Here is a 72,089-nt window from a genome sequence, read left to right as displayed (position 1 = left end):
GTTATTTTATTTGATTATAAAAGCCTTCAAAATATAATGTTAAGGAGATGTAAAGAATTAATGTTAAGGCGTTCAATCGAGGGAATACAGCTGACAAAGCTGCTCGCGATATTAGCGCAGTGTACGGGTAAAGATGTTATGAATTATTGACTAATTCGCTGTAAAATAATGAAGGAGATTACATTATTGACTAATGTGGTGTAATTTTTTATTTATGCTCTTTATTTGGAAAAAAAACGGGGAAATTTACAGGGTATGTAGTTTGAAGTTTGAGCAGGTATTACAACGTGGATTAAGTGTGTTAAATAAGTAGGGAGTACCGCTTTACCCACCGTTAAACTACTAGAAATCTCAAGTAATTCTGACCTTTCTCTTAATGCTCAAATGAGTAGAACGATAAGTTTCTGCTTCTATCAGCTGAGACAAATTAAATGCATACACAAAAAAATGCCAGTTGATGCCGCCCGTCAATTAATAAACGTGTTTGTAGTGTCTAGAGTCGATTATTGTAATGGTATCTATGCAAGTCTACCAACGAACAAAATGACGGAATGGAATTGAGAATATCTAAGGGAACTATGCATTCCAGATGAACTGGTTGACAGGCGTCTTACCTCATCAGCTACGTCTACAGCGAGAGAAAAAGTTATTATATCTCTACGCAAACAGCGCACAAAATTCGGTGAACGCGCATTTGCAGTCGCAGGCCTTATGGCATGGAATGCTCTCCCATCAGAGGTCCGAGACTGTGAGAGTGAAGTGATGTTTCGGAAAAAAAATAAAACCCACTTGCTCTCTAAATAATTTTAAAAAGTACGTTGCATGTTTTAACAAAATATTTTTAAAAAAATGAATTACAAATTTAAAAGCTTAAATTAAATTTGTTTATATATAGAATCACTTTGTAAAGCGCCCTTGAGGTATATCATTACGAAAATTGCGCTATTTAGGTTATCTATAATAATAATAATGATTTATATACATAGTTCGTGTTACATATTTAATTTGCTATTTTACGTTTGTACATCACTGTGAAAGAAACGGTTACCCTTAAAATATTTTTATGTAATTTATCCAATAAATTACTTATTTCTATGTACAATAATAATAGTAAGAAACACGAAATGACCTACATCAGTTGCTAACACCTTGAACCGTATATATGGTCAAGGATAGACGTACACAATACAATTTAATATGCGTAATTAATCTTCTATAAAAAAATACGCAACTGGTGACGCGACGATTAGAAAGACAATTTGAATTGATTTTTAACTGACACTCGTTAACAAACATTCTTAATATTTATTTGTATAAAAATACGAAAAAAACTGATTATAATTCAAAGTTTTCAAATCTTCATTTTTTTCTATTCCTATTTATAATATCACGAATGCGCAAATGTCAGCATTAATCGAAAAATGACAGCATTAATCGAATAAAACAATATTTTTAAAATAAATTAATGATGATGAATTGTTACAAATTTTTTTTTTCTTAATTACTCTTTGATTCACAGTTTTGCTTAAAATTATTATTGATATTTTAAAATGTTTAATTTATATTTTATTCACAGTTTTGTTTTTTTCGACTTATTGTACATTTTTTAAATTAATTTTTTTTGGAAAAAAAACAGTCAATTTATAAACGATTCGTTCTATAATATAGTGTACGAGTATAATTAAAGTTTTTCAAGACTATATAATACTTTTTGTAGACATACTAATGGACAGATGAAAAAAAAAATATGTACCTACGAGTAAATAATAATATTTTAAGAATTTCATACGAGAGAGTTAAATTAAATAATGATTTCGTTCCCAAAGCGTTAGGAGGGATGCAAAGGATAAGAAAAGATTAGGATAAAATAGAAAAAAAGGAGGGATTCTGTTGAGGAGATTACCCTTAAAATGCCCATAAAGAATAGATACAGAAGAATAACGTGATAGTATTATTAATACATATTAATTAAAGTAGTTGTTAAGTAAACAACAGCATTTATCGATACTATTCCTGGCCGATTACCCTTCTTTTCCATCCTTCCATTGACCCATCCTTATGGTACCTACCTTACATCAAGATAAAATATATTCAAAATTAGAAGATTCGGATTTAGAACAAAAACCAAAACACATTTTTGACTTCACATAAAATCAGATAAAAAGTGGTTGGAATCTTCGCGCGTCGTGGAAAACATTGTTACATTTTATAGTTCATTTTGTCATCCAGTTCCCGAAATTGAAGAACATTCACACCATATTAAAGGTAGTTATCCATCCCACGTTCCTATCCTTTATTCAAATATTTCCCACTCACAAAACTGAATGAAATTCGTTTTTTCATTTACAGTCCGCCTTTTCGTTAACAGTAGTTCTTGCAAATATTTTTTAATGAGAAAGTTTTGAATCAAATATATCAAGGGAACAAATTTTGTAATATTCTGTGCAGCTACGGTCAATGAAGGAATTTTGAGCCAAGTTATTGGACGGTACAGGATTGTAAAAAAAGTCTGAGTTTTCTGGTAAATCTGGTGGGGCAGTTTAGATTGATGTTTTCCAAGAGATAAGTACTTTCAACTATAATATATTATTTAAGATCTTGAATAAGAAGCACAAGTCAAAAACAGTTCTTCGATAATGATAAGTTTCAGTTCAGTTTAAAATTAATGCTATTAATTCACATAAAAAACCTATTTTCTATGTATTTGTTCTTAGGATATTTTTAAATTTGAGATACTCGCAGTTACCTACATTAATATTTTTATTACTAATATTAATATTTGGTCGTTTCGAATGTGTGATGAACAAGTCTAATATAGTATTGAATTATTCTTTATTTTATAAAACATTTCAGCTCAACACTCAATCCAATGAAAACGTATTTTTTACATTGAAATAAATAAATAAGATCACAATGAATTCTTCGTGTCAAAATTCAGGGGCTAATTTTGAAAATGCGAATCTATGAAAAATCGCGTGTCTTTAAGATTAAGTGTTATTTTTTGTACAAAAGAAAAGAAATATACATATTCGGTATTAGAAAAAAATATATTAGACGTAATAATGTACTCGTACATACTTATACGCTTTCTGTACCTTATTTTTTAAAGGCTTACTGTAGGAACATGTGCTTTGATACGTATATACGAATTATGTAAATACACACGTTTCTATTATTGTAATTTTAAATCCAAATAATGCACGTAAAATTGTTACGATTTAAAAGTGTTTGCTAAATGATGAAAAAAACATTTGAATTAATTGTAATTTATTGCATCGGTTTAACAAAAAAGCAATCATCATAGAGTTATTGAAAATAATAAACTTGACATTGAAAAACCTGTTCAATTACTTTGTGGAGGTCTTTTATGGCAAGAGGCAAACACGCATATTGTTTAAGAAAATAAATTAAGCAAATTATTATTCAATTTCAATTGATCGATTGTACAAATAAAAATGGTTAGCTATTCGTAATTGTCATTAATTACGTAAATGATCCTTGGAAAAATAACGGTTAAAAATAAGGTTTTTACCTTAAGACCGTCGTGCGGTGGTATAAAAAAATATATCGGTATAAAAGTATACCTACTCGTATATGCACAAAATAAAGCTCTGCCCTTCACTTTCCTCATTTGTGTATATTTATTGATCATATATACGGCCTAAGCCAATAACAACAGTTACCTACGTAAAGAAACATATAAATACACAAGAAACTGAACAAAAAGATTATAAAACTATGTAGCAAAGACAAACAAGGGCAATAAAATAATGGCATACAATAGGGGAGACCGAGGAGGGTTAACAGAGGAGAGTTGAAAAAATGGCCATTTCAAAAAATATTTTTTTCAATAAAGTTTACTTTATTCAACAATAGTATGGTTTTTATTAATTTTCTTTATTTATAATCCCCAAATACCAAACTGTTACAACTCACCTTGACCTCTGTTTCAACTTACATCGGTACTGGGAGAGTTGTAACGCGGGGAGTTGTTTCAGTTTTAGTCGATTTTCTCATTGACCCTGCATACGTTTATCATTTTTTTATAAAGATTACATAGTACATAAAATTGTCTATGTTGAAGTATAAATTTTATAGAGGTAGAGCTAATTTTGGCTGAGATATACTTGGTAATGTAAAAACTGTTTCAACCCTCCTCGGTCTGCCCTACATTTATAAACACGATAAACATATAAGACTTCGAGGTAAACCATGCCAATCCATCTTTATCCCAAACCATTTTAGTGGCGAAGAGAACATACATATTTATATATTATATAGCATTTTTTGGTAGGCAATATATTTTAATCTTGTTTACGACGACGGACACTTTAACCTAAAAATTGTATGCAGAACGAAGGTACTACCTATACTACAAGACTTTAAAAAAATATATTTTATCTAAAAAGTCCTAGTCCTTGGACTGGCACCTAAAGCGCAAGACTGATCATCTTACCTTCATGTAACGAAAAAAATAACGCGATACGCTGCGATTGGCGTACCGGTGTAGTGCCACCTACATACAGGTAGTTTATAAAAAATGTTTGAAAAGAGTGTTATGTTCTTAAAACAAGTTTATTAAATTTTTTGTATTGCCCAATATCAAATTACATAGTTATGTCATAGCTACAGACTAGACATAATAAACTAAAATATTTTAATACCGAACCAACGAAATCATTAAAAACATATTTTTAAGGGACACGATACTATTTTTAAAGTTTTACGATCATCATTAGGTATAAAAATATCATCTTTCCTAGCACCGCATGTTAACATCATGCATCATGCACGTGTCGCTAGTTGCTAGTTGTTAGCACATGTTTGAATTTTACATAAAAATACACAAAAAACCATGAGACATTTTTTCCACAATGCGAATGCTATCCAATTACCAAAATAATGAGATAGCTACCGTTCCTAACACCCCCTAAAGAGCTTAAATTGCCCTTAATGCACGGCCGTGGCTTTGAAGAATTTCATTCAATTTTATAACTGCCTTTCAGTTGGAACTTAGAACATAATAGTATTGTACAATGCCCCTCCAAACACAATACAGTTTTCCTTGAAACTGATCTTAAGTATATTTCAACCATGTCGTCCCTATACAACGTTGGTTTTAAAATTCATATATTTATTGCCAAATGTTTGTAGACAAAAGACTAGATATCACCCCCTAGGGAGTCACTAAAATTAACAAATTACAACAGAGATGGAGAACATTTTAGAAAAGGAAATATGGAAGTCTAGGCATTTACAGGGCTTTCGACTTGTCATTGACTGGTTTAAGTGGCCACTTTACATACCGTGTAAAATTCACCACTTTGCCTATGTTTGAACATCCATATTTCTTCAATTCTTCCATCTCTCCAGACTCCTCACCGCGTTTAGGATAAAGGAACTAATCAAATCAAGGTATCTTATTTACCTACTTTTTACTTTAAGGAAATATGCATCAACGTCGAAAGGAAAAGATTATATCTCTACGCAAAAAGCGCACTAAATTTGGCGAACGCGCATTTGCGGTCGCAGGCCCTACGGCATGGAATGCTCTCCCAGCAGAGGTCCGAAACTGTGAGAGTGAAGTGATGTTTCGGAAGAAACTTAAAACCCGCTTGTTCTCTAAATCATTTGAATAAATTCTTAGCATGTGGTGACAAAGTTCATTATTTTTCTTAAATTAAAAAGGTAAAATTAAATGTATATCTTTATATAATCACTTTGTAAAGCGCCCTTGAGGTATTATATTACGAAAATGGCGCTATATAAGTTATCCATAATTATTATTATTATTATTATGAGAAAGGTTAGCCTTGAATTAATACATGTATTTTCAATGGTTAAATTGAAAATGTGGAGGCGTCGAAATAAGTGCGAATACAATTTTCTCATATTACTCTACAATCTGCATTATTTTATTTCACTTTGGGAATTTTTAAACACTTTTAAAACAACTGAACATGAATACAATCGACTGAAAAGAGTAAATACATATGTTAAATTACGTGTTTGAACAAAAATGTATGCTGTGCTTTACAAAACAAAAGTAGAAGTAAAAATCATTACCCGATTGAAAAAATGTACACAATATAGAAGTTTGTTTTGTCAATAAAATCGCCTGTGTATACAACAAGTGCGAAGAATCTATTAAGTATTTGTTTGCAGATGTAATTGGTAACATTTGCAAAAACATTGTATCGTGATGTCTTCATTGATAATATCTACATTGTTATTTCTGTTGAGGATATAACATTTATATTATAAACGGTGCTAATTTACTGTGACTATAGACGAGTAGGAAGTTTCATACATATTCTGTATTTGAAACGAGCAATTAAACATCCTTGATTGAAACATTTTGACATTAAGAATTATTCCTTGTACCTACATCACAAGCAAATATATTACTGGCGATGTTCGCTGATCTCAGCATTGCTAAACTGCACTAATTTGTTTAGAAAATTGTTCTAACGACTTTTTTGAGAAGATGGCTTTGACCGTTTTCGAGGTTAGGTAGATAATACCTCACTTACAGGACTTACAATAATTTCGTGCGTAAAGGAAAGTAGAACGAAAGGGAGAAGTATTAATTGTTAGGGTTCCTTTATTTATTGTAGCTGTTGACTATTTTCTAATAAACGGCGTGGATTTGCTTCTATGTAGAGATTTATTATTGGAAGTTAGAAGTTAAAAGCCGGAAGGCTCCGACTAATAAACCGATCAAAACAAGATTTTCAGTCGAAACCGACTTTAGGCTTCTGTTCTAATTTCGCCCGAAACTGAAACCAAAACGTATTTAGGCGTTTTTATTGCTAAATCATACGAGTTCATCAAAATAAGTGTTAAATAAAATACGCAATAAAATAAAAGGCATAAATAAAATTATTACATTTGTTTATTTTTAGCGCTTTTTGATTCGTTGTTATGTTATACCTACATATAACTTATATGTAACAGTTCTTCAATGTACGCTATAGGAATTTTAACATGTTGACCATATACTGCCGTCATAAGAAAGAAGGAGGCATCTAACATTTTTTCGAAAATGAGTTAAATACATATGCGGAATCAGGAAAAAAATACGCATCTACTAAAAATACATCTATCTTCGTAAAATAACCACAACCCTATTATTTTTACTAATAAATGAGACTAAACTGCAAAATGTTTTGAATATTACTAAGGCTGTTCTGACTTTTATAATTATTAAAGACTGATTAAAATACTTATTTTTCTTCTATTCCGTTTTTAAAAAATGAATGTACCTACTCGTTTTCAATAAAATTTAAGATCAGGTGGTAATTTCGAAGTTAATTGATTAATTGGTTAATGGCCAGTAACGTCTATTTTATTTAGTTGAGTAGAATCAATTGGCATATTAATACTAAAAAAAGAAAGACGTTTACTTAATTACTAAATAAAAACGGCGTTTCTAGCTAAAAACGTATTTTCATTGAAGTATAACCTATTTTCTTGTATTTTTTTTTAATAAGAAGAAGACGAAAATGTTAATTTTTTAATATACAACTTAAAATGTATTAAAATAAATATATACATTCCGTTAGGGCAAACCATAATACATACTGTCGCATAATAATATACTTAATTTTGGTAGTATTTTTCACACAGCGAATTTTATAATCTCCAAGTTACAAAATACTTATTTTCTCCGTTATTTGTTTTATGTAAAAACATCACAATGGAGTCCTGGTCCCGACTTTGATGTATGGGAGCGAAGTATAGACTTGGAAGAACATGGACGAAAGTAGGCTGAATGCTGTTGACATGCAATCTCTCAGGCGAATGTGTGGTTAAACTATGTACGATAGATGCACAAATGTTAAGATCCGTTCATTATGTAAGGCTGAGATAAGCATTATCGACAAAATCAAGAAAGGAGCTTCGCGTTGGTTTGGACAAGTAGAGCGAATTCGGCTGAGCCGATGTTTCGGCCAATTTTTTATCGAAACCGAAACCGCCGCAGAAACTCGTTTTATTGCCCGAAACCGAAACTTCAGTCGGTCGCTAGCTCTGCCACTGCAGGGTTCCGCAAGATGGGGACCGCTGAACGAGACTATTATTTTCGGGAGCTAGGCAAGCAAAAAGAGAGCGATATACCCATTTCACTGAATTATAATGTATACTCTGTAGGTGGCTCCACAAATAAACAATATATGCATCTGATGCACTGGAAACCCACAGAGGAACACCAATATATGCAAACAAGTATCTTACAAAAAAATTTGAAAATCTAACATACTTTGAAATATTAAGTAGTTTACATAGGTAGCGTTATTCTCACAGTATTATGTAAAATACACTTTATAGTACATTGTCAAAATCCCATCAACGCGCATCGCTATCAATATTTTTACTCATAAAAAAATTATCAATGTGAAATATTAACCGTCATTATGCCATATCTGCGTTAAATAGCATAAATTGCCGTAGTTTACCATTATTTTAGTCGATGGTGTTATACATTTTTCAGCGATAAAGTTGCTTTACAATTGATAAGAACTTTTATTTCATCTCAAAGAAATACAAGTGGTTATATACAATTAAGTAAATGTAAAATTATAATGGTTATATATAATTAATTCAAAACAGCGGTAAATGGTTTTATACTAACAATTAAGTGAAAGAAATATATTATACCTATGCACATAAAAAAAACATCGATGTTTCATTCCAAATAATTATAAAACTAATGCTTTAAGTGATGTCTCATCTCTGTTGTAATCAATTTCTTTTCATGTTCCCAACCATGTCACCAGAAGTCAAAATCTGCTATTTATAAAATCTTCTAAGAGCCTTTGGTTTTTATGCCCCAATGTCCAGAATGTGTAGATTAATCAATTCATCACACGACTTGGAATTCTTTGGAATAGATCTTCCGGCTTTTCGTAGATCTCTTCGCGACTAAACAGTGTGGGATGAAGTTGGATTGGCATGGTTTAGCTCGAAGTCTTAGGTCTTTCGTTTTAATGAATATATTGTATACAATTATTGTTTTGCCCTTGTTTGTCTTTGCTAAATAGTTTTATGTTCTTTTTGTTCAGTTTCTTGCATTTATGTTTCTTCATGTAACTGTTGTAATGGGCTTAGGCCGTATATAATAAATAAAATAAAATAAAACAGGGAAATAAATCATTAAAAAAATAATTGGTGTACTATGATTAATCATAACGATAAAAAATATTGGAACTATTTTTTGTACATTGTAGGTAACGTGGTCGTCAGGTAAGAATGCCTACGCTTAAATAGTGACCGCAGTATAAAAGTGTTGGCAGCGTAGCCACTCTTATCCGGCGACAACTATACCCTACATAAAATGAAAATTTAACTAATCTAATCTGCTAAGACGCGATTATTTCTGAACGTCGCGTCGTTTTTTACGTGTAAATTATCGTAGCTACTTAAAACAAAGCAAAGTATTCCAAATAATTGTTCGAAAAAAAAAACAACAAAATTAAAAAAATAAAAATAATTATTTGATGAGCTATTTCATAATTATGAATTTCGCTTTGATAAAATACTTTAAAAAAAAACACAATAATATATACAGGACTGTTCTTAATTCTATGGATACAGGTATTAAAAGTCTTACGTGTACAGACGATGAGAGGCCACGAGGCCTTTGAATGCCCAAGCTCGTCCCAAAAAATTCTACAGCCCTGTTGATATATCTGACAACTTGAAAAAATGATTCCTATTTGTCCCTTAGATTTGGTTATTTATATTAATACGCTATTTTCTTTATTTCAGTGCTCGAAGCTCGTGCCAATGATCCTGCAAATATGGAAGCGGCTGAGCGGGAGTCGTTACCGAGTTACACCATAGTCTCCGGACTTCCGAGCTACGACGAAGCTCTGCAGCAACTGAAGATCGTCAAGGAGAAACAGCAGAAACAGATGGAAGCTTCGTCAGGCGACTGGACCCCACACACGCCACCCACTCCGATGGCCAAACTGTCCGTGACGGACCTGTTCCAACTCTACATGGCAGCCGGGGCAGTGGCCAACTCACAGGCAGCACAAACACCCACGATTACCGAACCAATTGCCGATAACAAATCCTAACGAATACTTCTTGACATTTGTCACGATGTCACCCGATTCAGGGTTTTGTTAATCAAATCGCAAATCTACAACACGCTTTTGTCCGGCCGATTCCAAATATCAACCCGAATTATTGTATACTATGGGTTAGGTTAAGGTATGATCTAATTAGGTTAGGTTAGGTTACGCTGAATTTATCTCTAGATAAACGACTGAAGTGATAAAGACAATAATTATATTGTGTGTGATATTAGACAGTTAAAATATATTAAAAATTATGTATACTTAAATAAAATACTAGTGTTTTAGTCATAGAATTAAGAATAGTCTAGAAACCGCATCCGCACATTAAACAGAAGGTGACTAAACTACTCATGAATGAGTGTGCGGTCCTGAGGTTAGTATCTTGGACTCACGGACCTAAGGTCCGTGGTTCGAATCCCACTCTACCCCAACTCGATTCCATTTTCTAATAGTGAGTTATTTACAACTCATTGAAAGTGGCCCTCAAAATGAAATATTTGGGTAAATCATAAGAACGCAAATATTTCTTTAAAAAAAAAAAAACGAAATGGAAATTTCGTCAGTGTTGCCAGGGTAGTAAATTTTTTACCCTACTTTGCTCATCTAATGAGAGAACTTATGAAAATTTGACCTCGGATTAAACAACTCTGTGGTAGATATTTGACCGACATTATCTTTAAAACATCAAATATTATTTAACATGATATAAAAATATCAGTTTTATGTAAAATAAATTTTGTTTTACATTTTAAGTTTAAAGTTCATTCATTTAATTACTCTTATGACCCTTTACTTATCTACTTTGTTGTGTCAATCAATATTTTCGCGTGCACAATAAAATTTTAGAGAAATTGACCGATTGATTTTTTTAACCTTACATTTGTGTTATGATTTTTTTTTCCCATCAAGCAACATTACGCGGCGACATCACGAATGCGCGCGGTAAAAGTGCGGCATTGTGGGGGCATTTTTGGACACAGTCCGATGTACTCAAATATGATTCTACGCTCCTTCTGGACTATTCTTAATTCTATGGTTTTAGTAGCAGGTTTCCCCAAGGCAAAATGCCATTATTTAAGAATAATTTACATGAATCGATTCGTGTCGCACCGATAAACAATATTATTCATATAAGTTGATTAGTGTTGCATAAATAAATTCCAATAAAAAAGTGTACTTACGAATAACAGTATTATAATATGGGTAGGTACTTAATACTAAAGAGGAAGTTAACATTTATACAGGGTGTTCTTTAAACCCTGTCACATCCGAAACCACAATGACAGTATGAGCAAGAAGACATATTGGCACATTAAAATATTTTTTTAGAAACAATCAAATTTAAAAAATTAAAATATGAAAAAAAGCAAATGGTTGCTTACTTCTGCAGGGGAGAAACGAGAAGGAGGGAGGGGGGAGTCTGATACTGCGCCGCGCTCCCCTCACTTCTCCCCTGCAGAGATAAGCAACTATTTGTTTTTTCAAATATTTTATTCAAAAAAAATTTCTTTGTTCTAAATATTTTTTCAAATATGCTAATATGTCTTCTTACCCATGCTGATCATCGTGGTTTCGGATGTGACAGGATTTAAAGAACACCCTGTCTATGTAATTATATGTACTTGTGTGGTTGGTGAACTTGAAATTAATAATCTTGTATTTCACAACTTTATTGGTTATACTTAAATGAAACGAATGTGATAATTAATAATGTAGACAAGTAGTTGTTACTTATATTATAAAAATGACAATAATTTTCAAATTGTGCAATGTTAAATGCAATGAGGAAGTTCAGTTGTACGGGAAATTGGATATAAAAAATGCTTTGTGCACGCGATAAAAATTATAGCATTTAAATATAAAAATATGTGAAAAAATAGATTAAAATTAACTACTTCCAATATTAATATGAATAGCGAATTAATTATCTGCTGTGATAGATTTCCGGTTTCGGGTAGCAATGTTTAATGTGTTTTTAAGGGTACGGGGTTCTCTTTTTTGACGTCGCAGGCGGTGTTATTTCAATATTACAAAACTTAAAAAAAAACACAGGGACGATACATAAAAATAATAGTAAAAAAAGTTTTGGCTTCGTTTGATAATTTATAAACAAATTTTATATTTATTTAAATGCTGAACTTCCTCATTAGATAAAGAAATACTTCCTTCTTATTCTTGTTATGTATTGTATTTTACTATTTAAAAAAGTGATGAGAAAATTAATAAAAAAACAAATAAAACTGTAAGAGCTTTTTAGGTATATTTTTGTAAATAACTTAGTAGATATAGATAATTAAATACATTAATTATTATATCCGACGACCCGAACTCCTATTATATTTCAATTGAGTAATGTTATTTTATTTATTTTTTCATCTGTTAATTTTTTTTATAGATTCCACAACAAAGAATGGGGTAAAATAATTAACCTACTAAGTATTGTGTTTTTTTACAAAACGAAATTGCTAATCATGTCTATATTTATTCTGAATTTAAAAAAAAAGAAAACCATCTTATTGCATTTTTCATCGTAGAAAATAACAACCTACGCTCAAAATTATGTTTTAATAAAAAAATATATACTATTAAATGAACTGAGTCTTTTATTTAATTAATGTTTACAGCATACCTATAAAAAATTAACTTTAAATATGCAGATAAAATAATAAATAGTGGATTCCACAATCCACATATAAATGTATTTATTTTAGATATTTTAACGAAGATGTAGAAGTCCCTTGAGGGCACGAGCCTTTATTTATTTAAATGTTTTTTTTTAAACTTTTTATCATGAACACTAGTTGCTAGAATTATGTATACTCGTTTGACTTTTCTTTATACAAACTTATTCCTGTATTTTCTCCCAGGATTATAGCAATAGAGTATGATTTTATTTTGATTTATCGATAAATTGTTCCTTATGAGATCCAGGACCACTGAATAAACCACACTAGAAATGTCAAAATCCATTTTTACTATGAGAACCAATATGGCCAGTTAACAAAAGACCTTTTGGATTTGGAACGTAAATAACCAATAAGAATAGTCAGTCTTCTATCTCGTTTATACTTGCGGTTATTATATTGCTAACCTTTTCTAATAGTGCTGTCCCGAATTCATCGATATTTCTTATATATTAAGAATTAGAGATACAATATGATTTTATATAAGACAAGAAAGTTTGTTTTAAAACGCGCATTTTAAATGTTTATTTGTTAGCATCAAACGGATCAATAAAGAGAAAGTTCAAATTATATTCACGAGCTAAACGTATAAGTGGAGAGTTCTGGGCATAGTTCGTACGAACTGCTGGCACCTAAATTAGAGAGCTCGACGTGTGACGGGTGCGGTTGCCAGGGACATTTAATGATTACTCCGACATAAGAGCCGGCCTATCAAGGCGTCCACTAAGTATGTCATGTAGGACCCGCATGTCTAACAGAAGACGGCGATGCCTATTATTATGATTTCATACTTAAATTTCGTAAATATGGTATAGAATCCCAACCATCCATGCGCTCTGTAGCTGCAGGACGTGTTGTAATCTAGTTTTTATCTATAAACTGACAAAAAATACGCTAAAAATTCAATTTTTAAATTATGTAGATAGGGTCTGGATTTCATACCGTTAATGCGCTCTGTAGCTGCAAGATGTATTGGGATTAGGGATACTTATTGTACAGTTCCTTTAAGGTTATTTTTGAAAAAAATGCGCTTTTTAAATTATCCGAAATAATAATAATAATTAAGTCGTATACACAGCTTACGACCTTCTCAAAGGGGTTCTCCATCTCTGTTAAATTATTTTCCAATCTTGATAAAATCGATGACGCAGTCCTCCTAGCTGACAGCGAAGAGGAACTGCAATCCTTGGTTACAAAGGTTTACGAAGTGTGCAAGGAGAGTGATTTGCTAATGAATGTGCAAAAGTCGAACGTCATGGTCTTTGAAAGAAATGTAACTATGACTGAATGTAAGATTGTAGTAAATGGAGATAGTTTGAAACAGGTCGAAGAATTTGTATATCTGGGTAGTATGTTTACTAGAGATGGAAATATGGACAAGGATATTGAAAGGAGGGTTAGTGCCGGTAACAGAGTTAATGGTGCCTTAAAGTCTGTCGTAGCAAATAAGTGTCTATCGCAAGAGGCTAAATTAGCAGTTCATAATGGAGTTCTGGTACCAACCCTAATGTATGGAAGCGAAGCATGGAGTTGGAAAAAAAGGGACGAAAGTAGACTGAATGCTGTTGAAATGCGATCCCTCAGGCGAATGTGCGGAAAAACAATGTATGATAGGTGCCCTAATGTCGAAATTAGAGCAGAATGCAAGGCTGAGTTAAGCATTATCGACAAAATTAAGAAAGGTCTTTTGCGATGGTTCGGTCATGTGGAGCGAATGAATGATGAAAGAACGGCTAAAAAGATATATGATGCGAATGTGTCTGGTTGTAGAAGTCGAGGAAGGCCGAGAAAGACATGGCATGATCAAGTACAACAAATTCTTGAAAGTGGTCATGTGAAAAGTCGGAATAATCGACGTGCGTGCATGAGAAGATGTATGAATGTGAAGGAAGCAAAGGAAGTGTGCCAGGACAGAGTTGTGTGGCGTTCTATCCTCTCTGCCTACCCCTCCGGGGAAATGGCGTGATGGTTAGTTAGTTAGTTAGTTAGTTATAAAACTATGTACGATAGATGCACAAATTTAGAGATCCGTGCATTTTGTAAGGTTGAGATGAGCATTATTTCGCTGGTTTGGACATGTAGAGCGAATGTACAGTGAAAGAACGGCTAAGAATTTTTACAATGCTGATGGAAGCAGAAATAGAGGAAGACCGAGAAAGACATGGCATGACCAAATCCAACAAATACTCAATACTCATAAGATGGACATGTCAAAAGTAGGAATAATCGCCGCGCGTGCATGAGAAGATGTATGAATGTAGAGGAAGCGAGATCATGCAAAGATAGAGTGATGTGGCGTTCTATCCTCTCTGCCTACCTTTACGGGGAAACGGCGTGATGGTTTTTTTTGTTTTTTGATTAGGTTAAGTACATGTCAATAAGTCCGTAAATAAATAAATATTCTGACATATGTGGGTACCTGCACATGTTCAGTCCATTCAAATATTACAAAAATTTTGTCTTACGAGTATGTATGCGAAATAATAAGTTGCTAAATAAATCATTCAAATGTTCATGCTTACGCAAGCAAAAATAGTTTGTCTACTCGGTTTGCCGACAGGCACTAACACCATTAAATCGCGCTGTTGTAGGTACCTAATCAAAATATTGCTGTATTTCTTAAAATTAAATAGCTAAAAGAGCATATTTTTTGTCTACTTACAGTCTATATTTATTTATAAATGGCGCAGCGTAAGCTGGTTCACGATAGCAGGTATATTAAATTTTGTAAATGTCACAGCGCAAATGGATAACAAGGAAATGGAGTGAATGGACTGACCTCTTTTGTAGTTTTTCTTATTCTTCTGCTTAAACGGCAAAACTTCACACAAATATTTTCGTTTTCTTTGTAACAGTAAATTTATTTTTGTTTATTATTAATTATATTTTATAGTTTGCGCTGCGTGTACTTCTATCGAGTTCAAATCAGACACTAAATTCAGGTGACAATAATAATAACTATTAATTTGTTTTTCGAAATCTTCATATAGGTGCGAAAGGGATAGGATTGAATTTAGCGAGAGAAAATGAAACATGTATAGGAATAAGTTTACGCTGTGACACATTATCAAAAACGGCCGAACCAATAAACGATCTAGATTTTTGTCACTAATGGAAAAAACAAAACTTAGGTATGTTAGAAATGCATAAAATCAATGTTAAAGTAATTACTAATAATCTCCATGATACATTTTTGAAGTAACTGTAAAAGACGTGATTCAAGTGGTTATAGAGATTTTTACAAGTAAACGTAGGTAGGTAGGTAGGAATACATTAAGGTATTATATTTGTTTCTATGTGTGGACATACTAACATAAATTTATCGAGTAGGTAAGTAAATCAATAAAGGTATTTTATTGTTCATTATAAGTAGTTTTTAAACCGGTACACCCACTTGTACTTGTAATAAATAGGAAGGAGATCAAAATGAATTTATGTATGTTGATAAAAACCTTATGTAATGTGGTCTTGAGTGTAAACATAATTAGTTAAGGAAGTGCATACACGTGTACTATTATTATTACAAATAACTTATAGAGCGCCATTTTCGTACCTGAGTATAATTGATTTCGGATTAAGATTTTAAGTAAAATAACTTCGTTTGTCATTACACGCCACAGATAATAATTATCTGTTCAATGTTATATGATTAGTGATTATTATTTACTTTTATAAATGTTTACAGGTGCGTTTGAAGTTTTTGCAGAAATATTTATTTTTCCGTATCAATTTAATAGGTTCCTATTTTATCCAAATTTATACCTACTTTATCACCAATCTCTTATAATTCGTAAAAGGCGCCGCATTCTGTTAACCAACTGAGCGAATTACGATCAGGTAATTTCATTTTCATTTTCATTAATTTATTCAGATATTTAGAATATTACAGAAAAAAGACCCAATTCATTCTAAAAACAATAATAGATCACAAATTAGAGTAGATAGTTATGTTATTAAAATAATATAACAAAATGTAAAAAGAAAAATTAAAAGTTAGAAAGTGCTTTCCTAAGGGAAGGCCCACTGTCGTGAAATATGTCGCTATCCGAGGCGATGCGATTAAGGGATCATATGATCAGCCTTACGCTTCAGGGTGTTAGCACACCAATCGATCGATCGTCGAGCTATTGGTGTGGTAGCTTTGATGATGGATCGACAGTCGATCGGTGATCGATTGATCAGTTTAGTGAAATAGGAACTGTTGATCGACGTTGACTGATTTCATTCAACATCGATTGATCGATCGGTGTGGTAACATCCTCAGGCGCAAGTCTAGAGATAATAACTTTGCACTGAAAAAATACCAATGAGGATGTTTAGTGCTACGGGAAATTGGATATAAAATAGTTTTAACATGCGGTAAAAATTAAAGCATTTAATTGTGCGGCGCAAGTTTCTCGAAAAGGTATGAAGACCTAATAAAAATGAACTACTTTGAATTACGTCACAAGTTCTTTGTTGTGATGGATTGCCGATTTCCGGGAAGCCAACTTACCAAGCAGAACTCTTCGTCAAGAACCTGTGACATCAAAGGCGGAGTAATATCAAAACTTAAGAAAAACATAGAGCTGATAATACGGAACATAAAAAAAAAAAACATTTTGTCTTTCTGATAGTCTATTTACAAAAATAAATATTTAAAAAACCACTGAAATTCCTCGATAAATTCTCTCACCTTGACCTGGCCGGGAATCGTGCCCCCGCTTAGTAGAAAAGCGCACTTAATCGTACCTGTACCACGTGGAGGACTAATAACCACTCGATTTAGTTTTTTAGGAGTCGAGAACATTTATCTAGGGTTCTGAATTTAATTTTCACGTGGAATTGTATTTATTACCCAAACATACTTAATGCTTGTTATTTTACAATACTGTATGGATTTTGTTAGGATATCGGGCTTACGGATTAATACAGGTCCAAGGTTCGAACGCCGCTGTACCACGACTTGATTCCCATTTCTAATAGTGAGTTATTTACAACCGGTTAAAAATGGCCTGGATAAAAGGATAAATAGGATAATTAGGATAAATCATACAAACGCAAATATATACATTATTTTTAATAAAAAAATAAAGATATTGTCCCAGTTAATAAATTAATGATTGAAAAAGGAAAAAATGAAATATTATTTTAACCCTTTCAGTACCAGAGCGATACTAGCCAGTAAAAAATATTTTTTTTTGCATTAATAGATTCCATGATTTTTTATCATATTTTTACAGAACCAAAAAAACAAGAAAAGTTATGTAGTTTAAAAAAAAAACATGTAATTGAGGAATGACATTGGGGCTTAGAGGGTGTAAAATAAACGAACACAGTACCAAAGGCATATTTCATATAAAAAGAAAACTACAAAATACATACAAAATAAATTCTTATGTTACATTTACAATGCAAAACTTTAAAAAAATCAAACATTTATATGTTTAAAAAAAAGGATTAATTAATTAAGGAATTTTACAAAACAACTTCTGTTTTTTAGAAGACCAAGAGCCACACCACACTTCTAGCATTAAATTAATGACCTTTGATGTACAGCTTACACCTTTGCTGTTTATCAATCAAGGTAGGCCCATGCTTCTAATCATCATATCTGATATCGGCTATAAGATGCATGGCAGCCAGAGTACGGTTTTGTTTGGTACTGGGTCCTGCTTCATCCGCAAAACAAAAAGGTACACCTCGTTTTTGAGTTTCATCTCGTATAGACATAAGCGCCTTAGTAATTTCTGCATGAATTTCTATCAAGACCTTGGATTTCTTACCTAATTGACAAGAATGTCGTTTATACAACAGCCAAACACTAACCACACTCATGTCAATTAGATGAAATACAATTCGAAGATATAATCTTTTGCTTCTTAAGTCTATACGGTAAAACTCTAACACATTGTTGGGGTCAATCCCACCCATAAACCTATTATATTCGGCAATGATAGCGGGACACGGTACATCAACATGGACAGAATCTGCCTGAGACCATTGTCTTACCGTCGTTACAGGGTTGTGTCCCAGATACAACATAAACTGGCTTCCGAACGAACCCGGAGTATCCGAAGAATCCTCTAAATATTCCGTCTCCAGATAAGAGATGCAAGGTGGTAAAATTACCGCGGTATTTTACGGGAATTTTACCAGATTTTGGTAAAATACGGTATTTTTCGGTATTTTTCGGTAAGAAACGAATTTGACGTACTAATTTTTATTTTTCAAAGATATTACAAATACGAGTAGCTTTGTTTTAGAACACTTGACATGACTGCAAAAACCAGGTTTAGATCCATCTGGTGGTTGTCGAGATTTATTAGAAGTATGGAACGTTCAAGGTCATTCAGTATGTACTTTTTCACATTTAAAAAAAAAGGGTTATTATGTTTTGAAACTTAACAGGATCGGTGGACATAGGATCCTTAGTAAAAGCTTAAGTTTGTGACCTTGAACGACTACCGCTCATGCCATGATTTAGAAAAAATGGTGCTTAAAATCAGTTTTTTGTGTATAATTACGTCCCTGAAGGTTTTATAGAAAAAAATATACGAAAGTCTGAGAAAATAAAATTTACAAGTTTTTACTCGTATAACACCATTTGACTACCAAGGTGATTCCTGAAGTACATGAATTCATTTATCAAAAAATGAAACAAAAATAATTATTTAAACCTTAAAATTATTTAAATATATTAGTTTATTAATCGATAAACTATTTAAAAAATATTCACAGTACGTAAAAGTAATATCTTATCTTATAAAACAGTTTAAATCCTTGTAACGCCAAGCCAATTTGAATCTTTAAAACCATCGTTCTAAAACCCAAATGACAGAACAAGCGTGGGCTACCAAAATAAAAACTATATTTTTTCATGTAGAGTATATCTTTGGCTAGATGTGTACAAAAAATGAGGTAGGTTGGTTAAAAAACTAACGAGATATTATTACTTTTCTTTGTCTACCTGAGGAATGACTCTGGTAGTGAAAGGGTTAAAACATTTTAAAGAGGAATAATAGCCATCTATGAAAAAAAATAGCTACTAAATAAGAATTTAACTACAGATTTCTTCTATTTTTTAAATGGTACTGCCACCTGTGCTTGAATTTTACAAGCAGTTCATTAATAAAAGAAGATCTCTACAATGCTGCCAGATATTAAAGTTAAAGCATTGGCAATAACTTATATTTGAATAAATGTCATAAATAAAGAAAAAAATACGTGACAACGTGTAAAAACTATGAGACTTCATAAAAGATTATTTTACAGTAATCACAAAAGCAGAAAAATAAAATGATTGTATCGGTATTGTGAAAATACATAATAATTTTACACCAAATTTACTGTTAAATGTGGCAGCACTTTTTTCAAACACGTTTCTTGAACGTCTGTCAGATTGTCTGACGCAGATTGCGAATTTGTTCCGCGATTTTCGAAGATTCCCTCGGTGTAGTTTGGTTTAATGTTAAATAATTATCTAAAATAATCTAATAATTTGAACACGGTGCATGTAATGGGAGATAGCGACTGGAGACCGTTTTTGTACGGAGGGCTCGCATCGATAACCGCTGAATTTGGTAAGTAAATTATAATTATTTGACCTACAGCTAACCTATGTATTTCCGATTTCCGATGGAGGGGAGACGTCAAAAGACCAAGTCCACGTGCTGTTTGGGTGACTCACGGCATTCCCGTTACGTAGTTAACACTTTATTTATAAATATTATGAATGAAAACATCGTTCTCCGCTATTTTACACTTGTTTTGTTTTCGTAATTAGCTATCTACAAAATTTGTTTTCACCGTCTGACGTATTCTGTGTATATTTAGATTTACGTTATTTCTGTTGTAAAAGCTCAGTCATGTTTTATTTTAGGGACTTTTCCCATCGATACAACGAAGACGAGATTACAAATTCAGGGCCAGAAGTTGGACGCGAGACATGTTACACTCAAATATAGTGGCATGACAGATGCCTTTCTGCAGATCTCTAAACAGGAAGGAGTAGCTGCCTTATATTCCGGGTATGTTTGTCTAACGCCTCACTTATTATGTAGTATATAATGTTTGGTGCCTAATAACTGTATTATTATAATAAAACTATAGGGTTTACATCATAGAATTAAGAATAGTCCAGAAACCGCATACGCGCATCAAACAGAAGGCGACTAAACTACTCTTAAACGAATAGCTTTACATTTTGACCCATTAGTTTCTTTGTAGACGTCGCTCAGTACGCAACTCCTGATTTGAATTCAACTATGCCGTGTTGTGTCGTTTGAAAGCGTAGAAATGCTGCTGGGATCAACAATAAACAGGATGGGATCACATTTCACGTGAAAGTAGCAAATGCATGTGTAAGTAGCGAATGCATTACTCAAAAATTTTATTATTTTTCCATTTGTCAGATTGTCGAAGAAACAATATGGATTTCGTTCGTGTTGCCAGGGTAGTAAATTTTTTTACCCTACTTTGCTCATCTAATGAGAGAATTAATAACAATTTGATCCTAGGATTAAACAACTCTGTGGTGGACATTTGACCGACATTATCTTTAAAACATCAAATATTATTTAACATGATTTAAAAATATCCGTTTTATGTAAAATTCAAATTTTTTTATTTTTTAAGTTAAAAGTTACTTAATTAATTAATTCAATTAGGTACTCTTATTAAATGACCCTTTACTTATCTACTCTGTTGTGTCAATCAATGTTTCCGCATGTACAATAAGATTTTAGAGAAATAAACAAATTGCTTTCTTTTTTTAAATATAATTATCTTACGTTTGTGTTATGGTTATATTTCTCGTGATCTGGCAACATTACGCGATGACTTTAAGCATGCGCACGGCGAAAGTGGGGGGATTTTTGGACACAGACCGATGTATTCAAATATGATTCTACGCTCCTTCTGGATTATTCTTAATTCTATGGTTTACATAATTTTTTTCCCAGATAGCCATTAATAGACGAATCATGAATAAGTACAAATTAATAATTGCAATTTTTAACTTTTGAACAAATATAAAAATATTAGTACTTAAAAATCTGATTACTTGTAAGAAATTTATTCTTTAAAGATTATTCTTCAATTCAATGTACAATTTTGAATTTGTAGTTAACTTTATTAGCCATTTTGCAGTTGGTAATCTATTTATACCTATTTATACCTTTTAATTTATCAACAATTTTTTTTTTCTGGAAGTTCTTTCGCTCATATTATTTATATATATTTTTTTCATTTAGAGCCATTTTTATTTGTCGTAAATAACTGTGTTTAAGAAATGAGAAATAAGTTGTAGTAGAGAGAGATCTCCTGGTCCAGATTCCGGGACACTATCATGGAACCACAAGCTATCTCGAAAATACCAAAATATTGAAACTTTAAAAGCTTTCATTGTACTCCTCACTGCAATTTGTGATCAGTCAAATACACACGGTCAGTACAATCACCTTATTCTAGTTTCCCAGCATGACAGTGAAGGAATAGAGTGTTAGTTCCAAACTGAGACTGCGGTCATACGTCCCAGAACCCAATTAAAAAAAGGTAGAAAAACGTAGTAATACAAACAAAACAAGCAACGACATCAAACCTCTATACATATTGGAAGCATTCAAAGAATTCTCCCAAACAACAAAATGAAAAAAATTGCATACCAAAGCACATAAGTACATCAAATTATCAAGACGATACTGACAAAGTTCTAAAGATCCTAACATGACCCTATCAAACTCACAAAACCCTAATTGTTCTAATACTAACAGAAGGTACAATCCTTTCCGAAGACCTTAATTGTCCTAACAACCTCTGAGACCTTAGAGCAAACAAAGCGGGTTCTAAAGTACAGTCAGCGCGTGGTCCTCTTGAGTTAGTCTTCTCTTTAGTTTTGTTATGAATGTATTACAGGATTTGGCCGGCTGTCCTCAGACAGGCAACATACGGAACTATCAAGTTCGGGACATATTACTCCCTGAAGGAGCTGCTGGCCAAACACAGAGGGGGTAATCCCGAGTTGGCTGAGTCTGTGTGGGGGAATGTGTTGTGTGCTGTGGTAGCCGGAGCCTTCTCTAGCGCCATCGCCAATCCTACTGATGTGTTGAAAGTTCGCATGCAGGTAGTTATTCATTCACATCTGTTTTGTTGAGGTAAAGATGATACTAATGCATTTTGACCGTAAACAAGGAAATGGAATTCGCAAGAGATATTGGGGTGTTTAATGCCATAATTTCACTAAATCATTATGATGATTTAAAACACCATTTTCTTTCTCTCAATTTAAATCTAAAATAACAGCGAAACAAGTGAATTGTTTATTGATTCAGCGTTAATTTTGATTATGTTTATATTTTCACCAGATGATGGTCCCCAGTCAGTATAATTTGTAGCCATAATAACTCCTCTTGGCAACAGCGCAATATACTGTGCCAAATATTATTTGTGCATTTATTGTATATTTATAAAATTTAAAAAAATGTATAACTTGGCAAGGGATTTTCCAACATACAAAGTGATTTTTATGAACAAAGTAAAACTGAGAATTTTTCACCTGTACACTTACTTGAAATTATTACAATACCAGAACACCAGTGAACTAACGTAGCATAATCTCACCAGTTTGTCTGTGTCTGGGTAGATAAAGAGTATAGTTCTGTGTGTGAAATAGAACCAGAATCCTGGATGAGTACTTTTGACTCGATGGATACACTCAGCAAAAAAATCCACATCATAGTGTAGTGGTTGGCGCATTCGCCTACTGAGGTCGACATAAAGTATTTGTGGATAATGGTGGTATCACACTGCTATATTTCATTGTCCCTAGAAGCCTAGGACTGATCACCTAACCTTCCCATAATAGATGATTAAGATGTGCTAATTTTTTTACTTTACCAATGCAGTGCCCGTTGTATCATCAAGTGCGGATAAGGGTTTGATGATCAATGATGAATCTCATCCAATCGATAAATATGTCTATTTTAAAATAGAGAAAAGAGGACCACATTTAACTGTATAATGTATTTTCTTATTACTATTTTTTGTAATTTATTGTTTACCTATAAGAAATACTTATAATAAAATATTTGGATAAAATGTTTTATGTTTTTTGTTATTGACATAAATAAATTCTAGCTGTAGATGATGATAAACATATTACTGCACAATTCATTAATTTTTATTATACACTGTACAGTCCATTTAAATCTTTAATAAACCTTTGCTCATGTATGCCTGACAGGGTTTTTAAAAAAAACATTCTACTGTGCCTGCTAACACAAACGAAAATTGTATGTTTACTTTGTTTACCGACAGGCATCAACGTATGATATTTCATTTCATTTTTTTCATTTCGTTTTTTTGCACCACAACAGGCCAGAAGGCCTAATTACAGTGGTGAATTATATTACAGAACAACCAGGCTTGAGAAAAAACACATTTTAATTTTTGTTTTCTCACCGGGAATCGAACCCGGAACCTTCCGTGCGTGAGTCAAGCGTCTTGACCACTACACCACGGAGGCCGCCATATTAACATAAGCTTATTAAACATTCGAACGCACTGTACTTTGTATACACTTCTTTCATATAAAACCAACTACAGCCTCAAAAGGTAATAGAAAACCGATTTTGAGAGCGAATGAAGGTGTTATTAATAATTGTTCCGGTGTTCAAAACTTTAACCTCAGATATCTCTGCTTTTTGTTTTTCACATAAAGCCTTTGTCCTCTGGTATCTTCAAATATCAACAATAGCCTTAACATACACAACACACAAATTAACAAGTATCTAAAAGTAGGCAACGATGTGCGATATGTGTCTTCATAAATGAAAAATCAAGGAAGAAAAATTAAAATGGTTTTATTGATTAATTGCATCTGTATAAATATATTACAATTCTTTTGATATCAGGTAGGTAAATCAATATAAAAGAGATTGATACTTGCTTATTATAAATATTTTATTTACACCTATCAAAAATAAACATCATTTATATGTAGTTACAATTTACATCAGTGCTAAGTAGTACTAATTTTAACATGCAATGTTTTTAAAATTGTTAATTTTTTCAGTGAATAATATGACCTCTTAATGTTTCCACTCAACTCTCCATAATCACTTGTCTTATCAGCCTGACGGGCATTTTTAAGCCAGTAATTTCCAGTTCAGTAGATGTCTTATCGCAAGATTCGCTTGGTTTGATTTTTATTATGTGGTTTATGCATCACTTAGATTAACAATTTGAAATTAAGTCAAATTTGGCTATAATGGTAATGTAAAAAAACAAGATTTCCGATGTAATGAGGAAACCTTCGTTGACATTTTAGTTCATGGTTTTCTTCATACATTTATTTACTTTTATAACGAGCTACTTCTCAGACATAGCAAACAAAAATATTGTCAACAGTTGAGCAAAAACTCTTTATTTGTTAGAATTTTTTTTATGAGGATCTAAGTAATAAAATCGGCTAACTTAGGACCGATGCCGCTAGGCGTTGGGATCGGATTACGTTTATGACAGTATGTAAGTGTCTAAGTACCTACCTAATTGGTGTTTTCACCGACAACATTAAAAAATCACACGTATATGGTTGAAATTGTACGTAAAAATCCAAGCTTTGTGAATTCAGTAAATACCGGTTCAGCACCTCATTACAATTAACAACTTCTTTTGTAATTTATGAATGATATTTTTGCTTCGGGGGTTTTAACAATGTTTTTCAGTTTTTTTTTTAATGTTCTATGGTCAATGCATAATAAACATGTGGGTGATGTCAAATCAGTGAAAAACTAACCCTTGAATTTTAAACATGCCTACTAACAAGAGGAAGTGTCTTTCAATTTGTGAAAAAGTGGCAATTATTTTAGAAATTGAACGTGGTGAGAAAAATGTTGAAGGGTTTGAAAAGTTTACTCTATCTTTATCCACAGTGTTAACACTGTGGATGACGAATGTTTATTTATCTGCATCTGAAATTTAGAAAGTGGTATGTTTTTAAGTATTTATCATAATTTTCCTTATTAGTTTTATTTTAAAACTATCAGTATGAATATACGTATATTTATTTGTTTACTTAGTGGCAGTATGCTATAGCAATTGGATTTTTTAAAAAGTCTCTCTGGTATAACGAGTAATGCTTATAATTAGCAAATTCACTCGGTCCCATCTTCCTCATAATAATCAAGTTTGTCTGTAATTATCGTATTTTTTTTTATTTCTTATGTATATATACATATATCTTATATATCATATTTATTTTAGATTCATGGGAAGGGAGCCGATCAAAACTTGGCAAGATGCTTTCAGGAAATTTATTTAAACGAGGGAATCAGAGGATTATGGAGGGTAAAAATTATATTAATATTACTATATTTTACTGATTGACATATTTCTGGAACTTTCCCTTATCTTATGTAGCATGATAAAATGAATTCAGCTGAAAGGACTGTTTTCCTTTGCATCAGTTATTGCTTTGTGCAAACATTATGTTATCAGCTGTATTAAACACGACCTTATAGATCAAGTTTCATGTTATCTGATAAATATATTGTTAGAAACCATCATAAATATTTGTTTACTCATATTATATTGTCTGTTAATATGTATTTCATTGCTCTGTAATTATCCTTTATTTTTTGTGTACTCTGTTTTACGTCTTATGTATATTGTAAAAAAACAAAAAAATTAAATAAATAAAAAAATTTAAAAAAGGGACCTAGATGATTACATTTTATTAAAGTTTTTTTTCCTTTATTTGGGTCTTTTTCCAAATATGTAATAAAGATTAATAATGTGTAATGTGTGTATAGTTTCCTTTTTTTAAATTGACGATTGATCAAAATTCATTCAAAAGCTTTTTTAAATATTCACAATTTTAACAATATTCCAAAGTTATTAAATTTATCAATATCTTAAAACTAGAAGCCAGCCTCGTAGTGGTTGGCATATTTGCCTACCACGCTAGAGGTTCGGCTTTGATTCCCCGCAAGTTTGATGTGAAATATACTGCAATATTTCACTGTCCCTGGACTGGTACCTGAAGCATAAGACTGATTACCTTACATTCATGTGACAGATGATCGAAATATGTTGCATCTGGTGTTCCAACGTAGTGCCCTATGCAATATCAGGTGCGAATAGGGGCATGGAGATGGTGATAATGTGCAAACATTTTGATGCAATATTTTGTCTACTTTTCTAGGGAGTGGGGCCGACTGCTCAGAGGGCAGCCGTTATAGCAGCCGTAGAGTTGCCGGTTTATGACAAATGTAAACACAAATTGTTGCCCGTGTTGGGGGATAGTGTTGCTAACCATTTCACATCCAGTTTCATCGCCAGCTTAGGAAGTGCCATTGCTTCCACTCCTCTTGATGTTGTGAGGGTAAATATTTAAATTCTTTAATCCAAATATTTCATTTTATTTACTTTAATAACATTTTCAGTTAAAAACACCAAAAGCTGTCATTTCAGTTGTTACGGAAATATGCCAAAGCTATTTATTTTAATTTGAGTCTTTGGTATATTGAGTTTGGACTGAAAATAGGTTGACAGCGCTGGCATTTGTTCTCATATTATACATGGAAACGTATTTTGAGAAATTATGCATAGAGAGAAGTTACCTTTCCTTCCCAAAGCGAATCATTCTTAAACTGTTTCGAGGACGGAATATTTAATGGGTCATCCTAACAGACCCGAGTAATAAGCACAGATGATTCTGTCATCAAATATGTGCAAAACAGCCAAACATATGACAGTTCTTAAGTGAAGTTAAATGTAAAAGAAGCTTAAATGAAATTTTTACAGAAATAAACTATAGTGATTAGAATTCTTGCGCAGAAAGAAAAAATATATAAGAAATAAAGCTGCAAGGTTATAGGGTTGTGTTAAATTTCTTACCTAATAATGTAAATGAAATATTTAGAGTTTTTACCTGTAATAACACACAATATTACACTTTAAATAATAATTGGTATTAATATTTACTCATTTATTTAATAAAAGAAGTAAAAGTATAAATATCATCATTATCCCATAGTTAATTGAGTATTCGATTCACGATGGAAAGCTTCCAGAGAAAAAAATGAACACTAGTAAGCTACCTACCTCACATTTACTTTTTAGTGTTTAATATAAATTTGTATGTTGAAATAATGTTTACATGGTTTATTTTCAGACAAGACTAATGAACCAGCGAAAGTTGAAAAGGATTAGCGGAATATTGCCCGGAGAGTTGTTATATAAGGGAACTATTGATTGTGGTTTACAAGTAAGTTATTTGATCTTGTTAAACACTGGTTTCGATTCAAAGTATTCCATAAATCTGAATTGAAAGTGATGCTACGTATTAATATTTACGACAAGTTTTAGCAGTTTATTTAATAAATCTGTTTAGCTCTACATAAAATTGATTTATTGGCATAAACTTGTTTCTTAAATTTGCTTTTAAGAGGACTATTAAAATAGTGAGCATATTGTTAATATTGACAATGATTAAAACACTAAAACTAGTACAGGTAATCCTCTTATAACACGATCTCCAACAACACGGTTTCTTTCTGACACTATTAAAATTTTAGCTTGACTGTGGAACCATCTTCCATCCACTATCAAATATGTTTTTACAGTATCTCTGTTTAAATCACGTCTGAAGAAATATCTCCCTTCTCTTCCTTAATCTATCCCTTATTCCTCTTTCCTCTTTATTCCCCTTTTCCATTGAGTAATAGTATTGATTTAAAATAATATATATACAAACACAGGTAAAATTTCTATTTTTGTATATTTTCAGCTTTTTATTTTATTTTCTATTAAATATGTTTTGTATCTTAAATTATATAAATAAAACTTTTATTTTATCGGTCGGTTGAAAGAAATTGCCATTTGACAATAAGCCTGTTGATGTACAATTTACATTATGTACAAAAAGTTAAATAAATAAATAGAATTTTGCCGAAACCCTCCTATAACTTAGTTGTTGGAGCAAAAAGCGACAGTGAATCGATCAAAATCTATCGGATTTGTTTTAACGATATCTACATTCAGGACTTTCAAGATTTATTGATAGAAGATGAAATTGGCAAAGCAGATTTTCTGGAAAAAGCTTCAGAGGTTCAATTTGATTTCTAGGAGAAGAACAGTGGCGAAGATTGTAAAAATAAATAAATTATTTTTATAGAAATTACAAGAAGGTAAAACCAAAAAAAAAGTTGAATGTTCAAAAGGGAGCTGGATTTCCCGTTTCCCTAACAGGCAATCTACAACAAAATTTTAAGGAATAGCAAGCAAACCAAAATCACAGACTTTTTAAAAAGGACAGAACGTGGAAATGATAAAAAAAGATTTGGGTGAAGATCATAATATTATCATTTAGGTAACCAAAAAAATGTTTTCGTATCGAGCAGAAAAGAGGAAAAAAATCATTAAATTAAGATTGAACAAATTGAAAAATTTCTTTTTAATGATTGACACATGAATATATGTAATACTTTTTAATGAATGTTTGATACAAAAAAAACTGGTTTGAATTTTTTTTGGAACCTAACCCCCCTTATTGTATTGGCTCTGAGTTTCATATAACACTGTTTAATATATTATGTTATAAGATGGCATTTTATAGGAACCTATCTACCGTGTTGTAGGGGAGGGTTACATGTATCTTTGAAAGTATTTTTACAACATTATATTTGTACACTGCTTCTACTCTTACTGTACTCTTCTCAACAAATACTTACTCATGTCGATAAATATGGACAAACAAATTGTTGTACCAATTATATAGAGGTAGATTTATACCCGTATGCAGAGACAAATCTTAAGGTAAGGAAAGTACATTCTATTGTCTTCACCTTCGGGTTATTCTCTGCATTTGAAATTAGAATGTACTTTCCTCACCTTAAGTTTTGTCTCTGCATACGGGTATTAATGTTAGGCTTATGTGACTAATAGGCAATTCCATATTTATAAGTGAGGTAAAATTATAGCGGTACATATTCATAATTATCATGATTGCAATTTTTTACTTTTCTAGGCAGTGCGAAATGAAGGATTTGCCGCTCTTTATAAGGGATTTATCCCCGCCTGGCTGCGAATGGGACCGTGGAATATTATATTTTTCATAACATATGAACAGTTAAAGAAGTTTTATTAGAGTACTATCATAACAGTCATATGTTTATATTTTCTAATTGCATTTTCAGTTTATGTTTTTTATTCCTCTGTATTCTAAACTTTCAGCATTTTAATTATGGTTGCATTTTAACCAAGCAAAGTGATAGAATTTGATTATAAAGTTGTTGGATTTGTAAATTAGGACAAAATACGTACCTGAAAGATCGGTGCTTGCGTTGTGATTGATATAGATTAGGAAATTTATAAAGGCGTTTAATTATAATTCTTATTATTTGTACGCATAAATTAGATTATGCATAGATCTCGAATGACATTTTTAAAATGCTTTCATAGTACTGATAACATGTTTCAATATGTTTATGAATGTTATCGATACAACTTTTTTATATTGAGTAATCTCGATAAGATCTTAAGTACATCTTAAGTTTTGCTTACACCTTTAGAAAAAAACCACTTTTTTTTCAATAATCCAAACTCAAGAATGCTAACTACATTATTGAGTTTGTTAATGTATTTCTTTAAAAAATGGTTTGATAATAAATTTTTGTTGTATTTAAAAAATGAATCTTATTTTTTAAATTTGCTATACGTATATGCATAGTGGTCTCTGGTAATTCCGCGGAAATCGGACCAGAGAACGGCTTGATTACTGAAAACGCCGGGTTACTGGAAATCACTAAAAATAAAACATTTAAACGGCAGAAGCTATGTTTTATTGTATAAATTACTGAGCTACTCGCTTGGTAGCTGCCTGTATAAAAACACCGGATTACTGACAGGGCTGGAGAAGTGAAGTGCTGGATTATAGATGGTGTGCTGTACTTATATATTAGCAATTAAAAAAAAAAAAAAAAACTATTGAATGGTCTCATCGATTTGTGGAGTTCAAACCATTTCAATATTTTAAAAGTTCATACGTAATATGTAAATATTCATATGTAAATCACATGTGCGTGTGTCAATTCGTAATGCAACAAATTGGAACACACCTACTAATCTAATGATCCACTAGTACGGCATACATTTAAACAATGTTGTTCGATTTTTACACGTTGCCACAGCAAGTTCTACACTTACAACTACTAATTTCGCATTTAGATAATAAGATTGCCTTTGAAACATATTTTTCTCAGATTTGTAACACTGATCACATTATGTAAAATAAATTTATAATATGCAATGTAAATTTGACTTTGACCATCTGGCTTTATTTTAATGTAATTATTTGGTTTTCTTATTTGTTAAATCACCGGTCCCTTGTTTTTGATAAACCACATATAAAATTTGTGGTTTATCAAAAAAATGAAATGAAATGTTAAAAATGAACCATTACTACCACACTTTTATTTCAAAATAGCCAAACGTTAATTTAAAATATAATATGGAGATTATAATTTATAATCTTACAACACATTCACCAGTATGCTACAGTAACATATTTTTTTAAATTAACATCTTGATATCAAGTTTTATTGATTGCCATAGAATTACGTAATTAGTATAATATATTTTTATTTTTAATAGGATTTTAAACTAATTAACATTTTTTATTCTTTGACAATATCATTAAATATATCTTAAAGTGTGTACCTATCAGTTTTATGTAAAAACTAGGTGGATAGATGCCTTTTGTTTATAAGGTCAAAACCAGTGAATATGATAAAGTTTGTTAAATATGCATAGTTTTTACTTCCGAGTGTAATGTGTCCGTGTTGACTGAATTTCTAATATCGTTTCAAGGTGCGAGTCTCATGGCTTATATAGTAATAAACCTCACGCACTGTGCGACTAAGATACAAATATTATTTTTTATTTTGAATGTAAAAAAATGTGAGTTTGATAGTCATTAGAGTGTATAGGATTTCTTTATAAGTTTATTTTAAGGTTAATTTTCTTTACCAAATGAGAATGTTTGTTTAGTATTTATGTATTTATTCAATCTAATGTTTCAGTTTTATTTCAAAATATTTAATTGAAATGTTTTAATAAAAGTGCCAATATTCAGGTTATTTTTGTTGAATTATTATTTTTTTTGCACCACAACAGGCCTTGAGGCCCAATCGCAGAGTACACCTAGGCTTGAGAAAAATATTTTTTTTTGTGTTCTCACTGGGAATCGAACCCTGTACCTTCCGTGTGTGAGTCAAGTTTCTTAACTACTACACCACATTTGACATTTACAAAAAAATGGTTTAATTGTTTTAAGCTTTGTTAATCATTCATGAACAAATGGTCAAAACAAACCAACGAAAGGTTACACAATCCTTTTTACCATGTTTATCTGAAAGGTTTTTACACGCTTTAATGACACAAGGAGGTATTTTAGTTTCTTTTCTAAACGTCACACCTGGTTGGCGGTCGAAGAACGACTAAATACGCATTGAGAGTGACTGAGCGTTTGGGCATTAGGGATGTGTCATCATTTTTTAGAGTCCAGGGCATGTCTATGTGTATTAATATGTTAATGCAGCCAATAATATTTATTTATTTCTCCAATTATTTGTAAAATTTATTTTTGAATCTCTTTTTACTATTAAAATAAAATAAAATTGATAATTGCCCAATTTTTGTATTTAGTATCACAAATAATTCATAGTTAGTAAAATTATGTAGTAGTAACACTTAAGCATTTAATTTTCAAGTTCACGAGTAAAACAAAAAATAATAATTCCACACACTATATTATAATTATGTAAACTATAGCACTATAAATAGGATTTATTTTATTTTTTGTACAAAGCTTGGAATTTCAGTATGATGATATTGATAATGACATTATTTAATTTGCTAATATTTTTTTAAATTGCATGGAGTAGAATTACATCTTTTTTGAGATTGATAATTTAATTTAAAATTGGTCAATTTCATAAAATAAAGTAAATCTTTCCAATGAATTAAAACAGGGTTTCCCAAACTATGTTCAGTAGAACATCGATGTTCCATGGAGCCTGAATAGGTGTTCCGCAAAAAATTGCAAAAAAACAACTGGGTTTGGAATCCATTTTTCGCAACAGATAAAGTTGGCTTAAGCAGAAGTTATTATGAAAATCTAATTGATTTCAGCAGTGACTCTGATTTGAAACTAAGATACAAAGATCAAATGATATCAGGATGAGTTTGTTAGAAGAGTACGCCTATGTGTCAAAACAAGCTACCATTGTTTTACTTCTGTTTCTACAACTTATTTATGCAAAGTGAGATTTCCTAATTATGCTGCAAAAAAGTCAAAATGCAGAAACAGGCTCGATGCCACAACAATATGTAAGAATTCAACTCGCAGAACTCAAAATCATCCTAGTCATCGAGAATTTTAAACACTCATATTTTTATGTGAATTGAATTGAATTACATAATTACTAAATATATAATAAATGTTTTGAGAATACTTTTTATTTTTACAAATATGAATTACCTAACTTAAAAAATAAGCCAAGTTTTCCATTGCTGAAAAAATTTGGGATAACAAAAATATCTTTCTCCATCAAATGGACCATCTAATAAAAACAGAAAGAACTAACAGTCTGAAGAGTTTTTGAAAATAGTTTAGTTGTTAAATTAATTTATATTTTTTGTTAAACTTTTTATAACGAATTCGCTTTTGTGTTAGATTAAAATTGCTCTCGATCAAATTGAAAATTTATCGAGATACAATTTTGAGATTAATGTCACAAGTGACTGTTATTTATATTACATTATTCTCAGGATATATTTAACTACGTGCTTTCTGTGATTTTTATATTTTGTTCCTTAGGAGAACTTTACGCACCAGTGCGCAAATGTTGTGTATTATCGTATATTTTTGAAATTGTATATTCATAATTTATCACAGTCCGTTGCATATTTTGTCTGTTAACTTGTAATGTATGTACACAATATGGTTTTGTTTGAATGACTGTCATTGTTATACCAAAAATATTGAAGTTTAAATAAATATGTTTAATTAAGTCATTCTTATTATTTTACCTCTGCTTTTTAATCTTCATTAGATCAAATCAACCCGCTTTTGTGAGGCACTTCTAAATTCCTGGAAAATTCGCACCTGCGTATATAATGGAGAAATAAAAACAAGATTTGAGGATAGAAAAATAGAAAAGTTAACACAACAGTTTGATAACACAAAAAAAAAATAACAAAACCAAGAAAATTTTAGGCTCAATTTCTTTCTGGATGCTTTTTTACAATGAGGAAGTTCAGTGTCTTTTTTCATTAGACTATTAAACTAAGCCAATTTTTTTTTATACATCGTATTATCGGCGTTGTGATTTTTTAAAGTTTTGTATAAATAACTCCATGTGTGATGTCAGAGTTTCTTCTCTGTCAGTTTTTCCGATTGGTTCGTTTACGGTAAGCAATCCGGATATCCTTCACAGCTCTCATATCATTAGTTGGTTCATATGAACCAGTGACGTCGTTCAAAGTAGTGCCTTTTTATTTATTTTTTCTACATTTTTAAAAAACTTAGCCACACAATTTAATGTTCTAATTTTTACTGCGCGCAAAGAAACATTTTTTGTATCCAACTTCCCGTAGGGCTTAAGTTTTGAGATTAAGTGCTTGAAGAGAACATAAGGCACAAGGTGGTTTAAATAGCTATCATTGAAGTCCGAGAAATGGACGTAGCAGTTACCTATAGCAAGCATTTTGAGGGTGCGACGTGGCTTGGACACGTGCTTCGAATATAAGCCTTCCATACAATTTGCCAAATTCACAGTAAAAGGGATAATGAACGCAGTGGAGTCAAATTAAATTGAAATTGCTGTTTATGAACGACGTTTTAAAAACTAACTTGTTTATTTACAAACAAATAATGTTTTTCAAAGGGAGTGCTTTCACTGTAATATTTCATTGTTCCTGGACTGGCGGCACTTAAAGCGTAAGACTGATAACCTTCATCATCATCATCATAAGCTCGACCGCCCTGGGTGGGCCTTGGCTGAATCCAGGAGTCTCCTCCACTCTTGTCGGTCTGTTGCCCTTCCTCTCCAGTTCCTCACTTCCATCATGTCTGCACTGATACTGTCCATCTATCACATTTTGGGCCATCCTGGTCTTCTTCGTCCTTGTGGCACAGAGAGAGTTAGGCGTTTTATGGGGTTTTCATCTTCCATTCTAATTATATGGCCAGCCCATCTCAAGCGCCCTACCTTGGCGGAGTTGATAACATCGGGCGTTCCGTAGATTTCGTATAGCTCTCTATTGTAGCGAAGGTGCCAATGGTTGTTTGCTCTCACAGGGCCATAGATAACTCTGAGGATTCTTCTTTCGAAAGCTGCAATGGTTCCCTTAACATTCTTTGTCATAACCCAGGTTTCGGAGGCATATGTCAGGGTTGGTTTAGTCAGAGTTTTGTACGGTATCATTTTAGTGTTTTTTCATACTAGTTTGGACTGTAATTTTTTCTCGTAATTGACTGATAACCTTACCTTCCATGTAACAAAACGGATCCATATGCACTGTAACTGGAGTAAAAATTCACTGCTCTATGCATCACTGGGTGTGGATAGGGAAACGACGATTATGATATACGTATAAGAATACTCGTGTTTCTATCTATCATATTTATTAATCTACCTTTAAATGAGATTTTTTGTTATGTAACGGAAATGTGTTTGAAACCCCGAGGTATTTTATTTCATCCACTTATTATTACTTCTTACATAATATTCCTTATATGTGGAGAAATTGTCTGTTACTTACGCGACTAAGAAATAATTTTCCTGCTCTCGAAGTAGCCAAGAAACTGGATACACGGCTGTGGTGGGGGTATAGTAAGTTAATCGTATACTATTACTTTTGATGAGGTACGCTGCCAAAAACTGTTATTTAAGAAACAGTGATACATTTTTTAATTCTTATGGGTAGGGGGGAGGGGGGCAGCTATGATTTGCCGCACTGCTCTAAAAATCTGTAGAATTACTATCAAATTCGGTAGATTGCTCCCAAAATCAAAAGAGTTGGCAATGCTGGGTTTTCCATTCTTTTTTATGCTGTCTCCACACTCGTGCCACAAGCTGCTAACATAAGCATCCACACGCTTGCAAATATGGAGACAATTTTGGTGAATATGTATTTGTCACTTTCCCGAAAACGCCTCCCCACTGTGTAAAAAAGACAATTGCGCGTCGGTCTGATTATGCCTAACTAAAATCGACGTATCGTTGACCCGTTTTCCGCACCTCAAAACTGAACCGATTTTGTAGAATGAAATTTTCTGTGTCATAATCTTTTTCGTTTTTCAAAAATACTTGTCATATTTGAATATCGTACGGCCGAAGACAGCAGATAAAAAAGGGGTGCAATTATGAATCTTCTCTATCCCCTAGACTAGGGAGTGGTTAATTTGGGAATATTTATTTTTTCCGTGCCACTAATTTTTTATTCATATATGGCCACACTGATGACTGATGATTAAACGTCAAAAAATATGAACACGTGAAATCAAACATAATGATTTTCACTTAGAACACTATTGCGACCTTAAGCATTACCCAAAACACTTAATTAGGTTGAATTGACCAAGCCGTATTACAAATGAAAGCATCCACCCCTTTCCCGAAACTGTTCATAAAGATTTGAGTCTTTCTTCAGTTTCGCATATAAATATCAATTTTTTAAAAACTAACTAAGCGAAAATTTAATATTTTTTTATAATCAAACCGCGGAAATAACAAAACAAAGAAACTTTAAAAGCTTTTATTGTACCCCTCACTACAGTATTGTCAATTTTTGATCAATCAAATATACATGGTCAGCACAATCACCCTTTTCTAATTTCCCAGTATGACAGTAAAGGAAAACAGTGTTAGTTCCAAATTGAGACCGCGGCCGCACGCTCCAGATCCCGCCTCGGAAAGGAAGAAAAACGTAGTAATACAAACAAATCAAACAACGACACAAAACCCAAATACCTACAAATAGAAAACATTAGAATAATTTGCAATATACAACATGCACTCAAGCAACCGAAGAAAAACAATTCGTATCTATACCAAATCACAGAGGAACATCAAATTATCAAGACAGTACTGGCAAAATCCTAACACAGATCCTAACATGATCCCCATCGAACTCAGGCAAAATTACTTCTCGTCATAATACTGAATTCCTCCAAACCAAACCGTATTAGTTTTATTTCCGTTTTTGAAGTAGTTTTATACACCATTTGACGTTTAATCACCAGTGTGTCCATTATACGAAGTGAAGTGTCGTCGCCATATAATTAAGAATAGGTAGTTCAGAAAACGCATACGCACTTCAAATAGAAGGCGACTCAACTACTCATAAATGAGTAGGTTTACGTTTCTTTGTAGACGTCGTTCAGTACGCAACTCCTGATTTGAATTCAACTATGCCGTGTTGTGTCCTTTTAAAGTTTAGAAATACTGCCAGGATCTTAAAGAAACAAGATGCAATCACATTTCATGTGTAATTAGCAAATGAATGTGTATATAACAAATGCATTATTTAAAAATTGAATTATTTTTCCATCTGTCAGATGTCGAAGAAACAAAATGGAAATTTCGTTAGTGTTGCCAGGGTAGTAAATTTTTTTACCCTTCTTTGCTCATCCAATGAGAGAAATAATGAAAATTGGATCTCGGAATAAACAACTCTGTTGTGGACATTTGACCGACATTATCTTCAAAACATCCACTATTATTTAACATTATATAAAAATATCCGTTTTATGTAAAATAAAATTTATTTTATATTTTAAGTTAAAAGTTCATTAATTCAATTACTCTTATTAAATTACCCTTTACTTATCTACTCTGTTGTGTCAATCAATATTTCCGCGTGCACAATAAAATTTTAGAGAAATTAACAGATTGCTTTTATTTACCTTACATTTGTGTTATGTTTATATTTTTTCCTATCGTGCAACATTACACGGTGACTTCACGAATGCCCGCGGCGAAAGTGCACAGTCCGATGTATTTAAATATGATTCTACGCTCCTTCTGGACTATTCTTAATTTTATGCCGTCAACATATTATGTTGAATTTTTGTATATCTGCCACATCTCAATATTGTTACAAGGTCCTGTCCGTACGTATTCACACAAGGACAATGCGGCCGCGCGCGGTGGTGGGGGTAATCATTGTTCCGCGGAGATAGCCTGCTCGTCTATCTCGGTGGCGATGTCTCGGGACAATTTTTTGTCCCACAAATTGATCTTTACACTTTACAATAGTCGAATTCTGGGACAAAACAATATTGTATTGTCTGCGTATAAGCGGCCTTTTATACACCGACACTGCGCGTTTGTTGTCAGTTAGATTTCCCAGTTGTACGCTTACGGAGTTAGGTACTCATTTCATTATCCCGTTTTCTTTGATACATGTTATTAGGCTGCGTAACACAGCATCCATGTTGTGGTTAGGTTTATGAGAATCCCTCGGAGACGACGCGTCTATAGTTTCACTTAAGACGCACTTATTCACGATATGTTTTATATGTATTTATTAAGTATCACAAGATTCTCAAGCGCTACTGAAATTTTTCTTTCATACTTTAAAACAAAGGTGGTAATTTTATACAATACCCGGATGAAATTTATTAAATCGAAAGCGGCCAAGAGGAGATCGTTAAGGCAAAACGGAATGAAACAGCTATTTTAGGCTTCCTTTTGTACGTATATAAAAATATTCACCTATCAATACCTATAGTATCTTACTAACATGCAGAACACTTCCCGGACTAAATCGATGTTGTATTTTTGTTTTTTATATCACGTTTTCTTTTCACTGTTATTTGCGGCGAAAAATAATTTTCTAAGAAAATTTCACATAAAATAAAATCGGTACGAAAAAAGTAATTATAAAGTATATAATATTTATCCGTCCGCCTTGTGGTTTGAAGGTCAGCGCATTTGCTTACCATGCAGGAAGTCACGAGTTCGATTCCCGATATGGTTGATATAAAATATTTATTTAAAAAGGTGATATCACACTAACATATTTCACAGTTCCTGCACTGGCACCTGGGGTTGTATTCTGAATCTTCTTTCCCCCCAGTGAGGGGTTAATTTAGGGATTTTTATTTTTTGCATGCGACTACACATTGCTTCATATATGCTCACACTCATGAGTAAACCTCGAAAGATGTATAAAACTGTTTACTTTGGTTATTTATTTTTTATTTTTTTTATTTATAAATCATATAACACAAAGTATTTTACAAGTATAATACGTTGGATTACATTCCCAGGAGTTACAACAACTCAATTCGGGACGTAAATAATATTAGCATTTAGAAAATAACACATATTGACAACAACAAAAAAACAATCAAGTTTAGCACATTTATAACTAAATATACAACAACAATATGTACGCCTAAAACCCTTTTTTACACAAGTAGAATAAATATACATAAAAAACGCTTTTAAGAATAAAAAAAAGTACTGAATCCACTAAGATGGATAAGGTCATTAACATCACATGCCATGCAGATGATGCTGCCATGGTGATGATGAGAACATATCCATCTCAGTTAGTAAACATCTAGATGCCTAAGAAATGTCGTATAGTACAATGAACACATGAATATTGGAAACATAATTCGGATATACAAAACGTGTGTCAGACCAAATCATGGTGTATGCAACAGAGGCGAGGATAGATAGAGAGAAAATAAAAAATACGAAAAACCAAGTAGAAAAACTAAATAGAAAAACCAAATAACTGCTCAGAACGTCAGAGATGAAAGTACTAAAGGCAATCGCAGAGAAACCCAAAAGAGGCAGAATATAGAGTCAAGAAGCTAGACGGATTTGCGATATCCATTGCATAGAATTCAATCTAATGAAGTGTTTTGGGGTAATGCTTAAAGTCGCAATAATGTTCTAAATGAAAATCATCATAATTAATGTAAGTTAGTATTAGTATTTTACCACTTACCGACTTTTTATGTATACCGGTTTCGAGACGTACTCGTCCCTTCGCCAGGAGACTCACTACACTAACATGCGAATACTAAAATACTTATTTCACATTTACCATCACCGAAGTATACATAGTCTTTACGAAAAAAACACATAACAACAGAGGTAATTTAATAACATTGAGGTGTTTCACATTAAAAAGGCAAAATAAAATATTCCCTTCATAAATAATCAATTATCAAAAGTGGGCTATATTGAAAGCAATATAGTCCACTTATTGATTTAAAAATTAACCAATCATATAACGTTCAACCTATTAGCCCCTCCCCTTCCTAACCTCCACCCCCTCACATTCTTCAATTTATCGCTAAAAAATATTGACCCAATTTTAGTGCATGTTTGGACATGGTGGTGTTTGCATTGTTTTAACTCTGCGTGTAATTTATGTATTTTTCGTAAATACTTTCTATGTGATGGAAAATGTAAAAATGTATTTTTGTATTTGAATGTTGGTATAGTGAGTGTCCTGACGAAGAGACGGGTACGTCTCGAAACCGATAGCCATTGAAAGTCGGTAACTGGGTAAATGCTTATATTTACTAACATTCATTAAAATGTTTGACTACAAAGTTAATGCTTTGAACATAAATAATAGAAAATCATCATGTTTGGTTTCACGTGTTCGTATTCATTTCACATTTTGTCACCAGTGTGGCCGTATATGAAGCAAAGTGTATTCGCGTGCAAAAAATAAAAATCTACAAATACCCCACGAGAGATAAGAGTAGATTCAGAATAGCACCCCTGAAGCGTAAGACTTATAATCTTACCTCCATATGAAAAAAATAATCAAGATACGCTGCATTTGGAGTACCAGTGCAGTGGTCTTTGCACCATTAGGTGGCGAAAAGGACTTTTTTTTGCACCACAACAGGCCAGGGAGCCGAATTACAGTTGTGAGTTACATCACAGAACACCCAGGCTTGAGAAAAATCTCATTTAATTTTTGTGTTCTCAACGGGAATCGAGCCTGGAACCTTCCGCGTGTGAGTCAAGCGTCTTGACTACACCACGGAGGCCGCCTTATTATTTTTATAATATATATCGTAACACGTTTTTTAGTAAAACGAAAATCTTGATACTGAAGATATATAACTTACCTATATTTCTAAGATTTATCACTCATAAATTTGCTGTCACTCGTTTCAAATTATTTATTTATATTTTTTTCTATTATGAACAAAGATCAACGATGAAATAATGTTACCTCACTGGGGTCACCCGTGCCAAGGACACTTAACAATATACTTTAAAAAAATATTTTTACATGTGAGAATAAACAAAGAAGACTTAATATACAGGATACTTAACAAAATGTTCAGAATGTTTTAAACACTACGTATTTAAGAGAAGGTAATATATAAGTCTAGGTATTTACAGAGCTTATGACCTGTCAATGGCTGGTTTAAGTGGCCATTTTACACACTCTGTAAAATTCACCATTCTGCCCATATTCGAACATCTATATTCCTTCAATTCTTTCATCTCACAAACATCAACAGAAGAAAGAATTTAAGGAATATAGGTGTTCGAATATGGGCAGAATGGTAAATATTACACAGTGTGTAAAATGGCCACTTAATAAAGCCATTGACAGGTAATAAGCCCTGTAGATGCCTAGACTTCTATATTACCTTCTCTTAAATGTTCTTCATCTCTGTTGTAATATGTTAATATAAACAGCTCTCCTGGGAGTTGAACCCAGTCCTTGTCTACAAAAATTTGGACAAACTCAAAATATTGTTGACTCGGTATTTAATTTACACTATATATTTAATTTATGTACACCTTTACTATTTGTCCTTGTAGTTTTTCACAATCGTAATAACGAAACTAAAGTAAGTTCTTACGTAAAGAAATAAGTAAATATGAAGTCAAATTAAACTCTGGCATAACTGTCAGTTTTGTATCCGAACGGCTAGATGCAGAGATAATGTGGCTAGATGCTACCCTTTCGACATATAGCAGTCGCAAAAACATTGCGAAAAATAAATTTAGTTTTTCTTTTTTCCTACCAGAGCTAGGACTATTCTGATATTCTTTCTTATCTGTTGATGTTTGTGAGATGAAAGAATTAAAGGAATATAGATGTCCGAATATGGCAGAATGATGAATGTTACGCAGTGTGTAAAGTGGCCACTTAAATCAGCCATTGACAGCCCTGTAAATGCCTAGACTTTTATATTACCTTCTTTTAAATGTTCTACATCTCTGTTGTAATATGTTAATAATATAAACAGCTCCCCAGGGAGTTGAATCCAATCCTTGTCTACGAAAATTTGGACAAACTCAAAATATTGTTGACTACGTATTTAATTTACACTACGTATTTAATTTATTTACACTTATACTATTTGTCCTTGTAGTTTTAACTAAAGAAAGTTCTTACGTAAAATTAAAAAAGCGTTTGTGATTGATTAAACGTGTATTGAACACAAAAAGTAGGGGTTCTAGATTATACTTATTGCTTCTTGTACCTGTTTGATTGTTTTGAAGCATAATTACAGACGGAAGGCACCCAACGATTACTAACCACACAATTTACGCACAAAAGATTAATGTGTTTACAGGAAACTCGACGTTTTATTAAATAAAGTGAGATTTAGCGTTTCAAATAAATTCCAGTCTTGAAATACAGCGATAAATTTCAGAGTTAGCTCCATAGGATCGAATATGATTTTCTATTTTCTATAGAAATAAATGAACAGAAATTAATTTTAAAAATACCTTTAAAGTATGTACATATTTGCACACGACAGTTAACTTCGTGTTGAGTTTTAATGAGGTCCAAAATTCAAATTCAATAAAAATATTAGAAGGTCGGATCAGATTGTATTTTTATGCCCAGTGTAAATATTGCACGTAAGCATAGAGCGGCCATTGGCCAAACTTGCTAAAAACAGTTTACATTAGGCATTTACATGACGTCATTTTTATTTATATCCCCGTCAAATAGTTAAATCAGCCACTCGATTGGGCGGCTACTCTGTTGAATTAAATACCGGAATTTAATTTAATGGCTAACAGACGCTTATTTATTAATTTATTTTACAGAAACAAACAGTCAACAATGATAAAATAACATAAAAAAAGTGCGGATTAAACTCAGACCAGCGAAGTTTCTAAATAAAAAGTATATATATTAAATCGGGTTGTGGTCCTGTGGCTAGTGTCTCGGACTCACGGACCAAAGGTCTGTGGTTCGAATCCCACTTTACCCCAACTTGATTCCATTTTCTAATAGTGAGTTATTTACAACTCATTGAAAATGGCCCTCAAAATGAAATATTTGGGAAAATTATAAGAACGCAAATATTCCCTTTTGAAAAAAAAAAAAAATAGTGGTAAAACAAAAGGGTGTGTTTATGTGTATTCGTATGAGAGTAAGTGTAGAGATATGTTTGTGTGTATTTATGTGCGATTGAGTGTTCAGGTGTGTGTAAGTGTGCGCATCATTAAATAGCAAGTGGGATCGTATCGCAGCCATAAATAACGAGTCTTAATTTAAAAATAAATAAATTAAGGGGCGTGTTAAATACATCAATATATGAAAAAAAAGCATTATAGTTGGAGCAAGAACGATAGAGGAAAGAGTGTTGTGCATAGTTAGTGCTACATATTGGCAGATGGAATAAATACTTATTTCTTGTCACGCAAAAGGGGACATTAAGATTAATTTTGGAGAGCAGGTCAAAAGAGTCTACTTTATTATATTATTATTATTATTTAATAATTTATATAAATAGCATAATTCAGATATAGTGTAAGTGCATTGTGTAAGTGCGTAGATTGACTGTAAGTGCAAAGCGTTTTATTGTTTTTATAATCTGGGTATTTTAAACATTTTCAATCCTTTCTATGTTTGCTTAAGCTAGGGTTTTCTAGGACAGCGGTGCCCGTATTTTAACGGCCGTAGTGAACGGTGATGCAGTAGACAGCCGTCGTAACGTCGACTAGAGAGTGGTTTCTTAGGAAAACGGTGTTAAATGTTGTTGATAACACCGTTTTCCTAGAAAACCACACTCTAGTCACCGTTACGACGGCTGTCCACTGCATCACCGTTCACTACGGCCGTTAAAATACGGGCACCGCTGTCCTAGGAAACCCTAGCTTTAGCCAAAATGTTCAAAGCAACGTTTGACGAAAGGGCTGAACGTCGCTTTACTCTCTTTAATTTTAATACAACAATAATAATTGTTTTATTTTTTATATTTATTTTGTTATATAAATTTAGGTTAGGTGATAGGTTGGGTTAGGTTCAATAATGAAAAAAAAAAACATTTTTATACTTAACGTAATCCTTAACTTAATTGAATAAGTTAAGTAAATAACATTTTTTATTTTTATTACACTTAACCCTACCTATCCAACCAGCCAACACGTTGAACGTCGAGCTATCTTAATTTAGCCAACGAACGGCCTAGCCATTTATTTTAATGCCGGCATTTAACGAACAGTCTAGCTGCCCAATTGAGTGGGTGATTTAACTATCTGGCAGCGACATTTATATTACGACGCGTGACGCCTGAACCTAGTTTTTTTGCCACTCTCGCAGACGCCTCCCCGATACTGTTCAAAAAAGACAACTGCCCATCGGTTTGAGTATGCCTAACTGAAATCGAAAAAATCGAGCTCTCGCATTCTCCATTTCCGCACCCCAAAATTGAACTGATTTTGTTATGTTTTTTTTAAGAAAGAATATCAGAATGATCCTAGCTCTTATAGGAAAAAATGTAATAACTAAATTTATTTTTCGCAATGTTTTTACGACTAGCCGCCACTATATGTTAAAAGGGTAGCATCTAGCCACATTATCTCTGCATCTAGCCGTTCGGATACAAAACTGACAGTAATGCCAGAATTTAATTTAACTTCATAATGACTTATTTCTTTTTTGTATTTTAAAACTTTTTTTAAAAAAATTGGCTACCTCAGAACGATTAAAAAATTAACGAAAATGTAATTAAAGAAAAAATTGCTAGGCGGAACATTTTTTCATTTTTTTATTCCAGTAAAATGGCTACATAGTGCAGAGCCAATTCTACCATTTAAACATACACATAAAACAAAATGTTATATTTGCAGTACTTATGGTGGTCTTAGCATATCCCGCCATCGCTCGAACAACGGTAAATGGATCCACCCTGCAGTGGCTTGGAGAAGCGCGTTATTAGAGCTTTTCAGGCGTTCCCATAGGCTCCAGGCTCTTTGGCGAAGTAGGGCAGCGAAGGTGTTTACCCATCCAATTGTAAACATTTCGGAGGCACTGCAATACCTAGGCAGTCCGAATAATTGCCTGTATGAATTATTATACGTTGTTCATACAGGTAATTATTTGTTTATTATTATTCAATATTGTTGTCACTTTTAATAAGCCGATATGGGTACCGTGGGATACTAGACCAGACTAAGAAAGACTAGACTAGATTAAGTAAGTTATTTTAAAGATAGTTGTACAGCAGAATCATCAAACCTTAATCCAAACCTGATGGCGCAAAGGGCAACGTATTGGAAAAGTACACGCAGTGTATCTCGATCATGTGTTACAGGAAGGTAAGGTGATCAGTCTTGCGCTGCAGGTGCCAGTCCAGGGACAGTTAAATATTTCAGAGTAAAGCCACCTAATAAACAAACATGTTTTGCATTTTATATCCCGGGAATCGAACCCAGTACCTCGAGCGTGGTATACGAACACGCCAACCACGACTCTACTCGGCGGATTTTTCCCATTCGATTTCCCTTTTTTACCTGAGAGTCGAAAACATTCGTCTGGGGTTCTGGTTCTATTTCACACACATAACTGTATTCTCCATCCGCCGGATACAGACAGAATAGTATGTAAGCATAAAATGAAAGCATCCACCCCTTTCCCGAAACTGTTCATAAAGACTTGTGTCTTTCTTCAGTTTCGCATATCACCATTGATTTTAAAAAAACTAATAAAGCGAAAATTTAATATTTTTGAAAATGTAATATTTCTATCCAATCAAACCGCGAAAATAACAAAACAAAAAAACTTTAAAAGCTTTCATTGCACCCCTCACTGCAGTATTGTCAATTTGTGATCAATCAAATACACATGGTCAGCACAATCACCTTTTTCTAATTTCCCAGTATGACAGTGAAGAAATACAGTGTTAGTTCCAAATTGAGACCGCGGCCGCACGCTCCAGATCCCGCCTCGGAAAGGAAGAAAAACGTAGTAATACAAACAAATCAAACAACGACACAAAACCCAAATACCTACATATAGGAAACATTATAATAATTTGCACTATACAACATGCACTCAAGCAACAGAAGAAAAGAAGAACGTATGTAGGCATAGAATAATAATATACTAGAAGGCGCGTGGAACTAAGTTTGTATACATTGTACTGTGTCCAAAAGTTCCCCCTCTACCTGACATCCCGCCTGCACGCATGCGTGAAGTAGCCCCGCAATGTTGCCAGACCGTGAACAATATAAAAAAATATAAGATAATTTTGTGTTATATTATATTATATTTATATTTTACAGCAAAAAATATTTTACTGACTGGGCTATAAAAAAACAGGTACTTTTTTTTTTTTTTTTTTTTTTTTTTTTTTTTTTCTTAAGCTACTTTATATTAAAACTAATATAAACTATTATGTACATTTACATCATCTATGTATATTTACATTTCCTTACAGTAACTTATACATTTATTTTTAAATTCTTTCAGACACTTTTCATTCTTCATTATTAGGCAATCGTAAATAAAATAATTAAACAATCATTTAGAAATTAAGAAAATTAATACCGTTTAAAATTAAACTATTCTTATTTTTATAGGTGGGGGTCAGTGCTATTCGAGCTCCTGCCGTCACTGCGACCTGTGAAGATCTATTGTGACGGGTCCCCGTGAATAGTTCTCGCCCTCTAAGCCCAGGTCTATAAAGAACCTGAAAGTTTAGATTTTTTTACACTAAGGCTTATTAATCAAATAGAAAGTCGGGTAAAACATTAGACTAACCTGGCAATACTAACAAAATGTCTACTTACTTTTTTTTCAACAATCTGACAGATGGTAAAATAATCGAATTCTTAAATAATATTACCTGTGAATTCGTTTCTTACACATGAAATGTAATCCCACCGTATTCCGTTTTAATTCCAGCAGTATTTTGACACTTGCGAACGACACAACACGGCATAACTGAGAGTAAATCGGCAGTTGCGTACTAAGCGACGCCGGCGGCGCGCGGCGTCAACAGAGTACCTAATGGCCAAAACGTAAAACTACTCATTTGTGAGTAGTTTAGTCGGATTAAGTTTGATCCGCATTTGCGGTTTTTGGACTATTCTAATTCTGTGTATGTAGGTTATTTTATATGAGAATTTTCTATATATCTTCTAATAATTTACACAAAATTGAAGTGTTGGGTGTTACCATAAATTGTGTTTTTTTCCAAATGAAGAGAACAAAAGAACACAATAGCAAAAAAGTTACAACAAATTAGTCAATAACGTATTCTCCTTTATTATTTTACAACAAATTAGTCGATAATTGTTAAAACTAAACAAGTTAACTACGTCATAGACTGCCCTTTACTTACAAGTTCTTTAGAATACCTTGTACCCAACAGAACAAGGCTCCATACTACATTTCATTTGCCAGTACCTAAGACTAATTCAAGGAAAAATGACATTTTCTTTAGAGCATGTCATTATTATAATACTGTTCTCTCCGGTCACGCGGACATTTTTCATCTCTCCTACATATTTGAAATATAGAAGATTCCTTATAGACAGTACACCCGCTTAATTATAGGATGTCAGTAATTATGTGTGTATGTTCATTATTATATTTTGTACCTTTGTGTTATTTAAATTTAAATTTATTTTATTTTTATTTACTTTATTTTTATTATTTTATATATATGTATATACATACACATGTAAATTTTTTTGCAACTTCTAAGTGCCTAACATTTCTCAATTTTTAAATTGCTTTTATTTTGATACCTATAATGTCCTTAATCAATAGCATACATCACGGTGGAAAATTTATAGTTACTGTTTTCACAATTTTAGTTTATATATATTCTTATTTTTTATATGCAATATATATATGTAAAAACTGTTGTTTTTTTCCCAAATGAATAAATAAATTCACAGCATCTTCACTGTACATTGCCTAATTATCACAAGCAGATTGGCAGCTTTATTCCCTCGATTGAACGCGAACAGAAAGAGGTGTCGAAAATGTTCACTTTCGCCTACTTGACATTCCATTCTGAAGGCTTGTAATCAAATACAATAATATTTGTAACGTAAAAGCAGCACGCAGATCAGAAAATTTTTCATTTTGTTTTACTTAAGGTGCTCATTTTTAAATTTGGAAAAAGACACAACTTATTTTGACACCTAATATTTGAATTTTACCTAAACCGTTTTTAGTCCGGGGCAGTTTAAAATTTTTTAATGCCTCTGTCTAGTTAATGAGGTAGAATCAATAGGTCGCCGAGCGCTATGTATAGCTGATAGGCGGTGCACTTATTAATATTCCTTTAGCGTTTCTCAGCAATAACACGGCGTAATCAATCTTCCTTTCAGCTTCCGAGTGGCAGATGGTTCCTTCGGCCCTTTGTGGCCCGACGCGGCGCGCCTAAGCACATACTCCGAAGCTCAAGGAAAAACACAGCCGTCCTTTATTTTCCAATCTCATTGTCAAATTACCGGAGCCAATCAATAACCGGAGTTCACGAACTTCCCTTTCTAAAACAACAGCGTTTCTTGCTGTTTTTGCACGCTGTTTACCTACTTCGCGGTTTCACGGTCGATTTTATGTGCGTATATTCGGGATAGCTAGTTTCAAGGGAAAACACGGCCATACACCACGTGCGAGTAGCGTATACTCGTGTAAATTGGAGCTACATTTGAAAACATGGTTACGGGGTTTAAATATTTAACACGAACGTAATAATTTTACCTTTATTCGTGTATTAGTAATTTATGAAACAATAATATAATAGTCTTCGAGAATTTGAAATGTAACCAGGCTTTCATGTACTCTTATATATAAGTAAGTTACTCAGTATAAATTATACCAACTTCTTATTAGATATTCATTTACTTTTTTGATTTATATAATCAAATATTTATGTTTATAGTTACATACCAAATTAAAATAAAGATATAATTAATACATATTCTAAATATTTGAATAGTAGTTACATACAAATTGAAATAAAGATATTATTTAAATTTATTTCAACAGAGAGGGATAACATTTTTGAGAAGGGAATATGGAAGTCTAAAAGTGGCCACTTAAACCAGCCAATGACAGATCATTAGCCCTGTAAATGCCTATAATGTTTTCCCTCTCAGCTGAAATAAATTTAAATATGAATAACTCCCTAGGGAGGAAAACCAGCCAGTCTGCAAGCATTTGGACATACTGAAACCTTGTTGAAAGATATTATTTAACTGAACAATATTTTCTTATATTTTTTATTTAATATAATATAAAGTTTCAACATGTTGACAAAAAGAAATACATAATAAAGCAAAAGTACAGAAACAAAAAACGAAACGAAATGCCACACAAAAAAAGAAGCAACCTCTTGTGCTTTGCTGTAGGATTACAATAATAATAATTTAAGTACGGAATACAAATATATTTTTTAAAAATACATGAAGGTATATAAAACATTTTTTATAAATAAGTGCATATACATATGTATATGCACTTATTCCCAACCCTCTCTGTTGCAACAAATTTAGTTTAAATTTGAGTTGTATAAAATCAAAACCAGCAATCTGACTTTTTGCTAATTTGCGGTAAACAAGAAAAAATGTTTTACGCTTTAATCAGTTAGTAAAATGATTGCATGTGTATTGAACATTAGTTAGAGCTTTCTAAATATATTCTATTCATCCTCGAATATATTCAGTTTAAATTAAAACAATAATTAATTATTGATTTATTCAGATTGCTGTTATTGATACTAAATTCCTAACTTGACTGAAAAATGATTCTAACCGAATGTTAGATTGCTGCTTTTGTTTCTTATCATGTTCAAAGATTGCTGTTTTTGATTATTACCAAGTTCGAATTTAATAGGGTTGTATAAATTAAAACATGAAATTTTTTTTTACTTTAAATATTTATTACTTATTATTGTATTATTTTTATTTAGTTATTAATACAGTTGAAAGAATTATAAGACTCGTATTTACGTCAAATGACGTTTATTAAATATTTTTTTTTTTAACCGCAACTGTGCTAGGATTTATTATGTTAACTGTTTTTCGTGGTCTAAAAATATTTAAAAGAGTGCCCATGTCACTTTTGTAATATATTTCACCTCTCTAGTTGGCAAGCTTTTTGAAAAATATCTTAAAAAAAGACCAAAAAGTTTTATCAGAACTGTTGATGATATTGCTTTAAAATTGGAAAAAAAGTGCTTTTGTCTTTTGTTGTTGATTTAAGCACTTTCATATTTCAAATTTTCTTTTATAAATAAGTTTTTAAGAAGAAAAGTAATTGATAACTGGGAATAATTATTTACACATAGCATTATATTCTTTCAAAGCAACTTTTATAATTTAGAAGAATTAAGTGTTCAGAAATTCGTCAATACAAAAAGAGTGTAAAAAGTACCCACTTAGACAAAAAAAATATGTTTGTAGTCTTAACATTCAGAATAAAAATATAATTATATTATATTTATAAAGCAAAATAATCAAGTGATAGAAACACAAGTGATAACATTAATCCCTTCGAGATAAAAAATAAAATCGTAAAATTGAATAAAAAATAAAAAACACAAGTGTCTTATTTTTAAGTCTCCGATGATAGTTAGTAAAAAAAAACATGTGCGAAAGGCTAAGTATCTTCTCGGGTCTCAAAAGGTAAACGAAACTTTCCGTTCATGAATAACCGAAAAATACACATTTTCTCTCCTGCAGTCGCCACTATTGTGACAACCCTGAGGTATAAAATTGACATTTCTAACATCACATTTTTGGCAATATTTACTTTCTAATTTGCAAGATCTCTTATTATTTTTTCTTGAATTCGTGCGGGATTGACTTTCATGTTCAGTTTTTTCACCTTTAAGCTTATTTTTAATAATTAATTTTCTAAAAAATTAACAAAATACACGCAGACAATTCCCAACAAATCCTATGGGGATGACATTTTGACGAGTGACCAAATGATAGCTTCTGATTGGCTGAGACTCACAGATTGATATTTTTAAAACTCAATGTTCGCAGATTGCTGCATTTGATAATAATAAGGTTTTTAAAATCTGATTTTCCATTGCAAATTATTTTTTTAATAGGATGTTACTAAATAAGCTAAAACTATTTAAATAGGGCAATGTTGCCCCACCTATAACTCGATTGGCGTAAAATCGTCAAATTGCTGTTTTTGATTCTAGAGGACTCATTTGTTATTTAAAAAAAAAACTATTACGTTATTTCAGAATTTAGTTGTAATTATTAGTCATCTACATGTTGTTATTAACAAAAATATTAAATACAATTAATTAATTTAATCAAACAAATATACAGTATTTCAACCGTACTGCCATTCAGCAAGCCAGAACAAATTCGGATGATCAAGATTAAAAAAGAAAGGGGAAGATAATCTTCATAAATATTCGATCTTTTACTTATCACTATCGCAAAATATTATTAAAAAAAAACAAAGTTATTTATGGGTACATTTGAGTTAATGGTTAAAACCTACATTGCTTAGTGGAGAAAATGTATATGGGGTTTAAAAACAAATATCATCGCAAGTATTTCGAGTTGAGATTTTAGAATATTCTGGTGATCTAACAAAAAATGTATGGAAAAAAAATACCATCTTTAATATAAAACTTTTCAAAGCCAAAACACCTCCTTTCGCATAAAACCTTTCCAAGTCAAATAATTATCACGAATTTAAGTATTTTACCTTTCTTACCGTTTAATGTTGTGTATGTGAGATATAAAAATATGCGTACTTAATTTTTTTTCCATTAAATTATTTTTTTGTGTACTGGGTAAAAAGCTTAGTACACAATGGTTATTCTTGGATAGCAGTTTTTCAGCTGTTGTAACTATTCCGCAATACAAAAGTAAAGTTCTAAGTGTCGAAATCATAGTCTGGCAGACATTAATTATTTATTGACCAGTAACGAATATTTAAAAATATTTCCATTAACAATAATAAACTGATCTAATTACCGCCTTAATGATTGTGGAATCTGCTGTCATTCGCGAATGACTCGAAATTCTCAATAACAATTTTCTAGAATGGCGAGGCGTGCGGATGATAAAGGAAAAATAATCCTAAATATGGCGATGACAAAAGGCGGATGTTATTATGCTGTTTGGACAAAGGAGAGAAAAGTGTGGGATATAATAATGATCATTATCAGAAAAATAGATAGGCAAGAAAAGGATCGTAATTACACTAGTTGTGCGTGAATCAATTTAACACATGAAAAAGATGTGGTAAAAATGCAAAAATAAATAATATTTTAATCATAAATAGTTATTACTCTTGTTTCAAGTACTGGTGAACATAAGTAATTAAGAGCCCGGACTATGAAAAACAAAACAAAAAGACAAACCATCACCCCGTTTCCCCGTAGGGGTAGGCAGAGAGGATAGAACGCCATATCACTCTATCTTGGCATACAGACCTCGCTTCCTCTATTGATATCTATCGATTATTCCTACTTTTGACATGTCCATCTTCAAGTATTTGATGGACTTGATCGTGCCATGTCTTTCTCGGTCTCCTTCGTTTTCTACATCCATCAACATTCGCATCGCCGTTCTTTCGCTATCTATTCGCTCTACATGTCCACACCAACGCAGCACCCCTTTCTTGATTCTGTCGATAATGTATGTCTCAGCCTTACACACTTCACGGATCTCGACATTTGTGCACCTATCATACATCGTTTTACCACACATTCACCAGAGGGATCGCATTTCGACAGCATTCAATCTACTTTCATCATCATTTTTTTCAATTCCATACTTCGCTCCTCATTAGAGTTGGCACTAGAACTCCGCTGTGAACTGCTAGTTTAGCCTCCTGCGATAAACATTTGTTTGCCAAAGTAGATTTAAGTGCACCGTTCACCCTGTTCCCGGCACTCACCCTCCTTTCAATATCTTTCTCGGTCTTTCCATCCCTCGTAAACATACTTCCCAGATACACGAATTCTTATACCTGATTCAGAATATCTCAGCTCACATTGATCTCACATTTAGTAAAATAAATAAATGATATATCTGTACCTTAAAGCTGAAAGGTCTGAAGTCACATTTTTCGCAAAACTGAGTGATGAATGTCAATTTGTTCATATATTCAGATTCTATTAATGCTAAAAACATTGGAGTCCTCCGGTATACCACTACTGAAATAGCTTGTTCTAAATCACCAGTAGTGCAGTAATAATACTCGTGCTTTTAACAAAATTCAACGGTTTGCTGGTATTAAAGCAGTGGATACCGAATAAATTCCACAATTTTTATAACAAACTACTTCTGACGCAGCGAGGGATTTTGCACAAGCTTAATACCCGTATGCAGAGACAAAACTTAAGGTGAGGAAAGTACATTCTAATTTCAAATGCAGAGAATAACCCGAAGGTGAAGACAATAGAATGTACTTTCCTCACCTTAAGGTTTGTCTCTGCATACGGGTATAAGTTTTATTGTCATAATCAACCATACTTAACCATTATGTCATTTCTTTTGACGTTAATTTCATTATTTTACTTTGCTTTTTTTCTCATACTTTTTACTTTCAATTACTGTTTTATTGCTATTTATATCATGTTATTAAATTTATATTACTTGTTATTTTCATAAATAATTGATGTTTTTATTAATGGCACGTAATTTAATATTTTTGCCTGAAGAAAATTTTATAAATACATTGTTTTTTATTAAATATTCCACATGACTTTTAAACTAAAGTCTGAGGAGTAATTAGGGCGCGGGCCGGGCGGTTAAAACAAAAAACGTTGAAGTCCCACAGTTATTTGATAGTCCATGTTTTAAATGTTTTTTTCTTGAATATTCTTATCAAAAGAATATATATCCAAAAAATACAGCAATAAATTGTGTTTTTACTTCGAATAAAATGAAATATATGTAGATAAAACAGAAATATACATATATAATTTATTTATTTAACTTTTTGTACATAATGTTATTTGTACATTGGCGGGCTTATTGCCAAATGGCAATTTCTTCCAACCAACCAATAAAATAAAAGTTTTATTTTTATAATTCAAGTTACAGAACATATTCAATAGAAAAAAAAAAAAAAAAAAGATTAAAAAGTGGAAAATATATAAAAATAGAAATAAACGTATTTGTTTATAAATTACCTTAAATCAAAACTATTACTCAATGGGAAAAAGGAAAAAAGCGGAAAGAGGAAAAAGGAAAGGAGGAGAGATTAAGGAAGAGAAAGGAGATGTTTCTTCAGACGTGATTTAAACAGAGATAATGTAGTAACATCTTTGATGGTGGGTGGGAGATGATTCCACAGTCGAGCCGCATGGACACTATATGAGTTAGAGAAGAAAGAGGAATTGTGTATGGGTATTAAGAGAGTGCCTTGAGAATGAGAACGAAGAGGTAAACCATGAACTGATAAGCGTTGAAATTTTTCACACAGGTATATAGGAGCGTTAGGACTATGAAGTACATTGAACAGAAGTGAGAGGGAGAGATAATATGGACATGGATATATGTATGCAGATTCATATGTATATATATATATATATATGTGTGTATTTATAGGTATTGATATAGATATGCATAAAGATTTGGATAAAAGCTGTGGAATGTAGACATTTAAAGGAATAATGTTTTTTTAAAAAAATGCTTTATGCTCATTTATTTATGTACACACTTCTGTTTTAAATTTTGGTATTCCGGTTTCGTATTGATTTTTTCACATCGCAATTGCGATATCATGTACTTATTTTTTGCTTTTCTTACATTTTTCTAAATATTATTAAAACATATTTTTTATTTCATTCCTTATAGTTTAGTTAGTAGTAATTACTATTATACAATTATGTAGTGCGATCATATGTTTTCATGTAAAGGATATTTACCGACAAGCCATATAAATTGGCTCAGTGAGTCCTGTAATTAAAAAATAATTATACATTCATAAAAAAAAAAAAAGTGAAAATTTATGTAAATAAATAAATAGAGACACATTTTTTAAACAATTTTACAACTTCAAACCGCTCTCCTGAACAATTTACCAAATGCGTCTTCCAGCATTTCAGCTTTAAGGTACAGAGTTATATTCTAAAGAATTTTATTTACAATATGAAAAAAAATAGGGAATATGCTTGTTCCTATTATTGACTAAAATATTTTAATGTTGTAGGCATTTTCTTTTAGACATAAATGTCCGTATTAGAAAATAGAAAACCAGTTGTGGTACAACAGGGTTCGATCTTCAGACCGCCTGATCTGAGTCCGCGACACTACTCACTAATACTTGTAGCCATTAATATTTAATACCTTTATAAAAAAAATTGAGTATTTGTGTCAATTGATTCTAAGATAAAGGCATTTTCTGATAAAAATCATGCATGTTACATTTTTTTTCTGATATTTTTTTTTTGCTCAAGGTAACATAAATGTATGAGCATTAAAACTGTTAATATTTGTCTTTAATTATACGAAATTGGATATTCAGTTTTTACAGATAAAAGAAAAGGTTTTTGCCCTATTTCCTTTTTCATAAAAGTCGGAGAGATTTTGGGACATTTATTTCCAATTTTTTTTACTTCGACGGTTTCATTAAATGATGCGTGATGAATATTGATTTCATCAAATGATGATACGTGAAAAAGATCCTCATGTCGCCATATTTTGTGTAAAGTACTTTCTTCGGTCGTTTATCTTGTGACATTTCTTGTGTTTAGTTAAAAACTGTGTTGAAAATAAATTATTCAAGATGTAAACACAGAAGAAAACATTAAAAAAATAAGGTTGAAATAAAATGTTAAAGAACAGTAAAAGACGCTTTCACTAAACAAATAAGTAAATTAATTTTCCACTAGAGAAAAATATCAATGTTCGAAGTAATATTGTTCCACGTAGAGATAACTCTTTCTTTGCAATTGCAGTCCGTATTTGGAATTACTTACCTCTCTCTATAAAAGACGCTTCTTCTTCAGTTAGTTTTGAGAAACGTCTAAAACATTATTATCTTTCTATCGAACCTCTACCCTTAAATTATTCAACCATTTTTTTTCTCCTATTTTTTAAACTTCTAAACCTTGTTATAATTAAATTTGTTGTATTTTTATTAGGATATTTTTATTTGTACATATTTTAAAAAACTGTTTGTGTCTTGACCTGCACAGTGTACAGCTGCCATTATCTTGTCATTTGGTTGGTTGAAAGATATTGTTCTATTATATCAATAAAGTCACCAATTGTGTTTTTTCTGTACAAACAAGTTTAAAATAAATAAAAATATAATTCTTCAAGCAGGTAATCATAAAAAGGTTGGTTTTATGTTACGCAAGTGTAATCTTATCATTATTATTTCTCTACTCGTACTAAATGCTGCACATCACGATTATTAGTTACATGGAGGTTAGTTGATCATTTTACGCATCAGGTTCCAGAACAAGGACAATAAAATATTGCATTGTAAAACTACTTTTCGACCTTGCCTGGAATCGGATCCAGAACCTCTAGCATGAAAGGTAAACGCGTCAAAAATAGACGATTTTATCTCCATTTTTGCCTGAGAGTATCAATCGGATCAAAAATACACGTCTAGGATTCTGGTTCTATTTCACCCACATAACTGTATTCTTCATTCGCCTGTACACGGACAGTGTAAAGTATAAATAGACGCTCTTTTCGGTTAAAATAATTAATGCTCTCCGTAAATTCAACACTACGCAAAGCACCAAATCTGTAGTCAGTATTACTACCAATACTTAAAATATTCCAACCACGCATGCCTTAGAGAAACTCTTTTGCAGAAACACGAATAATATCCTTCCTTTTCCGTGTATCTAAGAAATTCTTTTTCTATTTTCTCAACCATAAAGCAGTACATTTACTCGTTTCAATAATTTTCTAACTCATGAATCGTTTTCTTTTAATGGGATTTTCATGCCATTTTTTGCCGGAATGGATTCGAACTTCCCTGCACTGGTATTTGAAGCATAAAACCAATCATTTTTGCCTTTAGATTAAATGATTAAAAGACGTCAAACTTGGAATATTAATGCAGTTCCCTATGTATAATTGGGCGTGGGTAAAAGTAAGAAAGATTTATCTACACTTCCATACTAATACTATAAATGTGAAAGCGTGTTTGTGTTTTCTTCACGTTGTAACGGAGCGACCGATTGGCTTGATTTTGCATAGAAATAGCCGAAAAGCTAACAAGTTACGCAAACGACTTTTAATTTTGAAAAAATATCACTTCCTCGCGAAAATTCTTAGTGAAAAAATGAATTCTTAGTGGAAAAATGAATCAATATAAAAACAGAATAATGTGGCTACGTCACTATAGACTGACGGATTTTCGCTTTTCTTTGCATTGTGATAGTTAGTGGGCCGGCAATTGGTCAGGCTACTTTTTAACCAGAAAAAGTTTACTATTTTACGGGGAAAATTTTTATTGCTGAACGACAAACTGAATTAATCAACTAATTTCTCCCTTATTAGGGATGTGTGGTATTCCACGCGAGCGAAGTCGCCGGTAAAAGCTATTTATTGTCATGAAGGAAATAAAATATTCAATAGTCATCTTCATAATAAATACAATAAATAAATATTTTTTTTAATTTGAAACTCTGTTTTGACACTGAATGTTTAAATTACAGTTATTGTTACTTTTGAACATGTTTTCTAGATTTTTTTTTTCTTTAACAAATATTAAAAACTAAACTTCAATAAAATTAAATGTACAAAAGTACCACCGTTGTTGAGTCTGAATACATGTGTTTTTAAAAATAAATATGTAAATGGGAAAAACAATAGGCTCAATACTTAATATTGTTACAAGGTATTCCAGTTTTATCAAAGACACAAACGACGAGTGATACTTGAATTTTAAAAAATTGGAACACGATTGGTTTCATCGTTTTTGCGTCATCTCTAAGAGGAATCGCGGTCTTACTTTTTTCTATGAACAAACGTAGTCTCGTATTTTCTTCCCAGATGATGGCACTAGAGCATTTTTTTTATTACTCTAGATATTTACCATTGGCGTGTCTCTATTGTTTTACTTTTTTGATAAATTGTTTCTTATGGGAGCTAGGACCATCCGAAAACCCAAAGAAGCTACCGACACAGAAAATTTTATTTCTATACTTTTTCTAAAAAAAAAACTTAAAACTCAGTTCAGTTTTGAGGTGTGAATAACTGTGTAGATGATCAGTCTTATGCTTTCTGAAGGCACTTAGGGACTGGGTCCGGGGACTGAAATATTATTGTGCGCAGAAAAACACATTCTAAAATAATACTTCTCGTCAACGATGTTGGAAATTAAATCCGAGACGAAGGCCGATTCTTACGAAAGCACTGCAGAATACTGGTTCAAAACTCCCGACTTTGAAAAAACTGTCAGACACCATGTGGTCTGCTCGAGCTGATGCAACGAAGGCACTTTAATGCGGTTTTACCACTATCCAACAAGTTTTAGATAGCATCTCTAATAATATAGATCAAAAGGTAGTGTCGTAATCAGGCCTGCGGGTTAGTTTCAAAGTTGAATAAGTTGGACACAGGAATAATGACTATTTTGTGGAACGGAGTGTTATAACGCTTGCAAGCAACGAGCGCATCATTACAGCCCCCTGATCAAGACCTTAACACAGGATATGCGGCTTTTAAATCGTTACACGGGTACGATCAAGCAATGCGATTCACATTCTCAGATATTGAAGCAAAAGCTAAAATGTTGACTAGGTGTGAAGAATATCAGTAACAATCTTCAAGGCAACGCAAGAGAAATGCTATGTACGACCATTTCAACGGCTCTACTACGCTTGATGAAGTAGACAATCTAGAGCTTAAACAAAAAATTGAAAGTTAGGTGTTTATTGTCGTAATTGATAATATAATGTCTGCCTTAGCTAAACGCATGGAAACATATCATCAAGTAATTGATGTATTTGGAATACTTCGGCAATTAAAATATCTTATAGCAGAAGAGATCTTGAAAAGAACTCCAAATATCATAAGTGCTTATAAAAACGATTTGGAAGAAAGCCTAGGCGACGAACTTGTGCAGTTCGCTGAACTACTTAAGACCAATGTGGCTGCTGCCATTGACAACAAAAGTATGAAGCATTTAAACTACAATTCTATAGGCTTGTAATAGAAAATTCATTGGAGTCGTGTTTTCCAAATGTGGAATAAGTCTTTCGGATTATAACTTGTCTTTAATGATAACCAACTGTAGCGGGGAACGTTCTTTTTCGACATTACAACGTAAAAAAATGAGGTAAAAAACACAATGGGACAAGATCGTCTAAATGATTTTACTCTAATGAACACTGAGAGTGGTTTGTTCAAAGAAATTGATTTGAGTTGTGTTATCTCTAAATGCACTAACCTTCAATCGAGAAAATTTCCTTTGTAAAAGTTGTGTTTTATTTTATACCCAAAATCAAGCTAAGGGCCTCTAAATTAAAAATATTTGCTACAGGCCTCGCGCTGGTTTAATCCGGCCCTGTACAGCGTACATGTAAAAGATACGGAATACCATAGTCTACCCAAATGTGGTATTGCTATTATGTCTAAGTGTGTGTGCGTGATAGAGTGAAAAGACCGCTTGCCTCTTGAATACTTGTTTTTGCCATATATATGAACTAAGAAACACATCCCCGCAGTTTTCCATTTAAATCTAAATTGGATTATATACTGATCAGTATGTGGTGTGGATCTCTTCCTTGCTGACCAGTCGAACCTAGGAGCAAAGTCCGAAGTCTGAAGTCCCTAATTATAGCTAAATTATTCCGGGGCACAGACCACATTCGGCCAGGACTTAGATAAAGAGGAAATTAGAAATAGTCTCCTTCCGCCCGCCTTTAGTATGAAAGTTACACTAAAGTCGCTCCGAGCGCTTTTATTGCCAGCGAGACTTGTCTTGGGTAATTGTATCCTCCCATTTTATCTAATGTTACTTTATACGTAAGAACTTAACTCTACAACGTACGGATTAAACATTCACGAATTTAATCAATGTAATAAAGATTGAAACAATGTTTATGTATTTACACGAATGTCTTGTTAAGAAATAATCCGAAAGTAATGTGACATGCTGACTTGTAATTTAAAGATTATACGAGTATTCTCAACAGAGGATTCTCGGAAATGAGAGTATCTGAATCTAATAAAAAGAGTTATGGACTGTACACAATGAACTGAAAGAATCGGGTTGTGGTCCCGTGGCTAGTGTTGCGGACGCACGGGCCGGAGGTCTGAGGTTCAAACCCCACTCTACCCCAACTTGATTTCCATTTTCTAATAGTGATTTATTTACGACTCGTTGAAAATGGCCACCAAAATTGAAATATCAGGGTAAATTATAAGAACGCTAATATTTCATTTTTTAATTTAAAAAAAATCTGTGCATAGAAAGAACTGTTAAAGATAATGTGTAATGGAGAATGAAGAAGACTAGAAGAAGAATTTGTGGTGTATGGAAACACGGTAGACTTTTGGCTGCCGTCTGCGCATTCGACACCACAAATACGGTCCTTAATTCTTTGCTCCTTGTCGGTACAAATTTCCTCAGGTGTAAAAGAACTCGTATATAATAATAATGTTTGGATAATTTATATAGCGCCATTTTTGTGAAAATCACCTCAAGGGCGCTGAATATCTCTTATATGAGAATACATTTGATGTAACTAATTACTGTCGGTACATACAGTGAGCGACAATGAAAGGTCCGCTTATCTTAAGAGAAAACGCGGTCCGACTTTTCTACATACAAACGTATTCCCGTATTTTCTCTCTGGATTATGGCACTAGAGCAGTGATTTTTTTACACTAGATATTTACCACTGCCGTGTCCATATTGTTTTGTTTTTTGAAAATAGTTTATAATGGAAACTAGAACCATCCAAAAACCAGTAAAAAAGCACAGTTTTGTCTGCTATCTTCGGGCGCACGGTATACAAATATAACTATTTTTGAAAATCGCAAAATGTACCGATACCGAATTTTTTTTTCTTAATACTTTTTTTTAAAAATCGGTTCAGTTTTGAGGTGCCGAAAACGGGACAGCGAAACGTCAATTTTGTCTATTCTAACAAAAGGTCTGACATGCAGTTGTCTTTTTCGCACAGTATCGGGGAGGCATTTGCAAGACAGTGACAGGAAACAATGTTCAAATACCTATTTGTCAAAATTCTCTGTCTTCATAATTTATGTAAACCGAAACACAAAAATAATCATGTATACGTACATATCTAATCTGGACTAAATACAATAATTGGTTTTAAACTTTTGATATTGTTAATTTAATATATATACGAGTATGAATTCAAATCTAGCAATAGTAAAGCATTGCCGGGTTCAGCTCGTATTTTATAAAAGTGAATATCTCATAAAAATAATCACATAGGTACGTTTCGACAGAGAAAGAGAACTCCTTTAAAAAGGGAATATGGATGCTAGGTATTCCCATGGCTTATAAATAATAATGGCATATTTACACACTGTACATTTACTATTATGCTTATGTTTAAACATATACACGGTGTTTCAGGGCCCGACCGTGAAACTTCTGAGGAACATTCCTCAAAGTGAACTTTTAAAAAAATCCTACTATTTTTTACCATAATTTGAAAATGAAGTGAATCCTTAGTTTCGCGAACTAGCATCCTTTCCACAAGCCCCAATCCCTCCCCTAAAAAAATATAAAAAACGTATTTGACCAACGAAGCGATACGCACCGGATGCGAACAAGGGAAGCGGCTGAGTTGTGAAAGGGATGCTAGTTCAAGAAATTAAGGATTAACTCCATTTTCAAATTTTGTTAAAAAAAGTAAGAGGATCTTTCAAAAAGTTTACCACGAGGAATGTTCCTCTGAAGCTAGCGGTCTGATCCTGAAACACCTTGTATATATGATTAAATTAGACATTTCAAAAGACTTTTGACAGACGTCAATATTAATGAACACCCCAGAGGGTTAATCGTGTATTTGTCAAATATAATTAAAAAACTGTTTGATAATAAAAATTTAAGATGATTTATACACAATAAAAAATACGTGTTTTTTTATAATTTATTTACGTCCATCATTTATAATAATTATTTTGCTTATAAATTTATGTCAATTATTTTACTTACTACCAATTTTACCAGTAAATTATTGTAAAATTTTAAACATATTGATTATTTCAAGTAATAAATTTCATTTAATTACCATTCTAATGAATTATTTAACATGTCAACTATTTTACTTTTTAACTCATCAGTAAGTCCCGATTTAGTGCAGATTATATTTCCAGCAAGTTGGGACATGAAAATAAAAAAGTCGCGTAATTATTCATTGCCATTTTCATGGAAAATTACTTTAATAACAAGGTATAGTATTTAACAGACATATATCTCTACACGTCTAGCAGTTACAAAAAGTAAATACAATTTTGTATTATTAATATTTAACGCATTAACTTTGTGGTCAAACGTTTTAATAAATGTTATTAAATATTTGTATATAACCACTTACCGACTTTTTAATGTCTAACGGTTTTGAGATGTACCCGTCTTTTCGTCAGGACACCAATTAAACCAACATGCAAACCAACATGCAAAACCCACTATACACCTTCACCATAGTTGTTGCACAAACATATAAAACCAACACCACATGCATTTTAATAAGCACATGCACTGATTAGGATGAAGAGACGGGTACGTCTCGAAGCCGGTAGAAAAGTCGGTAAATGGTTATTTACAAATATTTAATTACATTTATTAATACAATTTTGGTTCCCAATTAACTCCTTTCCTACTATGTGTCTTTTTCTAGAGGACAGTTAAGTGTTCTCGGCACGACCCGTGAGGTGGGTGGTTGGATGACCCACCCTAGCGAGGACACATTATTTTTAATGTTTCACATTTTATATTAGGCGAAAATAGATAAAATAATTAAATATCCTTGCTTATTTCAAAGGGTAACTTCCAATGTATACCCCTTTGACGGAGCATATTGCGTCTTTAAATTGCTCCAGGCTCAGGGCGTCTAAAGGTTATGACAATATTTAGAAACCTCGTAAGTTAAATGTCGCAGAAACATTTTGAAATAATGTAAAAGGAATCAATAAACTACCCAGTAAAAATTCATAGGATGCAAATTGTAATAACGGCAGAATAAAGGGGGCAGGGGGAGGGCGACGGAAGGGTAAATTGGTATATGTAGTAAAAAATAACTGAATGCATATTACAATGAGGCGGTAAATGATTTACCGATGTTTGTAGAAAAGGTAAACTTTAATTTTTCATATTAAAAAATTACAACAATTTTATGAAATTAATTAATAAATATTAAAAAACACAGTTAAGATACGCGGTATTTAAAAAAAAATTTAGGTGGAAAAAAAAAATAAAGTTTTGAGTATGTCGAAATGTTTATAAACAGGCTGGATTTCCGCCCCTTGGAGTTATTTAGATCTAAATTTGTTGAAACAGAAAGGGAAAATATTTTTGAGAAGGGAATATGGAAGTGTAGGCATTTACAAAGCTTTTATTTTTCATTGGTTGGTTTAAGTGGCCACTTTGACTTTCTTCTTCTTCTAGTGCCTTGCCAGGTCCCCCGACGTTAGCGATCACTACAGCGAAAGCATAAGTATCTGCCCTGCGCTACTTTTATATTTCGCAGCCAGGACGACTGCTTATTGATGTACTCGCCGTAGTGATTCCTGGGAAAAGATGCCGAGAGTGGTATCCCGTTGCCTTTTCTGGTGAATTTTTCTGTCGGGGTTACCTTCTCTTAGCTGGTTGGGTTTGGTTTTGAGGCGCCAAAAACTCGCCTTTCATCCTCTCGTTATCTGCTGTGATCACACCGTTATGAGTGTGATCCCGTTGCCCGGGGTTCGTGACGTGGACGTTAATGAGTTGGACTAGTCAGTAGGGCTGCCGATGGAATGCAACTGGGTGTTTGCAGCATTTTATAGAATCGCATCCTCCAGCAAAATGTGACTCACTGCGACCCTAATGACAGTTCGAACCCCACACTGTAAAATTCACTATTCTGCCTATTTTTGAACATCGACATTTCTACAATTCTTTTATCTGTTGACTTTTGTGAAGTAAAAGAGCTAAAACCTTTATCGTGTGGGTGAGATTTATCCGGGTAATGACAGGTCAAATGTCCTGAAAATTCTATGAATTTTCGGTTATTGTTATGTCATCGTCGTATTGTATGTTCCCTAATTAAATTTTCCCTACAATTTTTCAGTACGATCCAGTACGCATTAATTAAGATTTGTCAATATTTAAAAATGTATTTGGGATTAGATCAATTTTATCACCGATCATTCTTATCGTTTCTTTGTGATCGAGATCCTGGAGCATTCGGAGCTTGCGGAATTCTGTAATAACCCGAGGCAGCAAGATGGACGGCTTCTGAACTCTTCGATTAAATGTGCAATGTGCATTCTTCTTCTTTCTCCGCAAGGCATTTACCTGAGATAAAACCATGTTGTGTAAGCGTGGCCAGAGAATATGACCTTCATTTTGTTTAAATAGGGGAAGATTTTTTAGGAGAGGGGATTATGGTCTTCTAGCCATTTACCCGATGTTTAACCTGTCATTGGCTGTTATTATGATAATATTACATGCCCCTTAATTTATTCATTAATATTTAATATTTTTTAATAAATTAGGACTCATTCTATCTGGCTGCGATACGCTCCTACTTGCTTTTTAATGATCGTCACGCATACACACCCTTACCTCTACACTTTCTCTTATGCAAATATACACAAACACACCCTTTTGTTTTACCAAGTTTTAATATGTATGATTTTTATCTAAATCTATTGACAATTGAATCAAATTTTTAAATATGACGAAAGCACCCACAATACCAAACCATTCCTTGCCGCGGGCGAGAACTAACTGCGCTTGTATTACAAAAAAAAATTCAGGGCGTTGCGCAGTTTTTGAACTAATCAGCGAATTCATAGAGTTCCATAGAGAGGCCGTGATATTAAAATTCTAAGTCCAGCGTCTACGAAATTTAAATTTAAAAAAATCTCATGAACCAATTTAAAAAAGCCGATCCAAATTCACTCTCTCGTTATGCTGTAGGTACTGTGTTTTAACAAATTAAGGACTAGAGTCGCTTGACCTAACCGAATTTTGACTATTAACGCTAAGTATAACTCTACCGCGGTATCATAAGAGCATAAACATTTGAACTTATGTTATCAAATAATCGTATAAAACCACTAACCTACTTTTTATGTCTACCGGTTTAGAGACGTACCCGTTCTCTTTGCCAGGACACTCAAAACACCAACATGTAACTACTAAAATACACTTTAACCCTTAATATCACCGTAGTATACATAGTACTTATGAAAAAATACATAAATAACATGCAGAAAGGAGATGCAAATACCACCATGTCCAAACATGCACTAAAATTACGTTATCAATATTTGGTGGTGTTTTGGTGAAAGGGTGGGGCGGGAATTTGGAAAAAGGAGAAGCTAGTAGGTAGTGGTTGGCACTTTTGTTTAATATGCTCCGGGTCTGATTTCTGGGAGGATCGACATGGAATATTTGATATAAGGTGGTTTTACACTGCGAATTTCATCCTCCCTGGACTGGCACTTGAAGTGTAAGACTTATCACCTTACCTTCTTGTAACATATGATAGAGACCAACACGCATACGTCGCATACGCATGTAATATTCAAACCAAGATTCCATATGTCAATATCAAATACTTATAGGCATAACGGTGAATGTAATAGTATATAAAGTGATGCCTCGCCGATGAGAGATTATAAGCTTTGTAAATGCCGAAACATTAAAAAATATCTAATATAGACAACTATGATAACGTTTTTTCTTAGTTTTAGAAGTTTGAGGTTGTATGTCGAAATTATTTCAACTTAACTCTTGCACTTCACAACCTAGGTACATTGTGCAGCATATTTGTAATTCACCAAACAGTGGCGTGGAAGTTTAGTAATTTTGCACGGACTTTTATGGCTGGGGTGAAATATCGTCATTAGAAGTATGCGCTCGTTTATAATATATTAGGCACCGATTGTCTGGTCTGGGTCTCTGGCGGTGTAAGGAAATTTTCGAATGGGTGCGAGGAGTAATATATTGCATGACCTGCGGCGGTAATTAGGGCGCAGCTCTCGCCCGCGCCCCAGGGAACACAATGGTGACGGAACAGGGTAGGTGCGGTGCTGAGATACATTACCGAAGGTGACGCTAAATGCAGTCTGCTCAACAAAGGAACCATCAGATTATTCAACCAAGTACCATTGTCTTAAAATAAAAATAGTAGAGGAAAGTTACCAAATGTGGAATATAAATTAAACCGAGAAAGACATTCTTTTTGATGGCGTTACAGCCCGAATCGAGTTTCAGCCTTCTTCAACTTTTTCCTGCAACTTCGCTTGTTCTCAGCAACCGTTTTCCAATTTGCAACTTATAAAAACTATGCTACATCTTTTTTAACGTCATCTTCCTATTTTGTCTTGGTCGTCCAATTCTTCTTTCACCCCCTGGATATCCAGTTATGATTATCTTAGGTACTCGCCCATTTGGCATTATTAGTACGTATCCAGTCCATTTTAACCTGAGCGGATTTATGTGTATTGAAATACTGTACAATTTGGCATTTAACCTAATGCGCCACTTTTCTCAATATTTTACGGGAATACGGATTCGGCGAAGAGCGGATCTCACTGTTAGTGACATTACCCCGTATCCGTACGCCAATACAGTCGTAATAATGGTCTTGTATAGGGTAATCTTGGCAGCAAAGATAACTATGTTCTGTTTCCCGCCTATATTTATTTCTTTATTTTTGTTGTTTCCTCATTACATTCCGTGAGAAGTGAGCCCAAGTGCGTGAACTGGTCGACTGCCTCAAAATAGTTATTATTTGTTAACTACACTCTACCTCTTGCTCAGTTAGATGGGTTTTAGCTTCCAGTCATAAACATTGTCTAACCTTCATTGGTTTATTTTCTATTGGTGTCCTGACGAAGAGGAGAGTATGTTTCGAAACCGGAAGATATAGAAAAGTCAGTAAGTAAAAATATACAAATATTTAATAACATTTAGTCCAATATTTCATTTCCTGTGATAGAATCTGGAGAGTTAGATTGATCACTTTATCATCATGAAGCGGATGATCGAGTTTTCTCTGCACTACCAGGTGCGGCTAGAGTAAGATGATATTGTATTTTAGTTAAGTATGAGATCTTCAAGAACTGTTTCATAAGATTTACTCCGTCTGTGAACGTTTTGGTTTAAATATTAATGGAAACAAAACAAAACCTATGGTTTGTAGCCGAGAGTCATCTAAATGTAAATCTCCAACTTAAAGATATCAATATTGAGAGAGTGAAACAGTTTAAGTACTTAGGTAGAATCATTACAGAAAATCTAGACCCCGACATTGAGATAAAATGCAGAATAGTAGCAGCCTGAACAGGATTTAACAAAATGAAGAATCTTCTTGGTGACGATAATATAAACTTTAAGCTGAGACAACGAATGGTCAAATGTTATATATGGTGTGTCTTACTGTACGGTGAAGAGGCGTAGACTCTAAAAGTTAATATAATAAACCGCCTTGTAGCATTTGAAATTTGGATCCACCTTAGAATGTTAAGAATATCATGGACTGATATGATAAACAATAATGAAGTATTACGTGGAGCCAATACTAATAGAGAACTATTCACCACTGTTAAGCTCCGTAAGAATTCATATTTTGGCCATGTGTTGAGAGGTGATAAATATGCCATACTTCAGCTTGTCATGAAGGGGAAGATCGAGGAATGTAGAGGGATTGGAAGAAAACAGCTTTCCTGGCTTCGAAACATCCGAGCATGGACCAGGATTAGAACTGTGGAGGAGCTGTTTCGCACTGCTCAGGATAGGGAAGCTTTCTCTCAAGTGATCGTCAACGTCGGGGGGACCCGACATGACACGTGAAGAAGAAGTATGAGAATTTGACTGATAGTATTTTAAAATATTTTTTCGTTACGTTTTATTTGATAAGAATGATAACTGTATCAAAAAGTTCCACATTTGTCTATTTTCCTCTACTTTTCCCAAGGGAAAAATATTTTTGTTTTACAAAAACAAAAAGAAAAAAAAAACATCTGCGTAAAACTTGGTATTGGGTACTACGGTTACTCAGAAATTCTTTTTTATTCGTTTGTTCCGTATTAGATAATTTTAACTGTTGATATCTAAATAAGTTATTTTGATAAACTTTCAAGATTTAAAAAAATATTCGTTGCTGGTTATTTTCCTTGGCCAGAATTGATTATTAGAGTTAGTTGAATTATATACCAGCTGAATAAATTTAAATAACAGAAAACGCTAAGAATAACCAATAAAAAACGTCGTATGGCTGACAATTGGGAAATATTGGAAATTTAAATATTCTAAGCTATTCCGATAGCATCTGTGAATAGAAGAAAAACATCTTGAAATGATAAGACAGGAACATTTACGAACTTTATTGATATTTTATTTTAAGAAGAAAGATTAGGTTCTTTTAAGTATACTTAGTATACGAGTACCCGAAACAATAATTTAAGGAAATATTCTATTGGTCCTAAATAAATACACATTTATTTCGGAATTCTGATCGTCAGATAAGTCTGCGTCGCAATAAAGAAGTTCAGTGCTACAGGAGATTTGATGTAAAATATGTTTTCTTATACGCAGTAAAAATTTAAACATTCGAAATAAAAAAGAACGACTTCAAAATGTCACATATTCTTGTAAACAATAACGAATCAATTAAAGCGCTGTTACGTGTTGTGATAGATTTCCGATTTCCAGAAGCCATTTTTTTTCACATTTAGTGTATTTTGACAGCTACGGTGTTCTACTTTTAAATGTTAGCACAACTCATCGGCAACAACTCGTGACATCACGGGCGGAGTAATTTCAATATTATACAATTTCAAAAAATCTTAACGATGATAATACGAAACACAAAAATATATTTTTTTAATTTTGGATTAGTTTGATAGACTTTTAACAAATAAAAAAATAAAAAACCACTGCACTTCCTCATTATAGTCGTTTTTTTTAAAAAATAGCTTGTATTTTTTGTATGCAAAAATATGTTTCATTTCTTTAAACACGCTTTTTTCCAAAATATGTATAAGAAACTTGCTTATGATAAGCTGCTTGCAAAATGTCGCAGAAGACAAAATTAGCAGTACACAATGCAGTCCTGGTGCCGACCCTTAAGTATGGGAGTGAGGTATAAAGTTGGAAAAATATGGACCAAAGTATGCTGAATGCTATCGAAATGTGATCTCTCAGACGAATGTATGGTAAAACTATAAATGATAGGTGGACAAATGTCCAGATCCCCGCATTGCATAAGATTGACACAAGCATTATCGACAAAACCAAGAAAGGAGTGTTGAGTTGGTTTGGAAATGTAGAGAGACTGGACGGCGAAATAATGGCTTAAAAAAAACGAGAAAGACCGAGAAAGACATGGTATGACCAAATTCAACAAATACTTGAAGATGGACAAGTCAAAAATCGGAATAATTCGCCTGCGTGCATGGGAAGGTGCATGAATGTGTAAGAAACAAGGTCTATTTGCAAGAACATATGTAATAATTTGACGTTCTATCATTTCTTTAGACAGGCGCCGTGGTGCAGTTGGTTAGACGGCCAACGGTGAAACTGAGTTCAACGCGGATTCGATTTCCGTCAGTTGCAAGAAAAAGATTCAAGAATTTTGTTTTCTCAATTGGTCTGGGTGTTGTGTTTTTATAACCTCCTTCCATATTTCCACTCTCCCACCTGCTGCTAAGCTTCTAGATAGAGGCTTAGCGGGTTATTCCCTTTGGGAAATATTCCCTCTACCTAACCATACGGGGAAATGGCGTGATGGCTTGTTTGTTTAGTGATAGAAATATAACTTTAGCGGATCTGCGCTTCGAGCCGTCGACCATTGAATAAAAAATCAAAGGATACTAGAACACAGATCCAACTCAAAATTTATTAAATACCAACGAAACATTTACTAATGAAGGCAAGCGTGATCTATTAATTACAAAATTAACTATGTTGAATACAAGTTGGAAAAAAAGGGACGAAAGTAGACTGAATGCTGTTGAAATGCGATCCCTCAGGCGAATGTGCGGAAAAACAATGTATGATAGGTGCCCTAATGTCGAAATTAGAGCAGAATGCAAGGCTGAGTTAAGCATTATCGACAAAATTAAGAAAGGTCTTTTGCGATGGTTCGGTCATGTGGAGCGAATGAATGATGAAAGAACGGCTAAAAAGATTTATGATGCGAATGTGTCTGGTTGTAGAAGTCGAGGAAGGCCGAGAAAGACATGGCATGATCAAGTACAACAAATTCTTGAAAGTGGTCATGTGAAAAGTCGGAATAATCGACGTGCGTGCATGAGAAGATGTATGAATGTGAAGGAAGCAAAGGAAGTGTGCCAGGACAGAGTGGTGTGGCGTTCTATCCTCTCTGCCTACCCCCCTGGGGAAAAGGCGTGATGGTTAGTTAGTTAGTTAGTTAGAATACAATTTTTAACACCTTACACATTACACAAATAACACATTTCTGTGTTACCAGATCCCCAAATTTGAAGTCTTACTTGTGTATTATTATGGCTCTAGGGAAATCATGGCCGAACCTACCCTTACGTATGCGGTTAACCTAATTAGTTAAAATTCGCTTGATAACGAGGAGAAGACGTGTGATGATGTATCACCTTAGTGATGGTTAGACAAGACACAATAATGTGTGTGCGCAGTACATAATGTGATGACAGTTTATATTTGCGCACAGTTTCATCAATTAACATCTTTGAAATATCATTCACTATAAAGATTATTAACTTATAAAGACCACATATTATCAACTTAAATTTATCGTAACATATTACAACAGAGATGAAGAACATTTAAGAGAAGGTATTATAGAAGTCTAGGCATCTACAGGGCTTATGACCGGTCAATAGCTGGTTTAAGTGGTCACTTTACACACTGTGTAACATTCACCATTCTGCCTATATTCGAACATCTATATTCCTTCAATTCTTTCATCTGTTGATGTTTGCGAAGTTAAAGAGCTGAAACCTTTATTTTTGCGGGTGAGATTAAAAAATTTGAACAAACTCAAAATATTGTTGATAAATTACCTGGTCCATGAAGAAGTATAGAAATTGAAAAAATAATATTTTCAGGCGTTGCCTAGTATGTAGGTGAAATAATTCAATTAGATGAATCTCACCCGCATAAATAAAGGTTTCAGCTCTTTAACTTCACAAACATCAACAGATGAAAGAATTGAAGGAATATAGATGTTCAAATATAGGCAGAATGGTAAATGTTACACAGTGTGTAAAGTGGCCACTTAAACCAGCCATTGACAGGTCAAAAGCCCCGTAGATGCCTAGACTTCTATATTACCTTCTCTTAAATGTTCTTCATCTCTGTTGTAATATGTTAATATAAACAGCTCCCCAGGGAGTTGAATCCAGTCCTTGTATACAAAAATTTGGACAAACTTAAAATATTGTTGTTAAATTTATCGGTAAAATCCTGTTATAAAAATAAGGTTATTATAAAACAAAACGCATCAATCAATGGATTTAAAACATAAATGTACAAAGCTTTTTAGTTAAAGCTAAAGAACTACTAAAAAAGGATTCGTAAAGGTTTGCTTTTGACCTAGTAAAACTTAGCCAAACCAAGTGAGGGTATCACTGGACCTCTTACAAGGCATTGCAGATTTAATAAACACCTTACTAGAACAAACCTTTTTTTAATATGGGTTCTGCAGAAACACCTATACACATTCTATGTAATTCTGAAGCTTATAATCACAAAAGAAACCGCATCTTCGAGGACCACTAGTTGAACACGAGGACGTTGGAGCGCTCGTTTTAAGGATCTGGGCTTAGAGGAGAAGATTTGGCAATATAAGTACAATCGCCCTTCAATGATCTTGGCATGGGGGGTATGAACTAATTAACCCCGTCATAATAGA

The 72,089-nt window shown here is 32.9% G+C and overlaps 2 protein-coding genes across 2 annotated transcripts; both read left to right on the top strand.

Annotated features, from left to right (window-relative positions):
* Positions 1-9,768: 9,768 nt before the first annotated feature.
* Positions 9,769-10,797, top strand: comm3 (protein commissureless 3; the record flags this gene model as incomplete). Its single annotated transcript, XM_088241759.1, has 1 exon — positions 9,769-10,797. A coding segment is annotated over one exon (314 nt), but the record flags the coding sequence as incomplete, so codon positions are not given.
* A 9,355-nt stretch (positions 10,798-20,152) lies between these two features.
* Positions 20,153-30,733, top strand: Bmcp (uncoupling protein Bmcp mitochondrial). Its single transcript, XM_088241758.1, has 7 exons — positions 20,153-20,331; positions 20,631-20,778; positions 22,664-22,871; positions 26,012-26,095; positions 26,952-27,131; positions 27,924-28,016; positions 29,778-30,733. Exons 1-7 carry the CDS (start codon positions 20,268-20,270, stop codon positions 29,895-29,897), a joined length of 897 nt encoding a protein of 298 aa, XP_088097884.1. The 5' UTR covers positions 20,153-20,267; the 3' UTR covers positions 29,898-30,733.
* The last annotated feature ends 41,356 nt before the right edge of the window (positions 30,734-72,089 follow it).

Source organism: Micrasema longulum, unplaced genomic scaffold (genome assembly GCF_059751315.1).
Source record: "Micrasema longulum isolate JH-2025_06_02 unplaced genomic scaffold, ASM5975131v1 h1tg003053l, whole genome shotgun sequence".
Classification (NCBI taxonomy): Eukaryota; Metazoa; Arthropoda; class Insecta; order Trichoptera; family Brachycentridae; genus Micrasema; species Micrasema longulum.
This window is presented reverse-complemented; position numbering and strand designations above follow the sequence as displayed.

Coding starts and splice junctions, on each gene's coding strand:
- Bmcp (XM_088241758.1), top strand. CDS start 20,268: ATGGGAGATAGCGACTGGAGACCGTTTTTGTACGGAGGGCTCGCATCG. Junction 20,332..20,630: donor ATCGATAACCGCTGAATTTG/GTAAGTAAATTA, acceptor GTTTTATTTTAG/GGACTTTTCCCATCGATACA. Junction 28,017..29,777: donor CTATTGATTGTGGTTTACAA/GTAAGTTATTTG, acceptor TTACTTTTCTAG/GCAGTGCGAAATGAAGGATT.